Source organism: Pollicipes pollicipes, unplaced genomic scaffold (genome assembly GCF_011947565.3).
Source record: "Pollicipes pollicipes isolate AB1234 unplaced genomic scaffold, Ppol_2.1 Scaffold_7261;HRSCAF=8764_pilon_pilon_pilon, whole genome shotgun sequence".
In the NCBI taxonomy this organism is placed as follows: Eukaryota; Metazoa; Arthropoda; class Thecostraca; order Pollicipedomorpha; family Pollicipedidae; genus Pollicipes; species Pollicipes pollicipes.
Window position 1 is genome coordinate 20648918 of NW_023597054.1, and position 65123 is coordinate 20714040.

Here is a 65123-nt window from a genome sequence, read left to right on the forward strand (position 1 = left end):
CCATGCCGGACAAGAACTTGTGTCGGCTACAACATTTGCGAGTTTGGCTATACTTGACACTATTCAAGAACACAGACGACTTGAGAACGTGGACTCATATCGGCAATGTGTTCATCAGATGAGTACTCATTTAATGCTGTGAGAACGACACCCAATAAAGAGCGTGATCATGCACGTGAATGAAAGGACCATGTGCATCGCAATATATAGCTGCTGACAATAAGCCGTTGCCACACTCAACTTGTGTGATGCATACCTGGCATATATCAACACGCATTGTTCGCCGATCGACCACATGTCGCTGCCTTGGTCACCCTACCTCCTACGCTTTAGGCGGGACTCTGAGATAAAGCAGCAACATCGTATGTTGTGCTGTCGAACAAGTCATCACGCGCAGATCTGTCCTGTGCTTCTCGGGCGTGACAAATCGATCTTTTCTTGATATAATGATGTGCTGTATCTAATGTTCACCTCCGACGTACCGATAGTGTTCTAGAAAGTTCAGGTAAGTAGGGAGACACGTGGAGTTTGCATCATTATTATTATAAATTGCATTTATAAAAGAAGATTGATTATACATAGACATTTCCTCCCAACATACAGCACGCTAGCCCGTGAAAACAAATTTGTTTAAAACACACACACACACACATCTATATATATATATATATATATATATATATATATATATATATATATATATATATACGCACACATCTACATACATATATAATCTGTGTGCGTGCGTGCGTGCGTGCGTGCGTGCGTGCGTGCGTGCGTGCGTGCGTGCGTGCGTGCGTGCGTGCGTGTGTGTGTGTGTGTATGACATCTGGTGTTCATTTTCTCAATAAGTTTGGGTTGTCCCCAAACAAGAAACAAAGTTCGAACACTGTAAGTGTGGCAAATCCTGCAGTGCATCGATAACTCTTCTTCTGAACGTATTGGGAACCTGAAATAATCTGACAGATAACTGCTTGAGCTTCCCTCAGCGCCACCACATCCGGACAATCATATACGATATCGCTTGCTGTAAGTGACGTAGGAGGTCCCCCGTCCCCCATCCCTCGTCATTCCGGGTGATCTAGCATCAAGTCCCTTCCCCTCCCTCCCGTGGAGGTTGAGCCTGCTACAGCTGAACCACGAGTCTGCAAACACGGATCTCTCGTGCCAACTCCGGCCTGAGTGAACAAGGTCAGACAGGTGCGTTGCACCCACTCAAGGTGCCGAGAAACACAGCTCCGCGTGACCTTTCATACCCGGAGATCAGTGTGAACAAAAATGGCGTCAAAGCGGGAAGGAGCTCAGGGGAGTGGATACAAGCTGTTACCAAACAAATCTACATAAAACCCCGCAAAACAAAACGATTTTTCTAGCAAGAACAGAACGCCATCCGTCTTTAGCGCCGGGAACGTACCACATGACAAGGCGAACTATCTCCAATACGCATGGAAAAGAAAATCGCGTCGCATTACCTGCGAGCATCCAAGACCAGACACAAAGCCAGTTGCCACCAGTGCGTTCTAGTCTGCCATGTCGGTTTAGTTACCCTTCAAATTCCGAATTACTGAGACTCGCACCACTGAAAACCTTTAAATCAAACTGAGCAATGCTTGACGACGTTCTTCTCACATCACGGGGTCTGGTCACAGCAAAAATAGCTCGCCCTCCCTACAACATTCCCGTGTGGTGACCTAGTGCAATGTCATCCAGCAGGCCGCACATCTGGGACCTGTCGCCCGCGAAGTGACGCTCACCTCCCGGCGCAGCTTATCCACGAGGTGGGCGCACTCCGTGTTGCGCAGGTACTGACAGAGGTCGGCGGCGTCCCAGAGGCGAGGGCTCTTCTCCAGCGGCACCTGGTACAGGGCGGGCGTGGTGGGGGCGGGCGCCGGCCGAGTCACCGCCGACTCCAGCAGCCACTTCGGTGGCCTGTCGCACACGAACGCCCGGAAGGGTCAGTCAGGTCAACAGGTAAACGACCATCCGGCCTGGGTCAGAGAAACACGGAGTCAAACGGCAAGCTGACACAATAGAATACTTGGCACTCGTGTCGAAGTGCCGTGGCCGTGTTTCAGTACGAACTTCCACACGGTGTTTGATGACGACACTTCGCAGCAGAAAATAAACATCGTAAATGTGCTGCTGGTAGTGCACCAGCTGTCCGACAGAGAAGCAAGGCTTTGTGTGCGATCCATAAACCGTTATCATGCGTATGGCTGTCGCCCGCAGATCATATTACGTCCTCACGCCGGGGCGGCTGGCCTGCAGCTGCAATCAATGCGCAATTACGACGTTCCCAGTATTTCGCAATGACAACGGTCCCTTACGACGGGCCCAGTGAACGACAAAAGGATGTCGATACGACGCAGCATTAGTCAGATTGTGTCGCCAAACAGATATCAGCTCGCTTGGCTTTAATCCCGAGTAGATTCTGTCGAAGAACTTCAAATCACACATTCAAACAACAGAAAACACCCGACTGCCAACCGGGAAAACGAAGCCGAGTGCCCGAAGATTTGGACACGCCACACGGCTGACGCCCGGGCGGGCGGGTCACGTCCGTCCAGCGCGACACTCGGTGATCGAGCGGGCCGGCTCTCGAAGCGCGTGCAGTCCCGGCGTCGGCCAGTCCAGGCCAGATTTCAATCTCGGCCGGGCATCTGCCCCGGCGCCCCGGCTGCGTCGCGGCGCGCCCGTCCCGGACGCGCGTCCAGAGGCGGACGATATTTAGCGGCGCGTGGGCGGGCGCGCCGGTTTGCGCGGCTCATCCCTGGGCGACCGACCGCTCGTTGGCTAACGGACTTCCCTCGCCAGTGACTTACTCGACAGCCATTCCACTTCAGGCATATAGCGGGCGTGCTTATCGAGCCTAAGCCCTCTCAGGAGATAGACGCAATTGCTTTTCAGCCAAGTGGAACGTCCTACGCGGTGGCGATACGCCACCCCGCTCCACTCGGTGAACTGGAGGCGTCCAGGAAACCTCGGATCAAATGAGCGCCAAGATTGTGCCGCTGCAGAAGGCCGTCAGCACGCACTACGCGTTCTAATCATCGTTCGCAGCCTACAGCTGGCCGTCGCCATTGCAGCCGTCCCATCGCCATTCACTTGCAAGGCCTCATCGTCTTGTGCTCATCGCATAATCGATTATGGCGATGAGCTTGGGTGACAACATTCGTAACTCGTATAGAATACATGCTGCATAATCACATTCGTGCACAGTGCAGGGCATTGTTTGGATTCTTTACACTTCGTCACATAAAGACCAAACCCAAGCAGCCCTCGACTTAAATCTGTGGCATCAAATGAAACGCACTCGTAATTGGAACAGACAGAGCGAGCGACGGGCATGGAACCATATGCATGAGCACGCATATGAAGCACACGCATGAGCGATGCCAAGGATCGGCACAAACACGACTTCACTTTGAATTCGTGTGGCATTAATTCTAACGGCAGCCAGTTTTCCAGCACCGCACAAACGTTATCTGTGCACGCCATCAGCGGGACTGATACGCTAGCTGAATGAAATTCGACCGTCGAGCCATCTCCTTCCAAGTGAATTCGGAACGGGCTGGGAAAGGTTGTCACACCAAACTTGGCTCCGACTTCCAGCCTTCTGCAGCCCGGCGTTTTCTGTCGCCAGCATCTTTTACTTGAGATTCTCCCTCCTTCCTTCCTTCCTCTTTCGGACGTAAGGTTATTACGAACACTCGTGCGTTTATGAAATGTAGGGATTTAAAATCTCTTATTGCTAACGCGTCAGTCAACCCAAAAGGAAGTTCAAGTTGTTGCTTAGTCACTAGCAGGGACACCGTCGGGCGCCTATAGAGGCAGCGCTAGACAACCACAAAAAGTTGCCAGGCTTCTAAAACAATGATAGCCGTCATGCTGCCAAATAGATAAACACACCAAGGGCTTCGCTGTCTAATCCCGGGTCCTCCTGGTAAAAAAAGCTACGGTAAAAATGTTGGCAACGGGAAACGCCAGGCTGCAGCAGGCTGGAAGTCGGAGACAAGCCCGGTTTGACATCCTTTCCCACTCCGTTCCAAATTCAACTTTTTTTGTTGAACTGCATACTTTCCTAAGCGGCGTTGAAAGACCAGGACGGAGCCAAACAACACGTCAAATACCTACACCTTAAAAAACACGCAAACAGGAAACTACAAGAACATATCTTTTGTCAGGCGTAACACCCTGCTCAGAAAACCTAACCAGAACAGTATTGACAACGCAAGGGTGATGGGCACTTTACTGACGTTTGTCATCTTTCACACCCTCACTTAAAAGGGAAACCCAGGACTGTTCACCAACCAAACAATGAAATATTCGGTGCATCAGTCCTCGAAATATTGCTTACACGAGCTCAGATAATTGAACGCTCGCCGACGACTTCGTTCAAGGAACGTGACGGCTGCGTTTGATTTATTGAGCGGAGCGGTCCGTGGCACTGGATGAAAATGCGTAGAACTCGCCACGTCCCGGATCGCACGTCGAATATTTGGATGGTGGCCGGCTGCCGGCGCGGCAGAAGCCGAGGCTCCTGACCTGCCGCGGCGGCGGCGCACCGGCGGCTCCGGCTGGGCGTGCAGGTAGTCGGGCCGCTGCCGTTTGGCCGGTCCGAGCCGCTCCCGCAGCAGCGCCGGCCCCGCCTCCGACGACGACAGGTCAGACAGCCTGCGGCGGGCCCGGCCGGGGTGTGGCGTCAGGCCGTGGGCATGTGCGTCCAGGCCGGTCACTGTGTCCGTGTTTGTATCAGCGGACACAGACACTTCAAACACATCACAACAAGCAGGGCAAACACATCGGGCGTGAAATCACAGACGAGATCGCTGAGACTAATTTGGAGGTCCGTAAACTAGTCAAAATGGTCTGGGTCACTTAGATTCATCCAAATGGCCCGGGGGTCGATGACGTCGGCCAGACTGACCGTAAAGTCGGCGGGCTCGATGCGGATGATCCGCTCAGCTGATGTGTGCGGGGCTGACCTGGAGGAGAGCGGCGGCGGCCGCGGCGCTGTCCGGCAGCTGTACGGGCACGTGTCGGCTGTGTAACGGCGCGGCGCCACCAGACCCGGACAGCACAGCATGCGAGAGCAGACGGCCGAGCAGAACTCCTCTACCTGGCACCGCGCCGACGGCAGCTCCACCACGCCCCCATATATGGTGTTGTTCACCCTAGGCCACACAACACATAATGCCGAGGTCATCGCCGACACTGAGTGCAGATCGGCAAGAGCGTTGGAGCAAGGTAACAATAGCAAGACGCGGCGCACACAGCCCAGAAATGGGAGAAAACTGAAACGACAGCGGGTGTCGACAGGTAGGCAGCTGGCAACTCAAGCATCCGTGCTACTTTAGTAAAGGCAGCGTTCATATGAGAAGGAATTAACCTTAAATCTGTCGCCGCCAACACCTTAGACAACGCAGGGACATCACGTTGCTAGAAGCGTACGCAAATAACAACGAAAAGGATCAAGAGAAGAAAAAAACATGCGGGTAACATTACATCGGAAGTCAATGACGCTCGCTCGCATTCAAATCAAATTAAACCGTTTAAATCTATATCTAATTTGTTTATTATATATGATGTCGCGGCCTTCGGGAAGGCAAAAGGTAGGATGGCTCCTAATGTAAATGATTCATCGGACATCCTCGCAAAATATCATTACAGCCAAACGGTGCATCAAAAGCCCATTACTACGTGTTTTTAGAAAACACAACAGACAAATGACTGTCTTTACTGGTCCTATACGATACACAGAAGTTTCACTGTACCGTACAAGTCTTCCTCTCTGTAACATTACACACCGCTCAGGAAAATGCATTCAAGTGCATTGATACACTGTGTAATGAGTTCACTGGTCCCTATGTGCTGCGCTCATCTACGGCCCTGTTCCTAAGCATGCAAACCGTGCGGCGCAAGCTGTGCTTTAATACACCCCTGTGCGGCAATACTAGAATCATGCCTGTAGTGAGACTGACATTGTTGAAGTCTTGGGCTGTATATTGCACAAGCTTTACGTACATAAGAAAACACTTAACGTCCTGGGTGCATTGGTTATTTCAGCTCTTAAAATACAATAAGTGACCTTCAACGTACCACACCATCAAGCTGAATGGACTATGGGGGCTTTTCTGCGGACCATGAATAGACCTTTTAAGTGCCTGTCAAGCAATGATTATTGCATACCTGCCTAGTTCGCAGTTTCAATGGTAACTCTTTGATAAAGTGCTGCACACCTTTGACAAACCATGCAGAGCACCGAGTGTAAAAAACATGGATAACTTCGACGCAAGAAGCAAGACCACACCGGCGCCGCGCTCATTTTAACACGTCAAATTACGGACAACAGCCCGCCCCAAACGAGTTGGCTTGAGCTCCTGCGCGCGCACGTCGAGCCCGGCGCCGTCCGGCTGCCGTCCGCTGAGAGCCGACGGCGGGGTCTGAGCGGCTTACTTGGCCTTGAGCAGGTCGGCGGTCCACCCGGGCCGCGCCGGCCCGCTGCGCTGCAGGTGGCGCAGCACCCGGCTGCCCTGGTAGCCGGCCCACACCAGCCTGGTCAGCAGCTCGCGAGCCACCAGCCGCACCGGGCCGGGGCCGACCAGCTGCGGCACACACGGGCACACTGTGTTCAGCCACGGCATGTGGCGCGTCACACCGGCGCCGGGCTGTCGTGACACGGCGACGGCGGCGACCACCACCTATTCTGTTGAGGCTGTTGAGGCACAGGCTGACGGCGCTCGCCGCGGTGGCCTCACAGTGCAGGCGTTCTTAACCCGGTGCCTGGTAGAGCGGAAGCAGCCCATGCAGGACAACCGCGGCAGGACGTCAGTCAGAAGCGCTTTCAGGGCTGATCCGACGCGTGGCTCTAAACGCCCTTCTCCACCCACCCTCGCGCGGTCGTGTTGCCGGCGTGAACCACGGGCGCCACGAGTTCCGAGGCGACACAACGCCGACTAATACGAACATCAATATGCGTCTCAGATTACAAAACAAACACACCTGGTTACATTCTACACCATCTGGCGCGGTCGACAGCGGGCACCGCTAGCCGGCCCGGCAACGCGCACCTCTGCGCGGCCAGTCACGTGGAGCGCCGGCGCCGGCAGCGCAATCGTCTCGCTTGAGCGCCGACCGGGCGCAATATATCGCGCCGTGATAAGGTGCCGAGTGCGGACGCCCCAGCACGGCTCGTTGTCGCCGTTGCGCCGTGGCCGCCACTCGAGCGTCTATGACGCACGTGGGTCATTCGGCGGCGGCGACGGCGCTGGCGGCGGTGGCCGACTCCGGTCCGGTGGGCAGGCGGAGGTGAAGACCGCCGAGACGGCTGCAGCCGCCCTGTCGGCCACAGCCCGACCACAGCGCCGCAATACGGCTGTTTGGACTGACTCAACAGAATGATGCGAGCGACGTACAGCGTTTGTTCAGATCAGTGACAAAGGGCGCATTAAAATCACTGAAAATAACTATCTTTGGCTACCATAAATTTATACAATGATCTTGACCACTCTATTATTTCATGCTTGCATTGATTCGAATCACCTTTTGTTTTATCACGTTACATCGTTGTTTGTTTTGGCAAGTCACGTTCGCCTTTCAATGATGTTGGAAGGTGTGGAAAACTGATATTTTTCCGAGTTGATTAGATTCACTTAGAGTAAAGTATAGCACGAATCTGGAGCAAGAGCAATGCACAAACGATTCCTGCCTCTAGATTAATTAATCTTCACTGGGCTCATCGTGATAAAAGGCTCGTTAGGTAATGTCATCAATGACAGGGGCGACTGATCAGTAATTGCACGCACCCATGCTGGCCTGCTGCACGCATGAACAACTGTCTTGCTCACAGAAATTCAATTACCATCGGTCCATAACAAGTGATAAGCTGGGCCCCTCATCCATGCGTGCAACAGTCCACATTCCTAACGCCGTGATTTTAAGGGGGAATGGGAGCGCGTGGCGATTCTCGGGAGGAGATAACGAACCCGCGCGGAGCAGCACGAGCACGCTGCATCCACACGGCTGCAGTGTGCGCGAGTCGTCCCTGTACGAGGCCTCTGGCGCACATGACGCACGTGGCGTTCTAGAAAGCCGTCAGTGACCTGAGAGACTCTGTCTGTGTCCTAGCCCCAAGGCTATTTCAGGCTATACAAGGCTAATTCCCAGATATTGAGAAGCCAAACCCATCACAGCGCTCAAAGGCACCGATCCTCCGGCGTTTTGAGGCAGACTGTCACATGGTCTTTTTGGCCCCTCCGGTTACATAGCCAGCTTATTTCTGTTGCGGCATGCCTCTGGTTCCGTTTCATGTTACGGTGAATGTTGGCTCTTTCACATTCGCGGTCGGACAGCGTGTCAGAGCCCACATACGCTCAAGCCCGGGCGCGGTATTCCACAACACGCTTACCAGCCTACGAGCCAGACGGGGGGAGGGGACGGGCGGACTAACGAGAATTAACGCCGTCGATCCATCCCATGGCACACCAGGTCAGGCACATACGCATACAGTACAGGCACATAAGCGAGATGAATGATTATGGCTTGATCCTGTCGAGCGAAACTGTCTGTCCGTCACATATGTTCTACCAAGTGTCGCGATGCATCCGAAAATATTGGCTCGAAGTCATCCGCAGGTACAAAATGCGGAAGGGGAGGGGGATTTTGGGACATGGCTGCCTTCGCTGTGCTGCCTGTGCCGTTTTCTTGTTTCGCGACGGAGACGGAGTAGGAGCAATTCTTTCCAAATTGATCGCGTCAGGCACGGGTGGTCACAACCCAAAGCTGAGTCCAGCGAGAGACGCGCAGTCCCGTACTTAGATACTGAGGACGTTACTGTCTGTGGGCTACTTCACGTATGGCGCGACGATAACTAGGAAAACTGGGAACCGCATAACATAAAGCGGCAGGAAGCTCCTGATCCATTTCTCCGCACCTAGTGTCAGCGGGGTCTCCACATATATCGGTAAACATATGTTATGGTCCCCGGTGCGGCGAGAAACGCCCTCCTCCCCCCCCCCCCCCGCGAGGCCGACGCAATCCTGCGCAGTGGATCTACTTCCCTGTAACCAGAGCAATACAGAGCATGCTGTAGGGCACTACGTCGTCGCGGAGCCCGATCCACCAACGTGTCAGGGGCAATTTCGTGCGCACAAATATTTGCTTCATCTAGCCGGACTTCGACCCGCAGGCCCACTCGCCTTGATGAGATACGACGTCATTTCAGAAGGGACGATCGAAGACGGTCGATTAGGATCAGTCTTTGATACGGCGAGTTTTAACATTACTTCATTAGCGAGGGTAGTTCGTCTGCTCCCAGCAGCTGGTCTACACAGCAGTTCCCCAAGGCCACACGCATGTTGGGCTGCACGGAGGGCTCCTCATGACGCCGCACAGACACCGTCATAAACGGCCCTGGCGCCGTCTGCCGCCGAGATCACCAGTGCCCCGCGCCAGCAAACGGCCGGCTGGCTCTCGCTCACCCTGGGCTGGCTGACCAGCTTGTTGAGGCTGAGGAAGGGGCCGCTGTAGCAGGCGGTGTTGACGTGGAGCGGCCCGGTCCAGGTGGCGGCGCCGCTCTCACCGCTGAGCGAGCGGCCCGGCGTCTGCTCGGCCGGCGGCGACGGCACCTCGCTGGCGGGCGGCACACGTAAGGCCGCTCAGATACACGGCTGAAGAAGCGAGGTCTCATAAAACGCCTCCTCTACGGCAAAGACCGCTCACAAATGTACCCTCTGCAGGCCACTGCACGGTGTTTACACGGGCTTGGATGAATATTCAGCCCACTGGCCACGTGAGCACGGCCACGTGACACGTGAGCGTTATTGTGCACGGCGCCAACGAGCGGAACATATCGTTGAAAGCGGAACCCGATCAAAAGATTGACAAAGCTGTCTTTCACAAGGGCCATAAGTCTTCCTTTACAAGGCAAATTGCTGTATAACTGACACGGTTCTGGCGTTCGCCCTTCACGGTATTACGAGGCGGAGTGGTACAAAACTGGAGTGTGCCTTGCCCACAAACAGTCTGGCCCACAGTGTGTGCAGAACTGAAGACAGGGTTCGCGGGTTCGTTGGACGGGACGCGAGCCGGTTCAGCGCAGTACAATCATCGCGGTAAGACGTTACACCACCTTACGTGAACAAGATACCAATATTTGCACGTAACATTTCTGAAACACCTCCTCTAAGGTACAAAGCACGTGTTTGAAGTGCTAAATTCGAGCAAAGCCATCTCAGTGGTGGCAAGAGCCATCTGCCGCCTCTCGACCAGGCGCTGTGCCCACCTGCTGTTCTGCTCTCCCTCTGAGTTGGACTGCTTCTCCGCCCAGCCAGCAGGTGGCAGCAGCGTCGCCCCGTGCGCGGCGGCCCAGCCCACGGGGAACAGACAATCGCTACTGTGCGGGTAGATCAATTCTGGCGTGCTGCAAAGGTCACACGACGCATCAATGACGCCTTTAGACAATAGGTAGACCTATTGGAAGTCCGCCCATATCCAAGTCCAGTGCGCACGAATCAGTTGGGATCGCCGTTTGGCAGAGTGACACGAGAGGGTCCTTTATGCATGCGTCCGCAATGATGCATACTTAACAGCAGGAGCGCACGATCCCAGTCCCATCTCGTTGAATAATTTCAAGACCGGTGCGGTTCCGTTCCAGTAATGAATTAACAATGCTGCAACGCACGGTTTAGTAAAGCCGATCTTCAAGCCATGATTTAACTACAAAACCGATTAAAGGTTAGGATGATATTACCAAATAATTGCCTTAGTTTGTGGACATGGCCATACACATCTTTTCTCTGGCACAACACAAGCCTGAGACGCAAAACATCGACATCACAGGGGGAACCACAGCGCACGCGAACAAAACTATCGATCAGCCTTTCAACCAGAACTAACACCTGGGCCTGATCTTCATCGGAGCATTCCCCCTCTCAACAGAGCCTGACAAGAATTACAGATCCCTGCACATCATGACACTACGGATCTAAAAATAATCACCGTCAGTCCGTGACAACGTAGAACGTTGCAGACGCCTCGAAGTCAGAGCAAGTTCCCGAAGTTTGTGCACACATTGGATTATTCGGCAGCAGGTCGCCTCGTATGTATTGCTGGTTGCACACCTTTCTTCGATGTTTCGTGTGGTGCAAATACCGTTTTTGGTGCGTCAATATAGAATTTTCAAAAGTCCACCTATTTTTCAACGTTTCGGGCCGTGCGATGATTATTTCCAACACGAATTTTACATAAAAATCATACCGTCACACACAATACATATATAAAAGTTCGCTTTTCATCGTATGTTTCGAAACACATGCTTCAGGCACTTGAAGAAGAAAAAACATTTGCATACATGATCTAATTTAGGACCCACTTCTGCGGGTTGAGTTTTTCTTATTTCACCATACGAAGTTAAAAGGTTGCTAGTCCGCTGACTTTGCATTACGGAAGCGGGTCTGTCTTACTAGGCGCATAACGTACATTGGTAGCTCCGTGAATTGTTTGTTCTGCGTGTTGACGATGGGTGTCATGTCTATGGTGTACAATATTTTAAGTGTGGTGAATCGCCTATGGTTTGTGGTATACGCTAGTAAGGTGATGTTCATGACTTACGCATTTCTGGTGAGTGTGGCGTTGTGGCGTGTGTACGCGCCTTTAGGGCGCACGCAACTCCCACGGCACGGCATGCGACTAGTCAGATCTCCGCCCCCCCCCCCCTCCCCAGCCCCATAACGCAAGCCCAATAGACCACTAATATTTACACTAGATAAAGCGTAAATAAAAAACTTAACCACAAGGAAGCATGCCCTAAATCTGATTATGCGGCATGCAATGCCTTTTTTCAAATGCCTTGAAGGCATGTTTTGTGCGCACACGATGCAAGCCGAACTGTTATACATAAACTGTGCGTCATGACTTATTCAACGATATACTGAAAACGATAAACGTATGATACAAAAGCTCGAAGAAACGACCAAAAACGTCATAAGGGATGAATTAGCTGTAGTACACAATATATTGTATATACACCACACGCGCCCACACGCACGAGCACGCGCGCCCACACACGCACACACACCAGAATGCTCCCGCTCCCGCTCCCGCTCCCGCTCCCGCTCCCGCTCCCGCTCCCGCTCCCGCTCCCGCTCCCGCTCCCGCTCCCGCTCCCGCTCCCGCTCCCGCTCCCGCTCCCGCTCCCGCTCCCGCTCCCGCTCCCGCTCCCGCTCCCGCTCCCGCTCCCGCTCCCGCTCCCGCTCCCGCTCCCGCTCCCGCTCCCGCTCCCGCTCCCGCTCCCGCTCCCGCTCCCGCTCCCGCTCCCGCTCCCGCTCCCGCTCCCGCTCCCGCTCCCGCTCCCGCTCCCGCTCCCGCTCCCGCTCCCGCTCCCGCTCCCGCTCCCGCTCCCGCTCCCGCTCCCGCTCCCGCTCCCGCTCCCGCTCCCGCTCCCCGCTCCCGCTCCCGCTCCCGCTCCCGCTCCCGCTCCCGCTCCCGCTCCCGCTCCCGCTCCCGCTCCCGCTCCCGCTCCCGCTCCCGCTCCCGCTCCCGCTTCCCGCTACCGCTCCCGCTCCCGCTCCCGCTCCCCGCTCCCGCTCCCGCTCCCGCTCCCGCTCCCGCTCCGCTCCCGCTCCCGCTCCCGCTCCCGCTCCGCTCCCGCTCCCGCTCCCGCTCCCGCTCCCGCTCCCGCTCCCGCTCCCGCTCCCGCTCCCGCTCCCGCTCTCCGTCCCGCTCCCGCTCCCGCTCTCCGCTTCCCGCTCCCGCTCCCGCTCCGCTCCCGCTCCCGCTCTCTCTCTCTCTCTCTCTCTCTCTCTCTCTCTCTCTCTCTCTCTCCTCTCTCTCTCTCTCTCTCTCTCTCTCTTCTCTCTCTTCTCTCTCTCTCTCTCTCTCTCTCTCTCTCTCTCGCTATGCAAATAAATACATTGCTATCATTTCTTTAATATGCATCAAATGCATTCATAATGAAAACACTGTGTGCTGCACATTCGAGACGACACAAAGAGAATGTCCGGGGGCGGCGAGACTGGCGCCGTCCGCTACTCACCCGGGCAGTCCGAGCGGCCGCAGCCAGACCAGGTGGCCGACGGTGCGCCGGACGGCGGCGGCGCACAGCTGCTCGGCCGCCTCCGGGTGCACCAGCTCCAAGGCGGTGCCGGCCGCCAGGCCCACCTCGTCGGCCGACGGCCGCGGCGGCAGCTGCTCCGGCCGCAGCCACGTCTCGCCCCCGGCAGGCGCCCCAGCGTGGTCCGTGTCACACGGCGACACCCCGGCGTCGCCCGCCGCGCGGGGCGCCGCGTCGGTGCCGCCAGCGACGGACGGCCGGACCGGGACGCCGTCCGCGGTCGCCACAGCGTGACGAGGTCCGCCGGGACCAGCCGCGCTCGCCGGGTCCGCGACGGCGGCGCCCCGCCCGGGCCGCGCCGGCCGTTCCCCAGCGAGCGGCGACCGGGAAGTGGTGCCGGCGCTCTCCTGCATACGGACGTCAATGTTGGAGGACGTGCTTTCCTGGCGCGCGTCCGGCTGACTGCAGCCGCCCGGCCGCTTACCCTCTATCGGAGCATATGGCCTCTCGCCGTCCCGCAAATCCTCTGTGACCTCGCTGTCGAGAGGGTTCTCTTCCCGGTTGCTGCCTAGAAGGCATTCAGTCTCCTGGCTGCACAGCATCTCTTCACTCTGCTGGCTGTCCAGCATCTCTTCACTGTCTTTCTCCTGGCTTTCCAAAGACCCTTCCGCCCTCACTATGTCAGGCACGCCTCCATTCTTCTGGCTGCCTGGCGGGCTGTTCATCTTCTGGCTGTCCGGAAGCTCTTCATTCTCGTAGCTGTCCGATAGACCCTCCACCTTCACGGTGCATGGCGAGCCACCGGCTTCTTGGCTGTCCAGCAGGCCCTCAGTCTCCTCACTGTCGATGACCTCTTCATTCCCTTCAATGTCTGACAAACCTTCCACCTTCGTGTCTAGCAGTTCTTCAGACCTTTGGCTGTCTGAAAAACCTCGCGTCTTTTGGCTATCGGGCAGTACTTCATTCTCCTCGCTGTCCGACAAAGCCTCCACCTTGACGTTCACGATGTCTGGTATGTCGCCGGTCTCCTGGCTGTCCGGCAGCCTCTCGGTTTTCAGGCCGTCCGGCAGGACGTTTGTTCCCCGGCTGCCGTGCGCCCCCTCTGGGCGCCGGCTGTGGGGCGGAGTGTCGCCCCGTGGCGTGGACGCTCGCGACGGCAGCAGGTCATCGCCCGAGCAGTCCAGCCCGTGGGAGCGACACCAGCCTGTCCGGCACACCGACATGCGTCATGCACCCTGCGGTGACCCACAGCCTCAAGGCACGGACAGCGGATAAAAGGTCTCAGCAAATGCGTTACGTTAACATTTGCCCGGCTGTGCTGCCCCGCGATCTGAGTAACCGATCAAAAACCCTTCCATTTCAATAGGCGTGGTGCGCACATTCAACGCGAGAGCATGGAGGTTCCAGAACAACGTAAGAATTGGCCTAATAAAAAACATCCTGAACAACATGACATCCTAGGAAAAACACACCACGGCGTATACGGACTTGTCTGCTTATTTAACTCTGGTGCAGCCTCCCAGAGATGACAGAATGGAAGTTCACAATTTCAGCGTCATTGCTTACGGAGAAACATCAGCTGATATTCCCAACAGGTATTAACCCGAACAGCGCAAAACAAAGCCGCATCGTCAACAGCGTCTATGCAAATTCACATAACGTAAACGCTTGAAATTGGCAAGCTGGTTCGAAACTGACACGGCCACATCTGCCCGCGGGCATCAGCTGGCTAAGAGTCACCCACCGTGTGGCAGTATAGTCGGATCCTGCAGGGACGATAGCCAGGAGACATTGGAGTCATCTATCTGCACCCGAAAGAAATACGAGTCCAGAACACTGACGACAGATGCCGGGCAGATGGCCGACCGGTCCGGGTGAATGGCCTCCAGTTTACAGCCCGCAGATAAGCCATGCTTCGTGGGCAGCTCGTACTTGGTGTGCTGCAAATGTAAACATGCAGCGATAAACGCAGTATCCAAAATAACCAGGATTAGAAACTGACACGAGAAAGATGGGTGCTCTCATTGTGAAGGAAAATGACACGTTTACAATCATGGAAGACAATGTCACGTTTATGATTATGAAGGAGAACGCAGTATTTATCATTTTGAAGGGCATAACAAGACGGCAAAAAAGCACTGCTAACATCGAACGCAATGGTCGGAATCACTAAGCGGGCCCTTCAATGCCAAGTCATATTCATAGGAGGCAAACGCTCACCACAGCAAACAGACATCCCGAAATCATGCACTCCCTCAGCTAGTCGCAGAGAGGCCGTGCGCGCAGCGGTCACCGCGCAGACCCGTCTCCTGCCGAGCGTACCGGCAGGACGTCGGCGCCGACGGCCATGTGACGGGCCTCGTCGCGGCTCATCTCCAGGATGGCCTCCCACTCGGCACGCGTGCGCGCCACGGCGCCGTCCGTCGGCGGCTGGTACGAGAACGGCTCGCCTGCCGACCGAGGCTAGTCAGTCCGCGGCTGCCGCCGGCGCTCTGGCAACCGCCAGCGGCCCGCGCAGACGTCGGCAGGTGACGCGACCGGGTGGGCAGAGGCGATGGCGACACCCGGCATTGCCCCTTTGGGCCCGGCTGCCCGTCACACTATCACACGCCGTCAACTGCCACACCATTAAAAGCCCACGGATATTAACAGATAATCATCGATGCTCCCCTCCACGCGAACAGGCAAAGCATGACGGACTGTGGGCCATAGAACGGTTGGAATCAACTGGTTGATCGAAGCGAAATAGATCATGTAGAGGATGGTGCTGCGCATGTCAAGCTGGGAAGCGTGTCGCGCGCGTGCCGACCCAGGCCGTGTCTTGCCAGCGAGAGCGCGCCTGCACCTGTGTCGTCCGTCCAGCCAAAGTGTCGGACGCGAGGCGAGCCGACACAAAGCCAGAGGTCGGGCGTGTCGTCCAGCGTGTCACGGCGCAGGCGCAGACGCACCCCGACCCGCTCCAGCACCTGGCGGCGCCCGAGGAGCACGTGAGACTTTGATGTGGCCGCGCCCCGACCCGACACAGCTGGCCTGTCCTCAGCTCACACAGCGCCTCCCTGCCCTGATACAGCCCTGCTCTGGCCTGACACAGCCCTACTCTGGCCTGACACAGTCCTACCTTGGCCTGACACAGCCCTACCCCGGTCTGACAAGCTCCATCCTGGCCTGGCCTGGTACAGCCCTACCCCGGTCTGACAAGCTCCATCCTGGTCTGGCACAGCCCTAAGCTGGACTGATACAGCCCTGCCCCGACCTGACACAACCATAACCTGGTCTGAGACAGCCCTAGCCTGGCCTGACACAGCTCTAGTTTGGCCTGACACAGCCCCAGCCTGGCCTGACACAGCCCTAACATGGCCTGACTCGGCCCTACCCATGACGCCATAATGACGGCATTCAAACCCTGTCATTCCTTTGGCCATGTGCTGATCAAGGCCACAACACATATTATTGTCGAGTCGTTCATATCTGGCGTTTATGAGCATGTTTTTCAGATACAACGGCTGTCAATTGGCTCCCAATAAATGCTGTGCAAGGTACGGTGACCCAATTAAACAATGAGGTATTAAGGAACATATTTATTAAAGGAAGAAATCGTATGGCCTAGAATGGTCCTTAGCACATAAAAGTATACCAATTGTTAAAAGTGTGCTAATTTCATCACATCCCATGCTTGCTTCATTCTCTTCAAAAGTGGAACGTTCCGTCCAAGATGCCTCAAGAGGGGGATAATGCACCGATGGGGCAAGGACTATCACCACGATCAGCTTTTACACGTTACAGGTGAAACGACATCGTTGCCACCCACGTCACGTGACTGAGCAGGAACCCCCAAACATACCATAAAGCGTCGCAAATGGCGGGTGTCAGTACGCACCGTCGCAGTCCAAGCGTGATACGGATGAGAGTCGTCCAGTACTTCCAGCTTCATGCCCTCCTCGATTTTCTCGACTTTCACTGCTCCTTGAGGACGATCGTCGTTCTGAAAACAAAAACCATTGACTTCCTAAGGCACGCCCCACATATCAACATCATCATGGAATATCTGCTGGATCTTTTTTAATCGGACTCTTATAAAACAGCGATAAACGATGCCTAAATCGTGAGAATTCACATAGATTTCAAATGTGTAAGGAAGATGGAGTGTGGAAAAGCACGGATCTGCAAGCGGTATAAGCCATTGTTAAAAGCAGCGCACAACGCGGAGTATTCACTACGTGACCCGTATGCCACATGCCGACTGATTCTAGCCACATTGATCGGAACACATGAGTCCAGTTCATCGCGTTCAGCTTGATGATAAGCGCATGACCGACGGCAATAGTAGCCATAGGTTGGGTGAGGTGACGCAGCGGCAACAAATTGGTATGCACCTTGCAAACCATTACGCACTCACGAGGATCTAGCCATCGAAAAAAACCAACGTGGCCTTTCGCTGAAGGCTGGAAGAAAATTGCTCCACAGCTAGGGCCTGAATGAGGAGATGAGTGGCCACAAAGCAAGTCATGCTCACGGAGGATTCCGATTTCATTCCGCAGCTCCTCTGAAGATATAATGTTAGCTTCGTAAGCTGTTTCCTATGGTAACAATCGCTTGAAGGCACTCTTCTATCACCATATGTATGACATGATGATAGAAGACATCATGTGCATGACCTTTCAAAACGATTACAAAAGCAAGGTGCGCGCAGCCTTACCAGATGCTTCTGTTCCTGGCCAGCCGATGCACAGCCTCCCGGGCGTTTCCCAGTGCCGTCACCAGGCGGCAGCACGTCTGCAAGCATCTGCTCCCGTCTTACGTCGGACAGCAGCACTCCAGGGGGAGGCCGCAGGTCCACATCTTGCTGCCACGCCCAGCCGAGCGGGTGGACCCGCCCGCTGGTCACGTCGCACCAGATGTTGTGGTTCGGCTCGCTGCCGCCCACGAGATGGAGCCTGCCGATCGGTGATGTCACGAGCGGTGAGTGGTGACGTCACAGGGCAGCGGGTGATGACGTCACGAGGCGCCCCGCACCACAGAACCAGCAGCACAGAAGTTAATGGATGGGACAGGTCACGGCAGATGTGCATTAGGTCGGTGTCGCCACAGAGGTGTATCAGCTGACAGCCCAGTTTCATACAACAGCGTCACAGCAGGGCTTCATTGACCAGCAGTTCCCATCTCCTATGACGAAGGGGTTGCTGCTTTCTTTCAATCAATGCCTGGCCAAATGTAGCATCATAAACGCAATGACATGGCATGGACGCAAACGAGGTCAAGGTCATGTCTTCTCCCAGCGCGACCGAAGAGTTACTGCTACTGAGGACCAGGCCGTGGCTTGGAGGGTACGGCATGGCCAGTATCACAAGTGAGGTCCGCCAAACAGCTCCCGCCCCGTACAATGCCACAAGGCAGGGGTCAGTGGTGAGACTAGCCGAAGAGCTCTCGCCCCGTACAGCAACACAAGGCAGGGGTCGGTGGTGAGACTAGCCGAAGAGCTCTCGCTCCGTACAGCAACACAAGGCAGGGGTCGGAGGTGAGATTCTCCGAACGACTTCCGCCCGTACAGCAACACAAGGCAGGGATCGGAGGTGAGATTCTCCGAACGACTCCCGCCCCATACAGCAACACAAAGGAGGGGTCGGTGGTGACATTGGCCGAAGAGCTGCCGCCCCGTACAGCAACACAAGGCAGGGGTCTGTGGTGAGATTTGCCTGTGAGCACAAAAAGAGATCCAAATCAGCCAGCTACCATATTTCATGCTTCTTCTCACCTGAGCAGGTTGCCACAGACCAAGGTGACCTGGGCTGGCCAGCATGACCGTCCACCTTCTTCTGCCACCTCCACCATACTGCCCACATGGAACGTCCCCGGGTCCAGCACCTGCGCCTGCCAGACCACAGATGAGAGCTGTTTAGAACATTGATAAATGGTGAGCAGTAGGGCAGGTTAGTGCCAGCGAGGTAAATGCTTACATCATGTAATGTCTGGCAAAAAGCCACATCATTAATTAAATATCATCGTGCGGAAGCAAACAAAAAGTGGTCAGGGTGTACTTTCCTACCTAACGTTAGAAAAAATCATTGTACACCATTCATCGTGTTTAAGGCAGGCCATATCGTAAATAATCACAAAACAGGTAGATTCATGCTCTTACCTTCAAAATTTTGTATAATTACGATGGCGAGCTGCCGAGCGCCGCACACACACAGCAACCGCGACACCCGCGCCTCAATGGCCTTGCCCGCGCCATTACTGCGCGCGGTCACAACATTACTGCGCATCAAGCAGCATCAAGGACCATAAAAATGTACCGGGCCAAGGTAAGAAGAATCCATGAAATTTGATCCTCGACGCCAACACCGAACGATGGGTTGCAGGGGGATTGGGTGGGGAATGTAAGGCAAAATGAGAGCATGGCGGCTAAATAGAGGCTCACTATACGGCACCTATATATGGCATGGAACATGGACGCCAATGGGACGCTGGGTTGAAGGGGATATAGGGTGGGGAGGTAAGGTTAGGTTAGGTTAGGTTAGGTTAGGTTAGGTTAGGTTGGGCTCGGTTCGGTTCAGTTTGGTTCAGTTCGGTTTGTTGGGTTGGGTTGGGTTGGGTTGGGTTGGGTTGGGTTAGGTTAGGTTAGGTTAGGTTAGGTTAGGTTAGGTTAGGTTAGGTTAGGTTAGGTTAGGTTAGGTTAGGTTAGGTTAGGTTAGGTTAGTTAGGTCAGGTTCATTAGGTCAGGTTAGGTAAGGTTAGGTTTGGAAAGGTTAGGTTAGGTTAGGCTAGGTTAGGTTAGGTTAGGTAAGGTAAGGTAAGGTAAGGTAAGGCAAGGTAAGGTTAGGTTAGATTACAGTTGGTTAGGTTAGGCTAGTTTAGGATGTGTGCTGGACTATTCTGTCCTATTCAGTCCTGTGTGTTTCATAAACGTACCTAAACGCGATAAGAAACGATTTTCACTGCTTGCTTATTGTTACCTTGGCCCCGTACATTTTTTTTGGTTCTTGATAAGCAGAAATATTGTACTTCGTAACAACGTAGAAACGGCGCATGGGAGCCGAGGCGGTGCGGTGCGGTGCGTGCGGCGCTCGGGAGTTCGCTGTCGTGTTTATTAAAATTCGAAGGTAGGAGCATGATTCTACCTGTTTTGAGATTATTTACGATGTGTTCCGCCATAAACACGACGAATGGTTTACCTTGGTCCCATATTTTGTATAGTTCTTGGTAAGCAGAAATATTTTATTTACGCAACGGCAGCGCAGAAACGACGCTGGGGAGTCCGGGCGGTGCGGTGTGTGGGGCGCTCGGGAGCTCGCCATCGTAGTTATTGAAATTCGAAGGTAGGAGCATGATTCTACGTGTTTTGAGATTATTTACGATATGTGCTGCCTTAAACACGATGAATGGTGTGCCATGATTTTTTCTAACATTAGGTAGGAAAGTACACCTACACCTAAAAAGTCATTTACTCTCTTAACTTAAGTGGGGATACAGTGCTAGTGAGGATCAGAACATGGCTTGGAGAGTACACCTCTTGCTGATTCTATCATTGCTTACATGACTGAAGACTGCTTCATTTGCTGCTGTCAACTCTGACTGATCCAGGTATTTCTCCCATGCAAACCCTGAAAACACAGATTCATCCATGGATTAAAAAATCACAAATGCATATTGGAATTAAGTTGGGTAGTGTGTTGATACCTTGATTGTCATACTTTCATTGGCATTACCATCTGCTGCTGATGTGATAGCAACAATAGTGCTGACAGTAGATTTGGTGTCTTTTGGATAAGAAGAAATGGACCTAATTAGAGTGCATTGCTACTATGTGGTTATATGTCAATATCTGGGGTGAACAAAGCATGGTTTTCTTTTTCCTTTTTTCAGAGCTTTCACTAGTCAATAGTTTTTCATCAGGTAGACAACTCATACCCAAATGATGAATTAACAGATTAAGTGAATAATGCCAACCCACACACCAGTGTAACTAATGGCATGCTACCCTGTACTTTCCTCTCAGCATCATAATTCCTTGAAAGGCCCTGTATGTACTCAAACTTTGGCTAGCACCATGTGTGAAACAGCATTTTCAGCATGTTCAGGGTAACCCTCGCAACCCAATCAGCATCCTGGTTGTAAATGAGTGAAGCTTTCACCTGCAGTAGTATCATATATCAGCTGACTGTTAAAATCTAGGTTGTATTCACAATAAGCTGTCACTACGAACATACCACATCCCAAACTGACATCCTACACTACACATCATACATATCCTTGAAATGACATTTTCCAGTAACCTGAACATGAGCTCAAAGACATGTATTGACAAGCCATGTCATCTTTGAATTCTTTGCTGCCATAATGTGAGGTAAAATATGGTATTAATTGTGGCCTGCATGTTTTATATGTGAATTAGCACCTAGCCAGACAAATACTGCCACTGCCCTCACTATACTTCTGCCATCTCAGGAGAGAAATCATAACAGCATTCCAAATATTTCAGACCTGGGTACCCATCAGTGCAGGAGCACATGACAAGACAATACCTGGAGACGAAAAGATGACATCAATGAAATATAAGCTTTGGAATACATAAACTGCACCTGAACCCAACGATAACTTTGCTAACTGATACTCAACACGTACAGTGGAAGCAAGCATTGTTATTGTTAAGTGAACCTACCTGCGTCCATATCGTCACATTTAACAAGGTGTTCAGAAGATTTTTCAGCTTTTCAGCGCCCTACGTAAGCATCCATGTAATCACCCATCCGAACCTTAACAATCACGAAGGGCCTGATCCCAGATACGGGGTCGCGCCCAGCCATGGGCACCCCGAGGCTTCTCCACTACGAATCCTCCCATTAGTTTGTTGATTTTAGCGTACTTTACGCACATGTGCGCCATTATGCCGTGTTTTCTTACCTTCGTCAGCTGATTGCATAATTGGACATCAAAATAGCTTTTGCGAACAAATTTGAACGTCAGGGATGCCGTTTCCTGTTCAGCTGAGAGACTTCAGCACGCCTTCCTCCCAACTTGGACTCCAGTCCCCCAACTTTGTAAGGAATTGGGCCAAATCTGGGAGGAAAGTTGCCTGTTGACATATTTTGGGGCAGGTCGGGCCATTTTTTCACTGTTCTCATTTTCCACCGACTCATTTTGTGAAACTGCGCCGATGCTGAGAACTCAAAAGGCCCTCAGATGTGACAAATGACCGATGGCTGAGGAGATGATGACACCCAAAATAGACCTGAAGGAGATACCCAGGGACGTAGTTTACTGTGCAGTTGGGGGGAGCGGACGTTCGAGCTACCTACACATGTTTGAGATAGAAACGGGCCACATGTGAGAGAGACAAGTATGAGGGGCATTTTGGGGAAGGTTTTGCCATTTTCACTGCTTAGACCCTCAACTCATGCGAAGTTATTGGTGCCGTTTGAGCTCTAAAAAACTTCAGGTACCGTTTCAGAGGCAATGTTTATTGACCAGGTCAATGGCAATGTTTCCGAGGATCACCGTCAGGAATCTGTGCGCAAGATTTTACGAAGGGCAAAACGCAGAGATTTTTTTTAACTGAAAGCCTTGGAGACGCGGGCGCAATGACATTATTGCGTGAAGTAAAGCGATATGGTATGTTCTGGCAGGCATATATTTCGATCCCGAGGGTGGATCCAGGATCCCATACGTCAATCACGCTAGTGACACTGGTTTAAAGAGCAATTTTCGAATGCTGCAGGAAAGCGTGTTTTGATATACCTCGGCCTCAAAGGAAATAAAACGCTTCTAGCGATTCAAAAGGCACACATGGCACACAAAAAATGCATTATAAGTTCTCTTTTTGACTTAAAGGACCGATCAAATCAGCACGGAACAGAATGAATTGGACTTATCACATCGGTTTTATCCGTATTTTGGGCTTTTAGCTATGTTTTAGGGTTAACTAGAAAAGCCATAGTTTTACCATACGGCATCAAAATGATATCAACGGCTATAAATGGCTGACGTGGATGACAGCTCCGCATCATGGCGCAAAGGCTCGATGGCGCACCTGTCAGCCAAACAAGCCAAACACACGACCGGCGAACGCATAGCGGTGATTTCGTGGGCCCGGTTGCCGTAAACAGGAACCTGGCGGCCGCGTTCGTGTGCGAAAACCGGTATCCCATACTTACAATGTGTGGCATTTTCGTACTAGCGACCGTGGTATTTTCATACGAGTGCCTTTACTGGCTTGAAATCAATCCCCTGTATTTCAAAAATCCATTCCGTTACAATAGCTCATGTAATGTTAAGCAGCATCCATGTCAGTTTTTAAGCTACAAAAATTGAGTGAGGATCCTAACTGCTGTGACAATTTTTGAGAAGGTGTTTGCACATGAATATGTGGAACATCACGGACATTCCTTTGCACTGTACCGACATTTGCCATCCAACAATAGCATCTGAAGTGGTTGTGTGCTCATCTGCAGATTGGGCATCTGAACATATTGAGGCAGGACCCAGGCTAAGTATTGGGGCAGTTTTTTATTTTGAGGGGCCTAATTGTTTAGCTGTTTGGCACTGCTCTCCCAGTAAAAAATTGTGTAAAGGTCAGAAGTTACACCATTTGGGAAGGGTTTCAAGCTGCCTAATTAAAACCTCCACATACTAAAAAGTCAACAGTGTCTCTGTAAGAACCCTAGACTGAGGAAGAGGCATCTTATGCCATCCAGCTTGGTAGTGGCATAGCAGCAACAGTTTCAGTGTGCATACATTAAATCTGAGTGTTCAGAGTTAGGCATGCTATTTGCACCAAGTTGTATGAAGTAAAGCAATTTCAAAACATTGTAGCATAGCCAGGGTGATTTTAGGCAAGCCATCTGTAAATCTTGTGCCAAACCAATTTGAAGATGCAGTGCAATTTGGCCTGCACAGGGTTTGGCACATGTAAATACACAATTAGCTTCACTGATACTGGGAGGCATCCCGTGCATTGCATGATTTTTTTTTTAAGGAGGCACTTTTCTATGTCCCATTCAGGAATATTGCTATAGAAGATGGGGTAAGGGCTGCATTGCCCTCACTGACACTTTGTGGCCCTATGTTGTTGTGGTCACACTATTATCTCCCCCTTTGCCCTACTACAGACTTGTCTCTTCTCACTGCAGTATTTTGATATCACTGATAATAACACATTCTGGCCTATGGCTACACCATATAACTTCACTTCATCTATGAGGTTTTGTGGACTAACTTAACTACACTTGCAAGGAACCATTCATATATGATGCATTTGCCATTGTTAGTATGTGTGCAATATTATATCCAGTATCAAATGGTGGTGTGGACAGGCTCGGAATTTTGTACATGTAAGGTGCACAAAAAACAAAGTATGAATGGTGAAAAGCTATTTTGTACAGCTGTGTGGGTGGTGATATGGCTCTGATGGCCTCTGGTAGGTGATGTGGGTGACCTTTATACTATCTGTGTATTGTACAAATATCCTACAGCATTATTTTTTTCTAGGCATGTTGGACATGTCATCTCATTGTGCATTGGTGCATTGGTCTGATGTTGCTACCCTGGTGCTCTTCTGGTATGTAATAGCTAAGACTTTCTGGATATAAGATGTCATAGCCCATATGTTCACTGGGTTAAAGGTCGCATTATAATAATGATGTTTTTCATGCCATTTCCAGATGTGAGTGAGAAGCTCTTGTTGAAGTTAAAACTCTACATTTTTCACACATCAAAAGATGGGGTTTGACGTCAAACGGTAAGCTTTGTCTCATTGGGTCCTTCCATAACTGCATGTAGTGCAACATAAAAATGATGTGGTGAAAGCATAACTATTTTCTGTTACATTGCTTTCTGAATGCTCAGATCATTAAAGTTGGTTTTAGGGTGTCTCCAAGTTGTTTTAAAAATGCAAAAGGCAAAAATGCAATGCTAGAGGTGGGTGTCAATACATAAGTACTACAGCAAAAACTCCTACTGGCAGGAGTGCCACAGCATCAGTCATGTGCAACATTGCTTCTGCTGTAAAAACTTACATAGGGCTTAACTGCTAAGTGACATTAATTCTGCTGCAAAAAACATGATGAGTGCTATAATACAAAGTTTATCCTTCAAAAGCATATAGATGCCATTATATCTATTTTAAAAACATATACAGTCTGTACTTATGCACAGCATTACTTCCATTGCAAAAGCTCATGCATGACATAAGTGCTACATGACAAAACTTATGCTGCAAAAACATGTCAGTCATTGTTTCTACAGGAAAGACTGGATCACAAATCTTTGCAATAGCACTAATATTGCATATTAGTCTTTTCAGTAGAAGTAGTACTGTGTGTGAGCAACAGATGCATAAGTTTTGCCCTTGAGATAATGATGGGCACAAGTTTTTGAAGTACAGGCTTCATAGTGGTGTGCTAATATCACATATAAGTCTGCAGTAGAGTTAAGTTGTTTGCAAATAATGGCTATACATGTCTTTGTAGCAGAAGTAATGATAAGTACACCTTCTTAAATTAGTGTGTTGTTATGTAACACTAATGTTGCATCTAAGTTTTTGCACCAGCAGAAATATGCTTATGTAATGGCTGTGGAACTGTTTGCAGCAGATGTAGTAGAGGTAAAACATTTTTTTTACACCATGAGTTTTGTCACATAGCACTATTGTGGTTCATAAGCATCAGCAGTAGAAATAATGTAGCAATCCTGCCAGCAGGATTTTTTGGTGTAGTACTAACTTCGTGGAACCGCTAGCAATGTTAGAAGAAAAAAGTGCATCACTTACAGGCTACACCATGCTGTTAAGCAGTGCTTCGGGTCGCGATTTCAGTTGCCTCTTCTCAGCCTGGTGTTTGTTTTGTTGGCCCTGTCATAAGTTGTCATGTAACTCCTGCATTCATTCCTTTGTTTGTACAGGTTGGATATCTACCGCAAGGTGCCGAAGGATCTGACAAAACCAACGGTTACTGGCGCCATCATATCTGTCTGCTGCTGCTCATTTATGTTCCTGCTGCTGGTGTGTGAGCTGTGGTACTTCATCTCCCCTGAAATGTCAGTATTCCCCATCACCCTGTGTCATTGGCGACATTATGGGATGTCTGCTGGACCAGTCAGATACAAACGAGTCATGCGTTTGTCAGCGTTTTGCTCTAGATGCATACATCGTGAAGCTGGTGTGTGGTAGAGACTGAGCTTTCACAAGACCTGAGTTTGCATGTGCTTTAGTTATGGTGTACTGTGGTGGCAAAACCCTAACACGATCTGGTGGTCGTTGTTGGTCTTTGCAGCAAAAATGTCATAGCTTCCGATTTTTGAAATTTGTGTTATAGATTTCCAATTAACTGCCATGCTGGCTACCAAACATATGCAGCTTTCAAGATCACAGTATGCTTGAGACATAAATCGGAGCCTGTGGATTGCTGAATCATCTGTCTTGTAGATGTCAATGGTCAATATATTTTTGCTCTAATTGCTGAGGTAATTAAAGAAATGAGTCACTCACAATATTCGTTACTCGCATGCATCTAGAATAAATTAAGAGGAGTTTTGTTTGTAAACTCCGTCCATTCGGATATGAAGCGCCTGCCTTCCGATCCACCTGCCTGTGGTGGGGTGGGCTCGAGTCACTTAAGGCGTTCGCTGCTTGCCCTCGAAAGATATGGCCTGCAGCGGCGCTGAACGCCAGATGACGTCAAAGAGCAAGACAGGTCCTGCTGAGTATTGGGGCACGTTAACGTTTCGTCACCGAATTCTGGTCATTAACCTGGAATTGCATGATTTGAGGATGGCGGTCAGGGTTCACAAAATAAGCACTACTGGGCGTGAGCTCTGTTTCCAGAAATTCACTTCACAAAATTTGCATCACTTTATATTTAATAAATCTGTACAAAAACGATTATCCAAAAATTGGATTGAAAATGGCGTGGACAGTCCTTGGTTAGATGATCCGTAACACTGGGAGTGCCATATTAAACAATGATGCTCCAACCACCAACCATTTGCCATTTGAAGGCGTCATTTTGGTCTTGACTGGTTATGCTAGCCTGAAGCCGCTGGCGCTTCTGGAGCGTGGATTTTGTGCGTGGTCCGTCGGTATTCTCCGAGTGGCTTGGCCATCGTCATTCGTCGCATGAACACCGCCACATCCTCAATGGTGTAGCAGTGTTTATGCGGTCAGTATCGAGGCAAGCGTGAGATATGTTGAAATAAGCTCACTTGTAACTACTGGTATGCGTGTAAATGCGGAAAACTGCTCAAGACAACAAAATTTCAACGTTTAGTGGATATGCTTCCCAAGACGTTATCGTTTTATTGCGTTATGGGACCTTTGTATGACGTCTGAAGGGCTGCCAAACTGGCCGTGTGAAATAGTCACCTTATCGGACGACTGACTCAATTGTAGTGCTTCAGCTTCTCGAGAAGCCAGTGTTTACTTGCATTCAAATGCTCGATGGTGGCGCAATTCTTAAGTTGTTGGATTGCAAGTCTTATTTCCGTGATAATTAGTACCGGTGTCAAAACTTCCTGTATTATGTAGCACAAATAAAAGTATTGTTTGAAACTTTTACTGAATGCATAACGTCCGTTGAGAGCCAATTGAAGTCTGTTGTTTTCAGAAATCGTGCTCACACACGTCATGCATCAGCAACTCGACGATTTTAATTGTATTGGCCTTGCGCACCTCATAGCCAGTGAGGTGGCAGGAGTGGAGTGGCGTTTCTATGGCGCCTTGCATGCCTGGGGTGACCTTGAAATAGTCTGTCCAAAAAGATATGTACATCTTCGTGGCCGTGTAGCTCAGAAACTAGGATGTAAATTTTAAGAACCACAGTGTAAATAAATCGGTCGTGTGTTTTTTTCATAGTTGTATAGATGCGATGCAGTCCCGATGATGTGTTCCAGGCGCTTAACAGGGGATGACTGAACTTACCCATGTGTTGCAGAGTATCGGACTTGTTCGTAGATAATCCGGGTGATCATGCAGAGAGAATACCAGTGTTCGTGAAGATTTCATTACCTCGGCTGAAGTGCGAATGTGAGTATGTTTGTTTTGTAGTACCCTGCATCGTACCCACCACGCTATCTGCATTGTGTTCGTCATCACGGTGAAATAAATCGCTGGTTAAATGAGTGCAAACCAGTCTTGTCATGCTTCCATTGGTATTAAAGTGGACATCATGCATCATGTTCACCGCTATCAAGTTGTCAATGTCAAAGCAGCTTCATGATTACTTGACGTCCGCTCGTCGGTGCTTGTAAGAGCTGATAGCTCTTAACCCTTTCATGCACTATTCACATTATCACTGTTTTTCAGATGTTGGTCTTGATATTCAAGATGATCAAGGAAGACATGAAGTGGGATTCGTTGAAAACACGGTCAAAACACCGATTTTGAGTGGAAATGGCTGCTTGTTTGAAGCCAATTTTCTCATCAACAAAGTCCCAGGTGATTCCACGCGCAATATGTCTCATATTCGTTAAGAAAAGAAGTATGCCTCTAATCTGTGTACATTTCAGTTTTAAATAGTGCTTCATGTCCTCTAAAAAAGACATCACGAATGAGGGAAGATCATCAAAAGCTGTCATTTGCATTACATTGCATTGAGTCCATTGCAGCTATGAACCTGGCGGTCCGATGAACGTGATTGCTCTACCTGTTTTATATTTTGTTTTCTCGTCTGGTTCTAGTAACGACATCACGTACTTGAGCTGATGATTCGCCGGTGTAATGCATCGCGATATTTCCGCACCGAGTTGTATCTTGGTGGACATGCTAGTCCAGGCTAACTTGTATCGGTCGTGTCTGTGGTGGCGTACAGACTTCTGCTCGTGCGGGCCCAGGGTCCCAGACCTAGAGGTCTATGGCTCCATCCCTGCCGCAAGAGACTCACCATTCGCGGTTTATATGCGTTATGATGGCGCTAATGCCTGGCAGTTTCATGCTGCGATAGAAACTTAAAACAATGTTTCACATTGAAGACATTGCGAGCATCAGATATAATGCAATAAGCTGACATATAACTATTGATATATGTGTAAGTGAGGTCTGTCTAGACCAAATAATTTTTATATTTAGTAATTGTACATTTCATTACGTCATTGTTTGGTGACGTCATGGAACGTTTGTGTAACGCTAAGGTGCTGCCGAACTGGCCGTATGAAATTACCGCCCTAGCACTCAATTGTAGTACTCAAATCTCCTGATAGGTGGCTGGGCGGTGCTGGAGGTAAACCAAATATTGTTATGTGCTCGTGTGTTGGCCTTTCCGGTTGTTGTGTGTTCTCGCATATTTAGCCGTGGGTTTAAAGTGTTGACTTGTACTCACATGCTCGGTTATGCCTTTGTTCTTAAGGTATTTGATTGTAAGTCTTATTTTTGTAATAACTAGTAACTAGCAAGAACATCCAACTTCTTGTATTACGAAGCACAAAGCCTGGTTTGTGCGATCCGTCCCTCCTATCCTCTATCCTGCTTCATCCTGCATCCTGGCGACACCCCGCTTGTCCGGGGCGGGCTGCATGCGTCAACCACGTCATCCACGGGGCCGAGAGACCCGTGGGAAGGGGGACCCCGACCGGGCACCCAGCGCACATGCGCGGGTTAAGGCTCGGCGGTCGCTCCCCCCCCCCCCCCCCCCCCAGGTGCATGCCAGCTAGCCCCACCATGAACCATTTTCCTTCTCTCATAGCCCGGAAATGTTCATTTCTGGTCGAAAGGGCTCTTATCCAAACAACCACGTGATTCGTGATTGAAATTTGTATAGTCCATGCTATACTGCTGGAGAGTAAACTGACGTGCATTAAATTTGGAAAACGTGCTCATGAACGTCCGCTCTGGACGACTTGTCGATTACACTCTTATTGGCCTTGAACGTCGCTTGACCAGTGGGGTGGCAGGATTAAAACGACGTTGCGTCATGGATGACTAAGTGACCTTGAATTGGTTGCGCGAAATAGTTGCACATCTCCGGATGTGGTTGGATGAGGCATGTGGCTCAGAAACTAAAGGGTTTCAGGTCGTAATAAGGGCATGCTGTGATGTGCACCGGGTGGTCGTAATTGCTGTTGGAAAACCGCCATACAGTTCTGTAATCCAGACCCGTGACTAGCGAAATTGCAACGCTCCTTCCTCCCTGCTAGCCTGATAGCTTTTTGCATCCAGGCTGATCTATAAGAAGTTGACGTGCGGCCTCAATAAAAGCCCTTATGTCTTAATAAGTCTGAAAGCCGTGCTTTCAGCGGGAGGCAAAAGCAAAATACGCGCTGATTGCACCGATGCGACGCTCTTTTCGCGGTGTAGCAGCGTCTGGGAAGCCGTGATAACGTTTGGCCGTTCCTCCAGGCAACTTCCACGTGTCGACCCACTCTGCCGAGGAACAGCCAGATGAGATCGACTTCGCGCACGTGATCCACGAGGTGCGCTTTGGCCGCACGCCCCTGGTGAACGTGCCCGACTCCAGCTTCAACCCGCTGGCCGGCCGAGAGGTGCTCGACAAGACCAGTGAGTGTGGGGGAGGGGGGGGGGGGGGGGCGCAGACCGTGCGCCGCTGACGCCCGGCACCGGGTGGTGGCGCCCGTAGCCGACGGCTGACACATGGCCACGGGTGGTGGGACCTCAGTATTGTTTCCGGGGAATTCTTGGGTCTTGTTGGCCTGCCGCAATTTTCTCTCAAAAGTGCACCGCCGTCTCTTTGTGGTGTAAATCCTTTTTCCGGTCGAAAATAAAAACATGGTTTTGTGTATGACCAGCAGCTAGCCATGTATCAGCTGCCCACAATGTGATCAGACGGGCAGCGAAAGATTGTTTCAGTATTTACCATTGATGATTTATGTGTTTGGGTGTCTGTCAAAGCGTTTCTGGATCATGATGGTCGTAACCAAGCAAACTGGTGCATCCGTCCCCGAAGCTCTCTCGCTGTTTTGACCTTGCCGTCCACGACTATCTCTGCGGTGGCATGTCGACTCGCCGATCATATGCCGGGCACCGACGAAAATTGCGTGACCGGTTTTATATCCCGGTCGTTGGCTGCTGCTGTGCGTTACTTGGTTCGCGCGGGCATCCGCTCTTGCTGGAGTGTCGTGCTCAGTGTTGACCCATCCCTGGCGACCGGTCGTCGCGTGTCAGCCGTCCGCTCCCCCGTCCTGGCTGTGTTCTGTCCGCCTGACCCTCCTCAACTCTCCTCTCCCTGACCTCTCGGCGACCCGTCACGCCCCAGCCTCCGCTGCCGACGGTGACGCGCCGCCTCTGGCGCCGGTTACAGCCATGGAGTCCCACGACTACGTCATGAAGATCGTGCCCACCGTGTACGAGGATATTAGTGGCAACCGGCTCGTCTCATACCAGTACACATACGCGTACAAGGTGAGCCGCTGCCACCGGGTTGTTTTTGGATCGCGTCTACCACAAAGACAGACTTCGCCGACATTGTCATGACGCGATTTTCGACAAATCGCCCACCTCCATCTGCTGCATTAGCTGTTATTTGCTTTGTCTCGGGGAATCTGCCACTGGCGGGCCACAGGGTCGGTTTGCAGCTTCTGACCAACTGCCGGCATCACTCGCGACCTGCGCGGCAGGATATTGTGGGGGATCTCACTCACAAACCGCCTGTCAGGGTACTGATATTGTGATGTTACCTCTGAAGGTGGAGGCTGGCAATCGCCGCCCCGTCCCATGGCGACCCAATGTGTTAGGCTACCATGTGATGTCCGCTGTTTGTATTTGGTTCTAGCTTGAACTGGAAGCGATTTAGACTTGGTGTGAAGATCTTAGGAGTGCATATTGGTATTTGAGGTTTTCATGTGCCTTTGTACGTATGCAAATTATTGAAATGCGTGAGCATTTCTGTTGGCAGGAAACCCATATTTATGCAGTACTTCTCGACCGTGTGTTACCATTCGCATTAGGCCTTCGCTGCTTTACTACATTAACGTGCGCTTGGGTGGGAGTCTTTTTGACCCCTGAAGGATTTTCCAGCATAACTTTTGAAAGGTGTGGTGTAGCCGCATCAAATTTTGTATTGCTTTAAACAGTTGAATGGCCGTTCTTTGAAGAAAAAAATTGAACAAACTGGTAACCGATGGCATATTCGGCATTCTATGCCTGTCCGTGAAGGAAATTTCTAGGGAGTCGCTCAATCCGTTGCGTCAACGAGTATTTGACGAGATCATACATTTTAGAGATCGTTTCTTAGGCAATGATACAATTCGAATTAGGATTATGACTTATTTGATCGATCTTTGGTCATAAATGAAGGTCAGATCAAGGCTAAAACCAAGCCGTCGTACTGCTGGAAGACTTGCAATATTGGAAGTTTTTGACGCCTATTTCTAGTTCCTTGATCAAAAGCACCGATTTGGACTTCATGCAGGTCAGACGAGGTAACTGGTTTAAATGGCCCCGGTCAGCTTTGTAGCTTCGAGGAACATGGCGCCAAATGTAATTGTTGACGCCGATTTTAAGTTGAAGGATCAAGACGGTCTCGAGAGGTTTTGACTATCTTGACCTTTTCAAGGAAAAAATAAGGTCACGGAACTGATACGAGCACCATTGACGTTTTACTTTTAAATCTATCGGGGCTAGAGCTGGTTGCGTGAGGTCAGGGGACACTTCCGACACTAATCTCGAATTTGACATAGTTTGACCTTTTGCCCCGAAGGTCACGACCAAGGAACCTCAAAATTTGACACGAGAGTTCCCGTAGCCGTACCTGTCCTGTGAATTCGGTGTCTCTAGCCGTCAGTTTCTATGGTCTTTGGGGTCAAGTTGACTGCACTTACCCACGCGCGTCGCACCCAACCAGCCACCCGGCGGGCACGTGTTAAGAGGCTGTACCTAACACAACAGGTGTCTTTGCAGACTTACATCTCCTTCAGCCCGATGGGCCGTTTCATTCCCGCCATCTGGTTCAAATACGACCTGAATCCGATCACGGTGCGATACCACGAAAAGCGGCCTCCATTCTACACTTTCATCACGACGGTGAGTCAGCTGAGGCAGCCGCCGCCGGCCGTTGCCTGGCAACGCCGAGCCGCCGCGAGTGGTTCGAGTACACCGCAGCGGCGGCGCCAGAGCGCCGGGTCACTTCTGTGGCACGGGCGGCGTTTGTGGGGAGTAGGACACTTCGAGCCGTGTCAGACCTCGGCTTGGCGGTGGTCCGCGTCTCAGGGAGTGTCAGTGTTCCGCGGTCGTGGGTGTTTGGCAATGTGTCTGGTGACGAACTGCCGTAAAGTATTTGGCGTCATGAATGAGATGGGCTAAAGGGGACCTCAAGGATCGCGGTGTACCTGCTGGTCCTCTGGAATTGGATGACGACACTCCTCTGGGCTCGGCAGGTGTGTGCAATTGTGGGCGGCACGTTCACGGTGGCCGGCATCATCGACTCGGCCATCTTCACCGCCTCCGAGATGTTCAAGAAGTTCGAGATCGGCAAACTGACGTAACACCGGGCGGGCATTGATTAGCCGGATCCGTCTTCCATCCAACAGGAGCACGATCTGAATTTTGTACGTTCATTCATTTGTGCCGCTGTTGAACATCGAATGCATTACCCGTTGCTATTAGCTGACGGCGATTTCGCCCCGGATAAGCTGAAGGGAACACCTGAACACCACGGTAACCAACAGCCAGCGCAGTTGCGGACATTCGGGTACTTGTTGGGAGGACACTGGCCTGTCCCAGATGATATATTTTATTACATTAGCTTTCAAGAATGCCTTCCACAGATATGGTGTCAGTGTGTGGCATCACGTAGGCCAACATTTCCGGGCGCTGCAAACTGCCCCTAATTTCGCAATGTGGTAACGACTCTGCGTATCACAATCTCGCGCCGTGCGTTCCTGTCCAGAGCCATTCCGATTTTTTTGTCTCCAGAAAGTGCGTCTTGCAAGCTGTCAGTGACGGATTTTCTCTCTGCGGCAGGCAAAACATTGTTGCTGCTAGTGTGCTGTATCCAGTATGCGATATTAGGCCATGCCCCAGCGCTGGTAAGGCAACATGGTGTACATGTGTGTGGATCGCCGGTCGTTTGGGTAATAGTGCTGTTGAATTGGGCTGGGGCGTTGTGTGTGGTTGGTTACTGTTGTGTTTGTTGGCAAGAACGTTTTGAGCACTGTTATGTTGCGTTGAATGTTTTACGTTGTCGCGTTGGCACCCAGGGGCTGAAAAAATAGCGTCCGTTTCTATCACGGATACGACTTTGAGTGTGCCGTTGTTTTTTTTTTTTGTGCGGGTGGCCCTTGCCGAGGTGCGCAGCAACCAGGAGCCATCCACGTCGTAGCGTTTGCAACGCAGCGAGCGCAGCTTTGTAAAGCCAGTCCAGGCAAAGGAGGCATTAGAACGAGCGAACCACACTGCTGCTTAAGCCGGCCGCGCAGACTGGTCGGTCGCAGGGCGCGCTCTAACACAGGCGGGTCGTCAGGGAGGGACGACCTATGCTCGGGGGAGGAGAAAACTGGTTCAAAGGGACAATGTCGCGTGTTGTCCGTCCCCGTTTTCGTCTTACGCGCTCGGGTGGTGGGTCAGGTTGACCCCCCACGGAAGGTTCTCCACAATGGTTGCCGAACGGCGCGGCGTAGCAGCGCCAGTCTAGACACCTGAACAGCGGATCGTTTGGTGTACAAATTTAGATGTACTTTGTAAGGTCGCTGACGTATGACAGCTCAAAGTGAAGCCATGGTTTCAGTGAAGTCATTTTCTAGGGAATCGTTCAACCTGATGCAACAACGGAGTGTTATGCGAAACCATACATCTCGGACTTTCTTAGGCAGCACAATAATTGAATGAACAAAATGCATTGACCTAGGGGCGGGTAAGGTTAGACCAAGGTTGAAACCAATCTGTTGTATTACTCCAGGGCCTGATGGGTGGGGTAGTTTCTGGTGCCCATTTTGAATTTTTTGTTAATAGGAACTGAATTATGCATCTTGGATTGACTTCTTCAAGGTCGGAATAGTTCACTGACTTAAGATTACCCAGGTCAGCATTTTGCTTCCAGGAGCACATCGCCTAGCGTGGCATTTGTCACCTATTCAAATGCAAAACTCGAAGCAGTCTTGTATGGTTTTAGTCACTATGACCTTCAAAAGGTCAAACAAGGCCACTGGCCGTACATGATAAGGTTCTGGGAACAGTGGAGAGCAACCTGGAGTCGGACCTTGTTTGGCCTTATTCGACCTAGGAACCTCTAACTCTGACCTAAGTGAGCTCACGCACAGGTCGGTACATCCTGAATTTGGTGTCTAGCCTAGCTTAGTTCCTGAGATCCCAAGTGGTCAAACTGACCCCCAACCGGGTAAAGGGTATCCAACCGGCCACCCGGGCGCGTGTTAATGCATTCACTCTCTTATTTTCGTCAGGTATCGAAACCGTCCTTCGAATCGATTTGATTGGCAAGAACCGCATTAAATATTATCTCGGACGCGCCGGGCCCCACTCGGATACCTAAAATGCAATAACCACGGGTACGCCTACCAAGATTACAGCCCGGGTCTGTGAAACTTGCCCCACATGCAAAATATCCAGTGGTGCCTTGCGCTGCGTTGAAACGTTAACTAGTTTAGTTTACATTGTATTCGTAGTTGTCAACACAGTCAATGCATGGTTGTTCCTTCATCATTTACTTCTCAGCACGTAACCACTCTTCGGCGCGTCTTAACACTTACGGACCTTTGTCAAAATAGATGCCTAGTAAACATGTGCTGGAATTCCCAGTGTGTGGGGACTGGAATGTCTACGCAATGGCACATAAAACGTCGCATACACGTACATTAAGTCGATAGACATCGCTGGCACATTGCGCAGCGGTATGCACATTACCGGTCACACCGCAGACTAGAAGCTGATGTCAGAATCGACGCCGGCAACAGCTAGGCGCAGCTGCCACTCGGATGCCGCGGGAGGCGTGTTCTTCGAGGGCACGTTGTCAGCAGATATGTCGCTGATGGACGCCATGATTTTGGCAAAGTACGGTCGTGGTTACTGCCAGCACAAGTGAGCGCGAACAGCTTTCGGAAGGCTCCCCGGTACAGACAATAATGAGGGGAGCGCTCGGACCGCGGCAGCCTCCTGCTTTGCCGGTCCAAGATAGACTCATTCACTGCCATGACGTTGTCGCGACATGGTCCGCATAACTGGTCCCCCTCTTCAGCCCGGGAATGAAACTGACTGACGGTGCCTAAGTGTATCTGCCTGCACAGAATGTGTTTAAACGGTTTAAGCTGCCAAAAGGCGACAGTGTGCCGACGGGAAGGCGAATGGCGGTGCGCATGCGCATGCGGGCTCCTCTCGAAGAGCTCCGCCTTCAGTACAGCTTATAAGGGTGGCAGCGCTCCCACCGCACAGTGCCGACAGCGAGCGTCACAGCGCAGCCCACTGACACATAAGCCGCGTGCAGCCCGGGCCGCGCGGTCTTCGCCAGCCGGCCGGCCGTGCAGGGGCCAGCTCCGATGCCACGGACAGGCGTAGGTCGGAGGGCGACAAACACTATTTGGCATCGGTTCACACATGTCAGTGACTGACCGCCCCGTCAGAAACCGACAGGAGTACGATCTGAATCGTTCGCATCGGTGACTCCGGGTCAGTCGGTGTCCGGGTCCGAGTTCGGGCCGGTGAATCAGAGCTTAGTAGAGCTCAGTTCCTGTTCAACCTTGCATGTCGCTTGCGCCCAGGCCCCTTCACTGGGTCGTGTCATTCCAACTCGACAGGCTATTTGGCCTCCGGCATCTTGCCACACGATAGAGAGACGAGATCATTTCGTGCAGTGCCGACAGTGAACACCGTCTGCCCTCCCTGGGACTGTAACGCCGTGCCGGTGACCGATAGTAGCAATCCTATCCCATCGGCTACAGGAACGGCAGTCACAGGAACGGATGGCTCTGGGTTCTGGTGAAGACATCCAATCAGCTGTCTCGCACGCGCCGTCACGTTCAGACTGCTGTCCTCGGCGAGCCGCGGCCGGCCTGACCGCTCTCTGGGCAACCGGTCCAGGGGCACGAGCGGCACCACAGTACGCCACCTCCGAGAGACATCCTTTGAGACCATGGCTGCTGGCTGGTCTGGCCAGCTGTTGTCACGGTTACTGGCTGCGGGCGTCACACGGGCGTCGCCAGGCGGTTGCAGGTTCCGCGAGAAAAATCGGTGGCTGCGGCTGCAGGCCCCACGAGCCGAGGTGGTACCGGCGGCTACAGGTCCCACGAGAACAGGTGGTGCTTGACCAGCATGTCCTGCACGCCCTCGCGCAGCGGCTGCTGGCGGTTTTTCTTAGCCGGCAGTTCCCAGTCCGGGTTTAGTCGAAACGAGAACTGGGCCAACACGCGCAGCTCACACTTCACCTGAAAAACGAACTCCAGTTCACGGCAACACCCGCCAGCCGACATCAGCGCGTTGACAACGCCATCATAAAACAAAGCGCAGCAGAGCATGACCTACACAGCGACCAGAAAGGTCATCAAAACGACACTCAAGCCGACGCCTGAGCCAGCCGCGACCACTGCTGAAACAGCAGGGCTGGCGCCACCGATGCCGCCGTTCCACCAGATGCTGACCTGCACCCAGCCGGGACTGCTGATGAAGGACCACGGATGGTACCACTTCTGCACGACGGCCGCGTTGGAGCAGATGGCCTCCAGCCAGAGGTGCAGCACCTGCTCGTTCAGGCCGAGGCAGATGAGCGAGCGCAGCTTGACGTCCATCTGGGCGTGCATCCTGTCGTGCGTCAGGTTCACCGCCTCCACGCAGCGGTACAGCAGCTGCGGCAGAGGATGGAGGCGGTCTGCACCGTTTCAGGAGCGCACCGCCGGCACAGCGGTCGCAGCGGGGCGGCGGCCGAGGCGCCTGCGGGCCACCGTCGGCGTCCGCTACACCGCTGCCCAGCGGGTCGTGTTAGTGGTTGGGTACAACGGCGCACCTGAGCACAATTCGGCTTCATTTGGGCACAAAACATCGTCAACAACATAAGATTGCGCTCGAACGTGATCTCCTCTTCACTTCTACTCGCGGTGCGTTGCAATGTTCGTCCCTTTGTTTCAAACCAATCCGTGCAGAAGGTAAGTACCCGGGAAAATTCACAGTTGTCACACCTTATTTTCATAGTGAAGAGAAACGTCGTGGTGTTGTAGAAGTAACAATCTCAGCATACAATGCCGCCAAGTTTCATACAAAAATAGCATTCATATTACGTTAAGCTACAAAAGGTATTGTGAAAACGTGGTCCAGTACAATCGCTGACAAAGGCAAGCTGATGGCATTGAATACAGCAACAAACACCTCATCAGCGGGTGTTCACGTTAACAATATTGGTATCCTTGCGTTTAACATCGAGTATGAGATGTCATGCCTGTGTGCACTCGCCCACAGTCTGGTACGGGTAGCAAACGCTACAACGGCTAGCGAATACTATCAGGCGCTGCCGAGCCGGGCCTGAGAACCCATACCTCTTCGGGCGAGAGCACCTTGCCGTCCTCGTCGAGCCGGTACGTCTTACAGAGGACCAGTCGGCTGTACACCGAGTTGTAGTCGCGCTCCACCTCCTTGTGGGCCACCTCCTCGATGAAGAGCCACGGATGGCACACGCTGCCTGCAGCAGCGCCACACTGCGGCGTCATCGCCTGCCCGCCCACCCGGCCGGCCGTGCCGTGGAGCGACGCGCGCGGAGCCAGATCTCGCCTCACGGACACAGCCAGCGTACACCCCCGGTGGCCGCTGCTCGGATAACGCGGCGAGGGACGTATGGAATGCGTTGCGTAATACGGTTGGGTGACACCCGGGGAAGTGAAGGCCGGGCCCGGTTTTTCTTTGGCGTGCTGCACCAAAACTGCGACGAATACGGCCGGCGTAACGCATTAGGTTCTATTCACGCGCACATGGAGTACTGAGGAAGCTGTAAGTAGCAATGAAGCTCAACTAAATTTTCAGCTTGCACCAGAAGTAAGGCAGCGATCGCACAAACCCGTAAAACTATGCGCGGTTGCGTGAATGGCAGCCACATTGCGCACAATGATGGGGGCACATGAAGAAAAGCCGGCAGATGTTTAGAAAACGACATTTCGAAAGTTTCACGTGAATAAACCCTGCTGACCTGTAATGTTAATGATGCTGATGCTACGCGTCCCACCAAGCACAGGATCATCAGTTATCGTCAGCAGGCATGTGCCGCAAATTTCTGACTACACATATCAGCGTACCTCACACCTCTCAACGCAGTGTCGTTCACGCTCAGAACCTGCGTACCCATTGTGTCTTGCCGTGTGTGCGGCGCCTCACCGAGGATCATGGGTCGTCGCATGCCGTGCTCCAGGATCTGCTTCAGAGTGGCGCAGAGCGAACCGCGCACCAGGTGCGTCACGCCCTCCGTCACGCTGTCGTCACCGGCCGAGCTGAGGACACGACACCGCACGTCACCATACCGTCCCGCCAGGACAGCACCGACCACACCACACCGTCGTCATCAGCCGAGTTAAGGATCACGACACCGCACGCACGTACCCGCCACGAGCGCGCCGGGACGGTCGCGCCGCTCACCTATACAGCTTGCTGCGCTCGTCCAGCAGGTCGACGAACTTGGCCGGGAACCAGCCGCGCAGCCCGTTCAGCTCCCCGACCCAGCAGTGCTCGTCGCGCATGCTCAGCACCGTGATCACATCGTTCTTGCGGAAGCCGAGCTCGTCGTCGTCGTGCCGCTCAAAGTCTGCAGACGGTTCAGGGCCGCCCGTTAGTGGGAGAGAACGGAAGTGAGGAAGAGAGGAACGGGATGAGAGAGAGAATGCCCGCGAGAGAGAGAGGAGAGAGAGAGAGAGAGAGAGAGAGAGAGAGAGATAGGAGAGAGAGAGAGAGAGAGAGAGAGAGAGAGAGAGGAGAGAGAGGAGAGAGAGAGGAGAGAGAGAGAGAGAGAGAGAGAGAGAGAGGAGAGAGGAGAGGAGAGAGAGAGAGAGAGAGAGGAGAGAGAGAGAGGAGAGAGAGAGAGAGAGAGAGAGAGAGAGAGAGAGAGAGGAGAGAGAGAGAGAGAGAGAGAGAGAGAGAGAGAGAGAGAGAGAGAGAGAAGGAGAGAGGAGAGAGGGAGAGGGAAGAGGGAAGAGAGAGAGAAGAGAGAGAGAGAGAGAGAGAGAGAGAGAGAGAGAGAGAGAGAGAGAGAGAGAGAGAGAGAGAGAGAGAGAGAGAGAGAGAGAGAGAGAGAGAGAGAGAGAGAGAGAGAGAGAGAGAGAGAGAGAGAGAGAGAGAGAGAGAGAAGAGAGAGAGAGGAATGAAGAGGGAGAAAGGGGAGGGGGAGAAGGAGCAAAAGGCAAAGCGGAAATCACATCCAAGTATGCCAAACTGTTTTCTAAAACGACGACTGATCCGCACTCGGGCCGACTGACACAAACACAAGACAAAGTCATATGATAGGCGTGCAGTGCCCGTCATGGACAGCGTGCATCTGCTTTGGCATGCAAAGCACCACGCATCATGACATCACGACATCACGACACAAACCACATGTACGTGGCCAGCGCTGTCTACTGTCCGCCCCCCCCCCCCCCCACACTGTTCACTGTCCGCCTCCCACTGCTCACTGTCCACCTCCCACTGTCCACTGTCCGCCTCCCACTGCCCACTGTCCGCCTCCCACTGTCCACTATCCGCGTCCCATTGCCACGCATTTCCAGCGCCAGAGCTTACCGAGCAGCGCCTTGGCTCTGCGCTGCTTCTTGCTAGACACGCTGACGAAGGCGTCGTGGTCGTGCGCGTGCGACTCCATGCTGTAGTCGGGCACCAGGCTGACCTGGCCCAGCTCGGGGTCCACCGACTGGAAGTGCTGGCCCAGCTGCTGAATCGACTCGCGCAGGTCCACCAGAATCTCTGCCGGCACGCCGACCGGCCGGCTCAATGTGTAGCTCAATACATGTTGCGAGCATAGCGATGCGCATGACACGCATTAAACAGGAGGATGCTCAGCATGGTTTTCAAGGCGATGCAATCCTTGATGGTCAGCGGAGGTGGTTGAGCACGGTGCTGAGCAGCGACGTAGCCAAGGCGGGGATTCTGGCCCCCCCCCCCCCCCCCCCCCCCCCCCCCCCCCCCCTGTAGGTGGAGGAGGCCGTAGTCCTTTTTGACAAGTCAGGAGCCCATTGCGTCTAAAATATCAAAAATGGACTCTACAGGCATCAAAATGTTAGGCTGCTGCCAAACATAGAAAGGTGACATCGTGCCTAAAAATCCCTCGACAGGGTCACTATAGCGACGGGGTAAGAGGCCCTCTTAGCTGAAAGGGTCCCATTTGTCCCGATGTGGACCCTCCTAGGCGAATATCCTGGCTACGCCACTAGTGCTGAGCTCTTGTCTAACAGCAGGCAAGCACCCCTCGCGCGTAACCGCAGATCGCGTGACAATCCAGGATAACACGCCCTGACATCACCCACACCACCAAAAGTCCCGCCTTTCAGGCCCGCGGTCTGCGCCGCGCGACACTGAACGCCGGTAGCCTGCTCATGAGCGTCAGGTGCACCGCCGGTCGGCCTGAACCGCCTCTGCTCGGCGGATCAGCCACGGTCGGCGCGGTCCGGCTGTCACCAGGCCCGCCCGCGTCCGGCCACCCACCTGTCTGTCGCACGTTCTTGGTCTTGGCGTCGTCCGCGGACGTTTCGTCACCGAACAGGATGACCGAGATCATGGACTTGCTGCGTCGCATCTGCCGCCTGTCGGCGGGCGGACCCGGCGGTCAGCGCGTCCGGACGGGGCGTCACGGCGGGACACGCCATCCCCACAGCCGACTCAGGACGACAGCAGGGACACCAGCCGTCAACGCGTCAGGACGAGGCGCCACGGCGGGCACGCCACCCCACAGCCGACTCAGGACAAAAAGTAGGGAGGGGTCGCAGGCATCAGCGGGACAGGCCCGACCGTCCCACCCAGGGTGTCGCGATCCACTCTCGGGTCGGGCCTCATCAGAACTCGGCTGACACTGACGGCATGATGCTATCAAAAGCGGGTCCCGATTATGTGCGAACTTCAAATTTATAGCGGTGGACGCCTGGGTGAGCGAGAGAGCCTAACACTCACACCGACAAAAATCGGCAAAATTATAAAATTAATCGGCAGGCTGATCCACACAATCAGCGTTATACGTTTGAAGGGCCTTCACTCCAACATGTTTTGGAGACAAAAACAACGCCCGTTTACGATTATTCGGGCATTGCTAGATATTTTGAGCCCTAAACGAAAAAGTCAGGCAGTGACAGGTAGTCACTGGCGGTGGCTTAGCTCCCAACTTCAGGTCTGGGGGACATATCTTCCGAGGGTAAACAGCAGAAGCATCCGGCCGATGGATCCTTGCCTCTAAGAGCATCCAACAACAGGGTCGCGACGTATACATCAGCTTGGTGCAGGACTGTACGCAGCGACCGTCACGTGGTGGTCATCTCCTCGTGTCCACGCTGAGTGAGCACGCCCGGAGCGAACGCATCGCCAGACAGCGAGGTGACACGCCTTCCATGGCAGTCTCTCCTACGTTCGGATCCATAGCAATGCGCCCTATATGAAGGCATTTCTGCTAGCTTTGCGAAAGAATGTGCAGACAAGGTACAGTCGTCCAAACACTGGGTCGGGCAAAATGAGCGATAGACTGGGTCGATCTATCTTGTGAGGTGGACTTCCGGCGCGCGCGACGAGCTCTGCTTAACAAGAGCTCTGAGCCCAAAGCCCTTCACGTAAATCATTCGAAATACAGAAATGCAAAATCCGTAGAAGCCACTCGAAATACTTAGCATGCATACTTCCACAACCCGGTCACATTACTCTATAAATAGCTTCAACAACCGAACCACATTACACCTTGGACAATCACCCAATCACTATGGGATGGCAAAGACTTTGCCAATTCACTCTAAGATGTCGACCAGTCTGTGCGCGGCACGTACTTCACGAGGACGGACGAGATGCTGGCCCACGTGCCTGCCGACATCAGCGGAAAGTCGCGATTGGAGCCGACCTGGCCGAACAGGTGGCCGGCCGGCACGCAGCACCAGGTGCGCAGGCTCAGGCTCAGCACGTACACCACGCTGCGCTCCTGGCGTAGGCCGGAGCGGCCGAGGCGGGCGCGACGGCCCTCCAGACCCTGGGCGCGCCGGCCGGACGGCTGGCGGCGCAGCTGGCGCTGCTGCTGCACGAGGCGGCGCTGGTGCGCGGCTGGCGGCGCCAGCTCCGAGGTCAGGCCGAGCCGGCCGGTCAGCTCGTGGGCAGCGTCGACCGGCGCCGCCGCCGCCGCCGGGTGCGGGTTAAACAGCGGCGCGTCCGGGTCCAGCGGCGCCTGCAGCGTCTGCACGGCGCAGAGCCGGTAGCGCTCCGAGCCGACGGCGCCCGCCCGCGCCGCCGCCACGCGCTCCTCGGCGTCCGGTGCCGCGTCGGCCGCGTCGGGCTCGACGTGCTGCGGCCGGCGCGCGGCCGAGGCCGGCCGGTGCCAGGTCACCGACGCCGCCCGCAGCGGACGGGCCCCGCACGCCGAGCACCGGCACAGGCCGAGCCGGGCGCGCCGCTCCGGCCCGTCGGCGGCCGCCAGCAGCTCCAGCCACTCCATCGCCAGCGGGGGAGCGCCGACCGCACCGCCGGGCGCCACGCCGCGCACTGGAGGCCGCCGACGGCGGCGGCGGCGGCGGCGGCGGGGGTCGGCCCGCTGACAGGTGTGAATCGGTGCGAAAGTTCAGACGGGCGTCGCGCCACCCAGGCCTATCGATCATCGGGCCCGGCCGCTTCCCGCGCCAGTTCGGCAGACGCCGCAGCGCGTGCCGCTACCTGATCAGGCAGGCTCCGCCCCATGCTGACGTGCGCCACATCAGGATTATTTTATCCAGCCGATCCTCAGAGGTTCTCACTGGCGTCACGCCAGGCAAACCAGCGAGCCATCGACAGAGGACTGCTTACTTCTGACCGGCCGAATCACTCCATGTATGCAGCGGGCAGCTTAGATGTTCGACCCAACAGTACCACCGTCGGCACAGGAATCGCGCGGCTGCAGCTAGTATGAATGACTAGCGGGTACACTAACGCTTACGGAAAGCCGCGAATTTAAATGGCGACTGATCTACTTCAACGCACGCGGAACGGACCTTCATTAAACTCCGTATTTTTCCTCGCTGCTTTCAGCGCGTAAATGCTTACACACTGTTCGCCCTAACGCTAGGAAATAAAATACTGCTGCTATGCAGTCAACTAACAGTAGGACAACGTACCATATTCTTGACTGACCAATTCCTTCAAACAACACTCACAACAGGCAGCGCATCGCGCAGCGAGTGCCGAGAGGCGGGGGGGGGGGGGGGGGGCGGTGAAGTGCAGAGATCGATTCAAGGCCAGACGACTAACCCGTAACGTGAACTGAATGCCGACGCCCGGTCTACCTACTGCGTCTGCGCACGCCCCTCGACGGCGGCTGGTTATAATCAGACGCGACCCAGCCCCTCGCTGCCGGCTCCTGTGGCCGCTGTCCGCGACTGAGGAGCGGCCTGTACAGAGCCGACTGTCCGTGATCGTTCACGGGCGTGCTCGGACGCGGCGGGGACCGGCCTGGGCCGCACACCCGCAGCAATGACTCACAGCCAGTGGCAGCCAACACGACAGGCGCGGGATGTCGGACAATGTGCGTGTCGCGGCGCTTCACGGCAAAGGGTCAGGGCTGACAGACTGAGGACACGGCCCGAGGCGGGGAAAAGAGCTGCTGTCGTCAAAGCGCCCTACAGACCGGATGTACATGTACACGTTCCACGCATTTCCACGTTATGTGTCTTTTTAGAGAAAGTATTACCGCCCGTAATTTAACATGCTGCGCACCAACAGTGTATACGCCACCAGCGCCGATTTAGTGATCTAGTCGGTTCATTGGCCTTCATCTTTCCACTTGAACGCATGATGGCCCTTTCTCGCCACCGACGCCAACAGTTTGGTGCGTCAGCCCGTCGGCGCCTGTCGCCGGCGAGGGCGGTCGGCGGCCGTAGGTGCACAGCCAAGCCTGTCGGCCCCTGTCGCCGGCGAGGGCGGTCGGCGGCCGTAGGCGCACAGCCAAGGCCACAGGCGGGCGAAGAAAACGCGCGCCGACGGGCCCGACGGCACGTGTTCATTTGTTATTACGGCCGCCCCCGGAGCACAGGTGTGTGCGCAGCAGCGGCGCCCAGACGGGACGAGCTGAGGGTGGGGCGGCGGCCGGGCACCCCCGCAGGGTGTACCGGGGCAATAGGGGCCTGCCGCTGGTCCGCTCCACTCTCCACCCGCTCCACTCCACTGCACTTCACCATCGCGAGTCGACTCCTCCACGGTTGGATCACTCCATTCTGCAGTCTGCTCCGAGTGAGCGACTCGCTCCAATCCTCCGAGGAGAGCGCGGTTCTCTCCAGGCAAGGCGCGTGGAACTGTTGTGTTTGCCCATTCAGTCAGCACTGTCGGCAGTTGAAGACTGCCACGCGCTCCTCGCATCAAAACAATGCAGCTCTTTCCGTCAGTCTGATCTACTACCCAACTCACATACATACATCCTGTCTTGTCCACACCAGCAGTTCAAGTCTGAAAGATACTTACTTGGCTTTTTAGAAATATGTATTTCCTACATGTTGTTCTACTGTGCATGAGGGCGTGTCACGAACGCCTCTCGCACAATCACGGAGAGCATAGCATGCCAGTCTTGTTTAATTCTGATGTCCGCAGCTGATTCTAATGATAAATCAAGACAGCGAGCCATCGGATCAGCGTACATATAGCGAAGTGGTGCCCGGTTCTTGACATGGACCCCTTCTCAGCTCTTAAACCATAGCCCATAAAAGTATAACAGGACATGCCAAAGAGATGCAACTGAGATCGTATCACGTTGTGTCTCTACTACATATTCCACAAAATGCGGCCGCATGCGTTTCCCGACGACACCAAAGTAGCGAGGGGCAACTGAGATGGATTGCACCATCGCATTATCATGACCATCTTGAAAGCGTCGAAACAATGAACGGGTCAAGCTCTGTAATGGTGCAGTAAAACACCCTGGCTTTCTTCGGTCTCACGGACCACATGTGTATAACTGCAGAACTGCAATACACCAAAGCATGTATAAATGGCGAGAATGCACTGGGAAAGCAGGGCGTCGACTTAAACCATATAGCAACCCTCAAATCAAGTTAGTCTTAGCCATGCAGAGCATTCACAGCACATTACGTAGCCAGCTTTATAACCCTGACCCTGTAACTCCATTACTTCAAAACTTGAATCTCAAATGGCATTGAGTACAAATGTGAACAGACGCACACAACACATGCCCGAGGGAAAAATCGAAAAAAAAACTGTCAACACAGTTAAAAGGCGCCAATCAAGCTGAATTTGCACTGTGAACGGTATGTCAACAATAGGCGGCAAAATTGCGTACTGACTGCAATGTTCACTACCCCACGAATGATGGTTTAACCGAACTGGCGTAGTGATTCCTCCTCGTGTGTGCTGGACTAAATGGCATTATGATAAAACCAATCTGTGCGAACATAATCTCCAAAATATACGACCACAGCGCCCGACTGTGCAGTGGCGGCCTCTGGCATGTGAGTGCCAGTCTGACATGTGTGACCCAAGTCTCTGACCTGTGCGATGGCGGCCTCTGGCATGTGAGTGCCAGTCTGACATGTATGACCCAAGCCTCTGACCTGTGCGATGGCGGCCTCTGGCATGTGTGTCAGTCTGACATGTGTGACCCAAGTCTCTGACCTGTGCGATGGCGGCCTCTGGCATGTGTGTCAGTCTGACATGTATGACCCAAGCCTCTGACCTGTGCGACGGCGGTCTCTGGTATGTGTGCCAGTCTGACATGTGTGACCCACGTCTCTGACAAGCGACGGCGGCCTCTGGCATGTGTAAGCCAGTCTGACATGTGTGACCCAAGTCTCTGACCTGTGCGATGGCGGCCTCTGGCATGTGAGTGCCAGTCTGACATGTTTGACCCAAGCCTCTGACCTGTGCGACGGCGGTCTCTGGTATGTGTGCCAGTCTGACATGTGTGACCCAAGTCTCTGACCTGTGCGATGGCGGCCTCTGGCATGTGTGTTCCAGTCTGACATGTGTGACCCAAGTCTTTGACCTGTGCGACGGCGGCCTCTGGCATGTATGTCAGTCTGACAAGTGTGACCCACGTCTCTGACAAGCGACGGCGGCCTCTGGCATGTGTGCCAGTCTGACATGTGTGACCCACGTCTCTGACAAGCGACGGCGGCCTCTGGCATGTGTAAGCCAGTCTGACATGTGTGACCTAAGTCTCTGACCTGTGCGACGGCGGCCTTTGGCATGTGAGTGCCAGTCTGAAATGTGTGATGCTAGCCTCTGACCTGCGCAACGACAGCCTCTCATATGCATGCACGTTAGATTGTTGACCTAACGACGGCCTATGCCGTAAGTGATGTTGGTTTCCAACCTGTATCATGGCAGCTCTCCCCGGCACGAGTGATGCCAGCCTTTGGTTTGAGTGACGAGTTTGGTTTGAGAGGATCAGTTCCCTCCCGTGTGAAGCTATGTCTGCCCTGTGGGCACATATCTCTGTCCCGATGTAACTAGCCTGTAAGCAGTCACCTCTCCGACCTGTACAAGTAGCCGTGATCTGACCGGCAAGTCACGTGTGCGACCACATCCTCACTGAGTGCGCCTGTCCCTGACCACTGCGACTACAGACCTCGCCTGTGCGACTGCAAACTCCGACCCATGCCACCCCAGGCCCTGCGCCGCGAGCGGCTGACCTCGTCACGACCGTGCCTGACCTGTTGACCTGCTGTTTGGGCAGGCTGACGGAGCGGCTGGGGCTGCCGGACAGCGCACCCTGGTCTGTCATGACGAGCGCCAGGTGGCGCCGCCTGTGCGACTCCACCACCACCTCCGTCAGCGACGAGCTCACGTGGAACGAGACCTTGGAGCGGACCGGCCGGCCAGGCACCGTTAGTAGGCTCGTTCGCTGCCCTGCCCGCCGGGGTTAGTGGCGCCGCCACACACACGCGCGCACACACACACACAGCGCGCACCGCCCGCGGCCGACAGGTGCAAGCACTGCTGGCAGATTAGTCAGGCAATCAGAAGCGTTAGAGCCGAGTGCTGGTAAGCTACGATGTAGGAGACCCGACTCACCGGGTAATGGCTGTCGGGAATGCCTGATTCAGATATTTTAGGTCTTTTTTTACTGATGTGCACCGCGCAGTTTGTAGCCCGCTGTGTCCAGTGGGAACACTTCTTCAGCTGAGCAGCTCATACCAGAGTCATATAGAAACATTCCACTGACCGCCCGTGTCTGTTCTAAATGACTTACGCTTTATCTAATTCTGGCAGCAGGATAAACCGAACCTACAATCAAAACTAGCCACTCACCAACACCAGCTCGATGCAAACATTATACAAGTCCCAGCTGTGTTGACATGCTTTTTCCTTCCTACTGTTAGTACCCACCACCAATCGTGACTGCTCTGAGCGAGATCACTTTCAAGGTGATGAGCATCGTAGATTCCCCTCCACCAAATATGAAAACACAATGGCATCGAACCCAGATCACTGTAAACGAACTGTCGTCGATGACAGTCATGCATTATGCAAATATAAAAATGTCGTGAGTCAACAGAGCGTGCAGAATCAGCCGCACCCCTCGCATGATCCAAGCGTCCGCCTACCTCCAGCAGCGCTTCGACGTCATCAATCGTCCCAGGGATGTCCGACAGCGCGTTGAAAATGTCTGCCGAGTTGTCCAGCTTACAAAGCTCCGATTCTAAAAGCGAAGACAAGGACGTCTAAGCATTCAGTTGAAAGCAATGCTTTTCATTGTTCCCGGTAAAATAATTAAGCGTAAAATTCCAGGGCAGTTTTCATGCCAGAAACCAAGTCACAAATTGACATTACCAGCCGGTGACCAAAACCTTCAATGGACCAAAACATTGTACGCACTCTCATTTCACAAACACCAATAGCTCCCTTTATAACTGGGAATGGCAACAACTGCATGACTGAATGAAGCCGTCCATCCAGCACCCTGCAGTGATCCAGAGTGGAGGGGGGGGGGGGGAGGGCCAGTGCATGAGCCGACACCTCACCTCTCATCCGCAGCATGCCGAGCGCCACCTGGAAGATCACGATGGCGCCGTGGTAGAAGAAGAGGTCCCAGACGCGCAGCAAGATGCGCACGTGCAGCACCGACGCGAACACGGTCAGGAACCAGTTGAGCGTGATGAGCGAGAGCTCGATGTCGTGCTGCTCCAGCAGGGCGTTCAGGTCCGGCAGGTAGGTGGCGATCAGCGCCGAGAGCACCCGCTGGTCCGCCTGGATCCCTGAACACGCACGGGACGCCCCGTCAGGTGCCGGAAGTGTGGGACGGTTTGCCTGGATCCCTCACTGGAGAGAGCCGCCGTGAGCGTCGACAGTGCCAGCTGGTCCTCGGGATCCCAGCACGAAGAAAACACATCGCTGGTGTGGACAGCAAGTGCTGGTGCGCCCAGACCCCGGGCACAGAGAGCATGCACATCATCAGCGCCGGAAGCATCCAATGGTCAACCCGCAGCCCTCATGAAAAAGTCACGTCGCCACGGCCGGGCATCCATCTAGTCCGTCTGGAGCCCTGTGCGCTCCGGGGCGGTCGCTTGGATCTCAGAGTATGGAGCGGATGTGCCGACACCGTCGTGAGCACACTCTGGCCCGCCTGGACGCCTGCACAGCCATGCCGCGCTGAGAGTGCATGTGATTGCTGGCCTCAGCTGGATGCTCCCACATACTGAGGAACCGGAGCGCCTTCACTGCACGACCGAGGCCCTAATTACTGGTACGTTCCTTACATGGCTCAAGGTAAAAATGACCAAGAGCACACCGAACGACAGTGCTTCCGGACTCAAATCTCCAACGGCGGCACCTACCGATCAGGGTGGAGGAGTAGTAGGAGGCAGGCAGCAGATCCTCCACTACAGCCGACGTCAGCCAGAACACGTCCTCCTCCTCCAGGAAGAGCAGCAGGCTGGCCACGATGACACCCATGCCTTGACAGTAGCTGGCGGTAGGACACCAGTGACGTCATCCGGCCGTCACCGCCAGGACCAGACATGGTGGTGGCGGGAGGGCACCGTCTGTCGCAAGGAAGCTGGTGTTTATCACACCATTTGCACACACCTGCTTCGATGGGTCTGATGCTAAGCATGACTTGGTAACATTAAACAGACGATGGCTGTAGGTTTTACTAAGCACTTATCATGTATCTGCATCCCCTGTATGTCACTACGCATTTTGCATGCTTCATCAGGAAGGAGACCCCGAATTAAGCGAGTCCAACTCAGCTATGCAAAAATGTTCTGCTACAGTACCCTGGGGTCAGCATAATCGCCGCGTTCTTCACAGGCGGTCTCCTTTGCAACCATTAATCGCAACCTCCATGTGACTTTCAACAAGTAGCATGGGTACTAAATCTTATACAAACTTTGCATGCAAACGTCTGTCCGGTTTTCCTCCAGCACTGCAATAAGACAAATACCAAGTGCCGCGCCCCAGTTCGACCGACAAAACGGCGTATTTACACTGTTCCGAGAGAATCGCGACAAAGATCGACACCGTCGGCCGTCACACCGGTGGCTGGTCAGGTTAGCCACCCGCCGCCGACGCGTGCACTAACCCGATATCCGGGTACAGCCAGGCCAGCGCCCGCAGCACCCTACGGAGCCTCGGCACGCCCGGCGAATTCAAGTGCGAAAAACACACGTTAGATGGCATCGTGCGCAGGAGGTCCTTCTCGATCTGGCGGTTGCACATGAGTGCTTCGCAAGCAGACACCTTCACCATCTCGGCATATGTCATGTCCGACTGGAGCTTCTTCTGCAGTGCACCTGCCAAGGAGGGGTAGTTTGTCAGTTATGTGTAACACTAACGGCAGGCATCTTGCAACCCAACGGCGACGGGGGTCAATGTGCATCGCATTTTTTGTTTGAAACCTGTTCACGGGTATTCAAGTCTTACGTGTTCTGTCTGCTCGCGCTCTCTTCAGTCAGACTACGATCATTCCGACCAGACACGAGCGCTGCGAGACGGCAACTGTCTTTAACACGCGAGACGAGCAGGCGGTGCCGACCCCGGCGGGCGGCGCCCCAGGCAGTACACCGCCGATCGGGGCAGCGGCAGCTAAATACCGAGGTACAGCAGCACTGGCGGCGCGAGCAGGGGTGGACTCAGGCGCACACCATTAACATCACGATACAACGGGTTTAAGTCGTTTCGGGTCCAACGATGCCATTTTTTTCTTTGTTTTGCCCTAAAACCTCCTTCATGCTCCATAATCACGTTCTGATATATTCATTCAGTTATATTCATGCACTTGTACCCAAATTCATGGCGCTGGCTCCGGGAGTTCTCCCAGCAACAAGCTCCGCTTAGCTGGGTGGATTCCCAGGACATTCAGCTCACGACCCAGCACGAAAATGACCAGTTTTCAGACGGCACTGTGAACGGGTGGTTGTACCTTATTGGGTGGTTATAGTGGGATGTCATTAGCTGACTTTGGCTATGACTACTTTAAGCCTTTTCATGTATGATTTGTCCTTGCCTATTGCATAACACAATTCCTGCCGGGTCTGCACCACCTATTCGCATGCTTCTTTGTTTGTTTCCTCTTCCTAGCTGGGAGTGCTGCGACTTGATTTTATGTTACCTGGTGTTAACGTGCGGTTTATTGCGTCGCTGGGATAAAGGGAGGGGCACTCCTGGTTCCCTGTTCTTGAGTAACGGTATTGAAGAAATGGCATAACCGCGTAGCCCACATTGAGCTGGATCACGCCACGTTAAATTGTGTATAGCAAAATGCATTACTTATTTCTGGATCGGTCCATATACTTAAAACTTTGATTCGGCCAGAATGCGACGTACGCTTTTCTTTTTGTGGTCGCAGGTTGGCAGACATCTTTAAAAGCATCGACCGCCATTGGTTGATGACTTTTGTGACCATTGATTTTGACCAAAACGGACCTGGGTCACGTCAGGGCTAAAGAATCCCTGATGATAAAGGTATGCAATTTACTAGTGGTCGTGTTGCCGTGCATTTTTACTCATTGTTTACTCTGCGACCTTTAGTGAAATCGTATTTCTGAGTTCCGTTCTTCATACATCAACAGAATGTCACTGCTGCCTTCGGAATATGCTCATTCCTTCCCAATAACGTCACGACCCAAGCCCATTTCCCACTCGGCCGAGCGGCGAAGTAAATGCGTTTGTTTATAAATAAGTCGGCAACGTTGACATAACAACACCTGGCAACGGTCGATGTGCTGCTGAGGGCCTTGCATGCCCGGCAAAAAAGGGAGGTCTCTATCTATATGGATGGATAGTGTGATCGAGAATGATTTTTTGTACCACCGAACGGAACGGAACAGCCACGGAACCTGATAAGAACTGTTCGTTAAAATAATATTCAAGTGCGCCGCCATTCCTGCGCACTTTACGTCTCTATGGGGTTGGATGAGCTGATTCTGCTTGTACCCATGTTTGGAATAAAAGGCGTTCTCCACTGGTGTGTATCTATGCCGTCACCTCAATGGGCGCACCTCGGATCGTAAGTCAATGAGGACCTGGGTGGTCTCTGGCGTCGGGACTCACAACCAGCCGCAAACAAATATGGTACGATCTCCAGTAAGCCGCATAGCTCACGCCAACGCTGCGCTTCGCGGGGTCAAGCGGGGTCGAGCGGGGTCAAGCGGGGTCGAGAGGGGTCGAGAGGGGTCGAGCGGGGTCGAGCGGGGTCGAGCGGGATCAAGCGGGATCGAGCGGGTCCGCGGGGTCAAGCAGCACGAAAAGGTCGCACATCAGAGCGGGCGACGGTCGCCCAGCAGTCGGTCACGTGATTTGGTGAACCGCACGCCGTGATCCGGCCGCTTACGTGCCATTTAGCTCGTGACCAAACAAATCGTTCAATGCGCTCCAGTCTGCCTGTCAGACGCATGTCGCAGCTGCGGGCGAACATGGACCACGACTTTTGACATCTTGCAGAGATCCTTTCCACCAGCTCTTGTAAACCTGTCGTATGACCCGGCTATGTGCTCCATTCACCAATTCAACGCAAGCATGCAATATGGCACGGCCGGTCCGGCCAGACGAGCGCTTATGACCATCATGAAGGAGGGACCGCGGAAGGCATGCGCCGCCCAGAGCCGCCGGATGGTTAGTACACAACTTTCTACATATAGCATCTACTAACTAGCTAACTAACTAGAACTAACTAACTAGAACTAACTAACTAGAACTAACTAACTAGAACTAACTAACTAGAACTAGCTAACATCAATGGTGTCTGCAAATGCAACAGAGATCACCGATGACTGCCTTCGAAAACGGAACAAGAAAAGATCATTATATTTTCTGGGAACTGGGAAGCATTTATATCTCTGCAAGGTAGCATCCGCTAAACGTATCACTGTCCTTTAATGTAAACACGCCAGGCTTAACAAGCAGCATTTCGGACAGCACAAAAGGCGTGGAAAATTGGTCGCAATCCACTAGCCAGTCTGGTGGTTCGCGATTAATTTACCTTTTCTGAGAATTGCGAAGCATTTATACCTCTGCAAGATCACATCACCTAAACACATCACTGTCGTGTAACGGGCACCCGCTAGGCTTAACAAGCAGCATTTCCGACAGCACAAAAGGCATGACAAAACCAGTCGCGAACCACCAGTCAGTCCAAATAATAGAACAGTGGAGACTGAAGCCTACGTTTGGAACACTGGAAATACTTTCAGGATCCATAAAACGCATTCGTGAACCACTCGCAGCAACATTCTGGACACAAATACATTGCTGACGAAATCAATGCTACTGCGCCATAGAGCACCAACAATCAATCAATTCATAAATAACTACCACCGATGGCAGCGTGCCATAAACGGCGCAAACAAAGCATTCATCGCGTCCTCTTTTGGACGCCGTTGGCCCCACGTGCTTGATGAGAAATTCCAATGGATCTGGAAAATGCTTCAGAGTTACGAACGTGACCGAAATAAGGTGGCTGGATCGCGGGTCCCCGGTACACGGTGTGCATCTCTGAGCGACTGCCGTTCGTCTGCTCGCTTGACGGATGCCAGGCGAGCTTGGCGGATGTCCGGCGAGCAGACATGTGCGGCCGGAGGATCAGCCACATGTGTGGCCGGAGGGACCACGGCACGCCCTGACTGCTCACCTGACATCCTCAGCCAGATGTGCGGCCAGAGGGAGTGCGGCACGCCCCGGCTGCTCACCTGACATCCTCAGCCAGATGAGGCCGGAGGGAGTGCGGCACGCCCGGCTGCTCACCTGACATCCTCAGCCAGATATGCGGCCGGAGGGAGTGCGGCACGCCCGGCTGCTCACCTGACATCCTCAGCCAGATTGCGGCCAGAGGGAGTGCGGCACGCCCGGCTGCTCACCTGACATCCTCAGCCAGATGTGAGGCCGGAGGGAGTGCGGCACGCCCGGCTGCTCACCTGACATCCTCAGCCAGATGTGAGGCCGGAGGGAGTGCGGCACGCCCGGCTGCTCACCTGACATCCTCAGCCAGATCTGAGGCCGGAGGGAGTGCGGCACGCCCCGGCGCACCATGGCCCGCAGCTTGTCCGTCCTGGGTAGCACCGGCGGCATGTGCTCCCACGACAGCGGCGCCGTCTCCGAGCTGTGGCTGAACTCCAGGTGGGCGATCCACTGCAGCCTGCAGACCGCAACAGCGCTGAAAACATCTTTACGACCGCGCACCGCAGCATGCGAGACATAACAAGGGACACGACATGCCTTGCAGTCAACAGGTAATGCACTGCAGACTGAAACACGATTTATAACCCTGAAACTGCCCCCAATATATTCAGTCAGCTGAATCTTGGTTCATGGGTGGCCAAAGTATCTGTTTTAGTTCACGTTTATTGATACAAGCAAATGCTAGGTTACAGGTTACCAGGGTGCTGAACTTTGATGCCATTTTGAACACAAAACCAAACCATTCAGCTACAATACCTCAAAACTGTACACATTGCAATGTTGTAACGAATCCATTCACGGAAGAAGCACCATATGAAGCAAGAACATTCTCCCAAACGGGAATTCAGGTTACACTGAACGTGATAGAGACAAGATCCCTTGATATTTATATTCTTGAGCACTCTTTGAATCCCATCACTCATCTCAGAGTAGCACGACCATCTGCCTGCGTCACACTGCTCTACCAAACCCACCGCCACCAACGCAGTCGCACCATTCCGTCACTCTTACGACACTGCCGACACTGACGACTGACGACAACGGCGACACTGATGGCTGACGACAATGGCGACACTGACGACTGAAGACAATGACAAGTGACGGTGGCGGAGAGTGCACGCCGATGGACGCTGGGACAAGGCTTAGAGTGGTCAATGCCCACCAATAGCCATCCCACGGGCGCAGATACGTAATGGGCGAAAGTAACAGCTGGGAACAAAACATTCAGATGGGTAGTGCAATCCTCTTCCTGCCCAGAGGTCTTTCGACCATCCAAGTTGAGTTTTGCGTGAAAATTTGAAACTGCTGACATTTTGAAGTCATTCATTTCACATCTGACTATTCCCTGTATTTAAGACAGTTTGTTTCATAACAATTTCAAATTTCAATATGCTCCAGCATTTCCACAAAGGTAGAAATGAAAATCCAATAGCGCCATAAAGATTTTACTCGGCCAAGTCCATCCCGAATAGGAGAATTCCATCAACCAGCTGCTGTTTCCAACATCGTTAATCATCACCGAATCGTCGCTAAAACCATGCCAATTTTCGTCCATCGGCATCTGACCATGCGCATTGAGACCAACTCCCCATACAACCCTCGCCGCCTGCCAACAAAAACGCTCTGCCGCTGCAGCCGTCTCGCAGATCGCGCGCCGTGCCCGCCGCGCCTCACCTGTGCTTCGGACTCTCGGCGAACGGCGTGCTGAGCAGCTTGCTGCTGCTCTGCTCGGGGCCGTCCTCCTCCTCGACGCGGAAGCCGAACTCGTCGATGCGGTAGTCTGGCGGTTCGGCGCCCCGCAGGCGCTCCAGCAGCGACCGCGGCCGCATCCAGCCGGCCACCGCCGACAGCGGCTCGCCGCCGCTCGACACGAACACGTCATCGTCGTCGTCGACGTCATGCGGGGCGCCGCCAGGTCGGTCGGAGTCCTGCAGCAGCGAGGTCATGGCGGCCGCCGCGCGGGCGTCACCGCTCCGTCACCGCCGCTGGGAAGGCTGGTGGCCGCGCGGGACTGGCAGGCGCAGCAGCTACAGCTGAAATGCATGGGCAGCATGCTCAGCACGACTTGCAAGCTGGTACTCACGGAGATTGGCAGGAGTCTGATGATAACTTTCATTTTGGCCATGGTCACTGGATCATGAATTTGAAAAGAGAGGATAAGTTTATTTACAGACTCATGTATATTTTTGTACTTGATACCTTGTCACAAAATGGTAAAAAGATATTATTTGGTCATTGTCATCTTGAGCCAATCCAACATTTTTTGTGGCAGATTAAAAATTTATCAGCATGGCTGCTAAGAGTCATGACAGGATGTCATGACAGGATGTTCAAATTAAGCCAGCATGTGCAGGGCAAATTACAATTTGCCTTAGTGAACTGCACATCATGTTGACAGTCAAGATCATCTATGCTTGCTCTTCATGTAGTTTGTATCACAAAGTTCTGTTACAGAACACAGCAATAGTAATTAAGTCTTTTTGGAAAACCTTTGTAACAATCACACATGATAAATGCATATCATTAAGTGCTCAATACCAAATTGCAGCAATATGTGCAGCAATTATATTCCACAGTACTCCATGCAGAATGCTTCTCATTCATTCTGTCAAATTAGCACATGCTCTTTGGCAGAGCCCTACACTTGCCAAAGTACATGACCTTTGCACCTGGCACTCAATGGCAGAGTTCTGGGTTGTAGAGCCTGTGCACCATTCCCAAAGTCAGCTTGGATTGTGGGGAAGCTTAGGGTGGGGTCTCAGACAATGTTCATTGGGGAGAAACATAAACTACCTGTTTGATCAGAAGAGGAAATACCAGAATCTGCAGTTTGTTTGTCAGCCTAGCATAAGAGTGGTGCATGGCATATTTGTATGCTGTACTACATAGTACAGTTACCATGCAATAGTGTATAGTACAGTGCATTCAAATATTGCAACATTTATGGTGGCACCCTCCAACCCTGAATCTAAAGCATCTTTACCTATAGTGCTTAGGGAACTATCCTAAATTGGGCATCTTTGGCACAGAAACCCCTTCTGGCACTATTTAGATATTGTACTTGAAATTATCAGCTTATGGGCATCACAAAGTGCTTTGTATGGGTAAAAATAATTTGGTGCTATGCATGTCAATTTCATACACAGGTACCTAGTGTCTTAATTCCTAAGTAGCATCAAACTGATATGAACCTAAGAAAATAGCAAATTTGGAGTGCATGGTATGATAACAAGACTGTTGCTACATTGTCATGATGCTAGATGATGATGTGGCAAGGAAACAGAATGCAGTCTAAGGCACCACAGGTTTGGAACACAATATAACTTACTGCTCATGAGTCACTGAATATCAAGCATCAGACAGAGCCTAACTTCCTAGGATAGAACATAGGCTGGGGCTGGGATAAAAAGCACCAGAAAAAGGCCCATCCTGATATGTTCCAAGACTGAAATGGTATTCTTTACCCCATGGCTGACACCAACTGAAATTTACATATTACTGGGAAAAACAACATCTTACAATGATGAGGATGACATAAGCATAAGGGTGTCCACCCAGGACTACATCTACATAATCAACATCTAAGCATATTTCCTTCTCACTTGGGTTCCTGAGTAACAATGTGAACCATAACAAATTTCTTGCGACTTTTTCCAGTTCGCGCAGATCCAAAAACAAGTTTTTTTCAGAAAGTTGGGGTCCATCCCCTCTCTCGCCTTACCTAGGCTGTGTGGAGCATGCTATAACCTTAATACACCTTTCCGTGCGTAAAGCACATCAAGAAAGACTGCCGCAGAAAAGCGATCTCCCAATGGCCGGCCAACGATGCTGGGTATCAAAGCTGAGAGCACAAGAAACGCGATCAATACTTTCATACACGTCCCGCCCCCAACCTACGTAGGCACGATATCTTTGCGGTTTGTTTGTAATTGTTTACGTTGCGCCGCGTTGGGCACGTGTATTCATTCCGGTAGATCTGAAAACGCCAGTTCTGGCAAAATATGTTGTGGAGTCAATGTAAGGCTACCAAAATAGAAACGTTTTGTCACTGTGCTCCTAGCAGTTGAACACAACGGCGCTGCGATGACAAGCGTAGGTCTTAGGTGGACAGCGCTGAAAGGTGTTCGGTTTGGCAATTTCAGTTTAAAACCGCGTAAAAATGTGGGGGATTGATCCTCTTAGAGAACTGCTTCGCGCAGTCAAAATTAGTCATTAAAAAAATCAACCGACTCCAGAAAACAGATAGCAATGTTGACATGGCCATTTAAGAGAACGTAGTTGACTACCAGAACGATCCAGCCGGTCAGCAAGTGTAAGATTCAGATGCAGGTGTTTCCCATCAAATAGTTCCTGGTCCCACTTGTTGGGCCGTACTGAGCAGTTATCCTTAAGCAGTTAAATGGTTTATTACAAGGTGATCAATGATCGATTTGAGCAGCCCATAAGGATGTGTGACAGAATGTAGAACAAATTTGACAGTGGAGTGATGAGTATGCCAGCTTCTAAATTGGATGGTGGTAGGTTCATCACATGTTAAGTCTAGTGGGACTTTGAGGTCTGTGAAGACATTCTTTGCAAATGGTTATGTAAGAATAATGTTAATGTTTAATATAAATGAGATGCCATGTTGTAAAGCCCATGCATTACTCCAGGCCTTCAAGATGGATTTCAAAATATGTGCACAGCAGGTCAGATGGTACATGGGCTCTGATCCTACCATAGTAACCTGTATCTGCTCTTGACCTGATTCATAAACAGCCACAAACCATGATATCCAAATCAGTATGGTGTTCATTTATAATTTGGTTGAATAATAACATGCTGCCATCAAATAATTTATAATGTCTGATCATAAAACCTTGCTTAGCTATTTTGATGTTTGTGCTAGCTGTCTTGTGATGCCATATGTTTTGAAGTGGTTGTTACCATCCAAGACTGCTATAGGCCAGATATGTTGTGGATAGTCCATGGTACAGCTACTGCTGTACAGTAGTTCTGAACTAGTGGTTCTGTCTGAGAATCATGAGGTGTTGACAGAACAGATTTGTCCATGCTGGGCATAATTTTGTTTCAGCTGTTAGACCAAAATTCAGCAATTTTCAGGCCTTTATATGGTCTGTGGTCTAATGATGGGCCTTGATTTGTGCTTATTATGTCCTACCACTGTGTCTGTGGTCTAGGGTGATTTACCTTCATGTGCTTGAGTAACTGCTAACTGAATGGTTCTTTGTCATGGATAAATTGTGTTTTGGCCTATTTCACAACACAAATGGCAAGCAATATATCACCATCAAAAGTGACATTAGTCTGCTTCCAGGCATAAGTATATTTTGTAATCTCTGTAACTTCCTGCTCAGAGGCAGTGCTGCAAAATGAGGATCAAAAACATTACCCAAAGTCACTTCAAGGCACCCACCTCCAGTCTCCCATATTCAAGGAATATGGGAGACTGCAGTATTTTTAGTCTCCCATATTCAAGGAATCCCTTGACATTCCTGCTAGCAAGCTGTGCTTACATTGAGAAGATGTGGACATGGTCCCCTTTAGTTTCATCCAAGACTGGGAGACAGGCCATCCTCCATTGGCAGTGCTCCTGATGATAAGTATCTCACACGACCCACCCATGTGGGAAAAAACATGTGTTTTATCACTGTGTGGAGGACAGCATCCCATGATATTGATCAATTGTGACTGAACACAGATTAGTGGAGGAAGTTCTGAGAAAGCCCGCGCCGAACAGGCGGCGCAGGACGGGCATTCGGTCTCCTGGAGCTGCTTAGCTTCCCTCGATGATACCCGCCGAAGATGTCAGGCAAGCGCGTCGGTTGACTTCCGATGTCCAAAAGGAAGTTGTCGCCATGTCTCCGTCCGGTAGCGGCAATATGTCTCCGCCGGAACGAGAGGAGGAGGCCTTCTCCCTGCCGCAGGCGGATCTGGCCGCGTTCCTGGAAGGCGACACAATCGACTCGCGTTGTCGAATGCCGCGGACCGTTGGCTCGCTGCTGCTTCGCTACCTGCTGCCGCAGCTGGAGCTGGAGCGCTACCTCGACAACCTGCGGAGCAAAACGGCGCGGTTGGAGACCAACCACACGAAAGAGAAACCCAACAGCGGCTGCTACCTCACCGGCTCCGCGGCCGAGGGTCTCTCCGTGCCGCCGTACCGGCCGCGCGGCGAAGCGGCCGCTGACCTTCCGCCCATCTGCCCCGACCTGGACGCCATGATGGCGCGCGCGGCGCCGGCCGTGGCCGTGTGGCCGGACTGGGGCTTCTTCCGTCTGGACGAGGCGGCGGCCAGCCACGCCGGGTACGCGCGCGTGGTGCTCACGTCCGGCGCTACCGTGCCGGTCGAGCTAGCGCCGTTCTGCCTGGCAGCTGAGGGGCGCGGCGGCCCGGTGCAGTGCCTCTCCACACGCCTGCTTGAAAGGGTCTGCGACCACGCCGGCGTGATGGCCGCCGCCGTCAAGGCTCACACTCTGCGCACAGGGCCGGCCATCAATGTAGTGGTGGGCGGCGGCGCGCGTGCGCTGGACGCCATCACCGACCTCGACATGGTGCCGGCGCTGCAGCTCACGCGGCCGCCGGCGGCACTGGCCTCCTGGCTAGCGCGCACGGCCGTGCCTGGCGTTGCCTGGCCCTCCACACAGCTGCGGCAAGACGTACTTCGCCATAGCAGGTGGTTCGTGGTGGGTGCAAGCCACGCGAGCGGCGGCCGGAGTGAGCTGGAGTGGCGGCTCTCCTTCTCCGACCCGGAGCGGCGACTTGCGCAGAGTCTGACGGCGGTGCAGCGGAAGGTGTACTTGCTGTTGAAGCTGCTGCAGAAGTGTTACCTCGTGCAGCCCAAGGTACTGGTGACGTACCACCTGAAGACCCTTATGTTTTGGGAGCTGGAAGCGTCGCCACCGGAGCGTTGGTCCGAACGCGGTCTGTTTCAGTGCGTGCTGTGTCTGCTGGACCGGGTAGAGACCTGTCTTGACCGGCACTGCCTGCCGAGCTACTTTTGCCCCGCCAACAACCTCATCAGTCCATGTGGACCGCTCGGACGTCGTGGAGGTGCTGAACGTCGTCAGGTCCATGCGCGACGACCCACTGCGTTACCTGTACGGCATTGATGAGCGGCTTTGGTTTGCCTTCTCCACAACCGAGCCGCTCTCCACCCTGCACCGGCCGCTGCTAGTGGTGGTCCGCTCGGGCAGCCGCGCCGAGATCCTGCGGCAGCTGGCCGCCAGCCTAGTGCGCCAGGCGCGCGTCGGCACTGTGCGCGACCTGCTCTGGCTGCCGCGCTGCGCCGACCTCATGCGAGACGCCTGGTGCTGCCTGGCGGCGCACCAGCTGGCGCCGTGGTCCCGCCGAGACTGGCTCGTGTTCGCCGCGGCGGCAGCGTTCGCGGCAATGGAGAAGGACGAGACCGCGCCCAGGCATGGTGACAGTTTCCACCGCCAGGGTGGTGACCATGGTTTCAACCCAATCCCGCGAACGGACTGTACCGACTGTCCCCCCGCGCTGGCAGGTGCTCGTCCTGAAGAGGACTTCATTGAGGTCCTACGCTGGCTCCTACCCGACGTGGATGGCGAGCTGGTCCTGTTTCTCTGGTTCGTGTTGCTGGGGGATGGTACCGGGACTGGCCCGGACCGAGCCGTATCGCGCGGCTGTGCCGATGTGACGAGCGACACGGACGGCGCTCCGGTCGTGGCTGCCAACAGCCCCTGCACCGCTAGCCGTCCGGGCAGTGCCAGCCGCAGCGCGTCAAGCGTGGAGGACTGCACTGCTGGGGCCGTCACGCCCGCGAAAGTCACTTCTAGCAGTGGCCACGTCGATCCGCCAATCTTCAACTGGGAAGAAGCAGTCGAGGTCTTTGGTGTTCACGAATCTGTTCGACTTGCATGCGGCGGTCCTGGACCGAGCTACTGCGGCATGCCGATCAGAAGACGGAAAGGCCAGACTTACCAGTGGGACAGGAAGCCGAGGACACCACTACTCCTGGAGGGTCGGGACATGCGAATGCTTCTTCCCCAACAAAGGAAAAATCCTTCCCGTCGCTACAGGAAGATGAGAACACCTTGCCATCGGGGTCGACAGTTGAAGACGTCTCGTCCCCGGTGGTATTGGTAGTCGAAGATACCACTACTCCGGGGGGACCGGAAAAGGGGCCTATTTCTTCGTCGTCGGTTCCAGAAGCCGAATCAACATCTTCCCGCTGGCTGCTGGAAGCCGAGAATACCTCACCAGGGCAGAAAACTAAAGACGTCTCTCCTGGTATGCTGAAGGCCAAAGATTTCGCAACTCCGGAGGGACTGAAACCTGAGAATGATCCTTCCCCAAAATATCTGGATGCCAAGGATGCACGCTTCCCATTGGCACCGGACGCTGCGAAAATCTGTCCAGCAGGTGCTGGAAACTAAAGACACCTCGCCGCCAACAGCAACAAAGGCCGGAGACACCACTGGCCCAGAAAAACTGGAAGGCCAGGATACATCTTTCCTGTCGTCGCTGGAAATCAATGACGCCTGTACGGTGCGATCCGAAGCCGATGGGGCCTTGTGGATAGCAGCACCAGGGGCCAGAGAACCCACTTCTCCGGGAGGATCGAAAGTCGCGAACGTCTCTTCTCCGCCGGCCGTGGAAGGCGAGAAACCATCTTTCCTACCGCTACAAGAAGCCGAGGACACACCGCCATTGGGATCGGCGTCTGAAGGCCCCTCGTTCCCCATGGCGCCAGGAGTGGAGGATACCACTTTTGCGGGAGGACTGGAAGTTGAGAATATCTCTTCCGTGGTGAGGGTGGAAGCCGAGGATACACCTGCACCGTCGCTTCCGTTAGCCGAGGACCCCGCCGCCCGTCGAGCACAGATGGCCGCGCTGAAGCGTAACATCGAGCGTTCGTTCTCGCGACTAGCCGGCCACCTGGACGGAAGTATTCGCCGTCTGCGAGAGATACACCCGGTGCCCGAGGCCGTGCTGCTTCGCGACGCATACGGACTGCGGACGGCGCAGCAGGGCGCCAGCTGCGCTGCGTTGCTGGACGTTCTGGGTGCGCTGCTGCACCGCCGGCAGCAACGGCTGGCCGCCCGCTGCGCACGCCGTGCACTGAGCTTGGCGGCCGAGGACGGCGGCCTTCCAGACATGAAGACAGCGTCCTGCGTGGATCTGTGCGAGGCCGAAGCTTTTTTGGCGCGGCTGCCAACGGCGATCGTGACGCTCCTGCGACGACACCGGCGCAGGGCGCCACTATTGCCAACGCTGAGATTCGCGGCGTTTGTGGCGCAGGTGGAGGGTAGCTGTGCCGGAGACCATCTGCGGGAAGGTGCAGGAGGGGTGGATGAGTTGTTCGTGCTGCCGCCGCTGGAGAGGAGGCTGGCTGAAGAGGAGGAGGCGTCGGAGAGGGCGGAGAGGGACGCGTTCTACTGGACCAGCGCCGTGATGAGGCTGTGCGCTAGGCAGATGGCCGGGGAGGACGTGGAGGCGTGCCTGCGGGACGTTCTGGCCGTTGAGGAGCCGGATGTTGGGAAGAAGGCTGTGCAGTTTTTGCATCAGTGGAAAATCTAGTCACATGGCGGAGAGACGCAAATTTCGTCAGAAATCTGCGCCTACCTAGCGCTGATATATGCAGCTGTCAGGCATCTGACTACGCTAATTATCGTGATCTGGCACGCGTCGTGTGATGCGTGCGGTACTTAAATGAAAATGGTACCACGAATGGAATAATTATTGGGATGGGCGCCGCTCCGGAGCTTCCTTTATGCAAACTGCGCGCACGTTGATACGAAGTTCCTCATCATATACTCGACCCGTACGTTACCGAAAACGCATTGCTGTTCGTATGTGCTATCGGCGGTTGGTGTTTATTTTGTACTCTATTGAAGGAAGACGTGCACTAACGTGCTGGAGTTAACCTCGTCGTGAGTTCTGCTCACTACGATACTGAGCGTTGTTATTTCCGTTGCACACGGACAACACCGAATAAAAAAGGTTGTTGCTATTCGTTGCAGTCTGAAACGTTCACCTGACACTTCTTAGCTGATCGTCGAGGTAAAGAACACGACGTCGCGCCGAAAGATGCAAGAATGACTAATGAGTAAGTGTGGCGCCGAAAACCGCCGCAAACACATGCAACAAAAGATGTGACCGCCCATCTGTAGTTTGATAACAATGCTTCTCGGCCTTTGGCTATGGGTAGTGTTTGGAAGTGCTGTACTCCTAGACTTGCGGTATTTGTATATAATGACTGCTCTAGAGAGCTCAATGCTGGATTTTTTGGTGTACTTGATCTTTCCGTCCTGCACAGCCCGCACGGAAGTGCCTTGGCAGCACAACGATCTACGTCGTTCTGCCCTTAATAGCCCGTAGGTTCACGTGTTAAACGCCTGTTTTTCGCAGAGTTGTGGACCGAACGTGAGTCATGGGTTCTATCTTCGGGAGCCGTGATCGGGAGTCAATTCTATCGGTAGTCATGGGTGGCAAAAGGCGACAGAGTCGAGCATAATCGGAGCCTGGGCTCCAAGGCCGCCTCCCCATTGGCTGCGCCCCTGGATTGCTAGGGTTCAGTGGAACCCCACCTTTGAGAATTAAGCGGCATTAACCCTGATGGCGTCGCATGAAAAACAGCAGACCGAAAATCCGGCTACGCCTCCCTTAATCCTGGCAGTTGCAACGTCACTGGCAGGGATGAACTATGCTCCGGGCGGCAGCCGCTGTCAGTCGTTCTCTCCCCCTCCTCCCCCCCCCCTCAGCGTTCCAGTCGATGCTACCTCGGGAAGTGTTGCCAAAACCTTGTGCACGGGAAGTGCCAGCAATGACGCCCAATATAGGTTTTGCAGTGCCCAAATGTTTCAATTCAACTTCTCTTCATAAAAGCTCGCGTGATCAATGCCCGGGGGGGGGGGGGGGGACGCC

The 65123-nt window shown here is 53.2% G+C and overlaps 2 protein-coding genes across 4 annotated transcripts; one reads left to right on the forward strand and one right to left on the reverse strand.

The window, feature by feature from the left end:
* The first annotated feature begins 23037 nt into the window (after positions 1 to 23037).
* On the forward strand, positions 23038 to 34234 carry LOC119111924 (endoplasmic reticulum-Golgi intermediate compartment protein 1). 3 transcript variants are annotated; one of them, XM_037235802.1, is made up of 9 exons: positions 23038 to 23123; positions 24709 to 24785; positions 25946 to 26080; positions 27973 to 28064; positions 28344 to 28475; positions 30372 to 30530; positions 31291 to 31391; positions 32889 to 33011; positions 33365 to 34234. In XM_037235802.1, exons 2-9 carry the CDS (start codon positions 24766 to 24768, stop codon positions 33470 to 33472), a joined length of 870 nt encoding a protein of 289 aa, XP_037091697.1. In that variant the 5' UTR covers positions 23038 to 23123; positions 24709 to 24765; the 3' UTR covers positions 33473 to 34234. The 3 variants fall into 3 exon arrangements, with proteins under 3 accessions (XP_037091697.1, XP_037091696.1, XP_037091698.1); XM_037235801.1 differs by having other exon boundaries at positions 23111 to 23187; XM_037235803.1 differs by lacking the exon at positions 23038 to 23123 and adding an exon at positions 23133 to 23175.
* A 1348-nt stretch (positions 34235 to 35582) lies between these two features.
* On the reverse strand, positions 35583 to 56087 carry LOC119111925 (small G protein signaling modulator 3 homolog). The gene is made up of 14 exons (XM_037235804.1): positions 55908 to 56087; positions 54527 to 54690; positions 50641 to 50851; positions 49895 to 50025; positions 49082 to 49315; positions 48665 to 48759; positions 47771 to 47916; positions 41601 to 41698; positions 40683 to 40862; positions 39549 to 39714; positions 39291 to 39403; positions 38462 to 38604; positions 37574 to 37777; positions 35583 to 37360 (listed from the first exon to the last, which is right to left on the reverse strand). Exons 1-14 carry the CDS (start codon positions 56060 to 56062, stop codon positions 37211 to 37213), a joined length of 2190 nt encoding a protein of 729 aa, XP_037091699.1. The 5' UTR covers positions 56063 to 56087; the 3' UTR covers positions 35583 to 37210.
* Between the last annotated feature and the right edge of the window lie 9036 nt (positions 56088 to 65123).

What these genes read in the sequence shown, in the direction of transcription:
- LOC119111924 (XM_037235802.1), top strand. Translation starts at nt 24,766, where the DNA reads ATGGGGTTTGACGTCAAACG. An exon ending in ACCTCGGCTGAAGTGCGAAT is followed by an intron (nt 28,065 to 28,343) that starts GTGAGTATGTTT and finishes ACTGTTTTTCAG; the next exon opens with ATGTTGGTCTTGATATTCAA. An exon ending in TCTACACTTTCATCACGACG is followed by an intron (nt 33,012 to 33,364) that starts GTGAGTCAGCTG and finishes TGGGCTCGGCAG; the next exon opens with GTGTGTGCAATTGTGGGCGG.
- LOC119111925 (XM_037235804.1), bottom strand. Translation starts at nt 56,062, where the DNA reads ATGCGGCCGCGGTCGCTGCTGGAGCGCCTGCGGGGCGCCGAACCGCCA. An exon ending in CTACTCCTCCACCCTGATCG is followed by an intron (nt 49,316 to 49,894) that starts GTAGGTGCCGCC and finishes GTGCGTGTTCAG; the next exon opens with GGATCCAGGCGGACCAGCGG. An exon ending in ACGTCGAAGCGCTGCTGGAG is followed by an intron (nt 47,917 to 48,664) that starts GTAGGCGGACGC and finishes GTCCGCTCCAAG; the next exon opens with GTCTCGTTCCACGTGAGCTC.